The 70296-nt window shown below is 43.2% G+C and overlaps 2 protein-coding genes across 29 annotated transcripts; both read left to right on the plus strand.

The window, feature by feature from the left end:
- Positions 1-2590: 2590 nt before the first annotated feature.
- ZNF343 (zinc finger protein 343) lies at positions 2591-26064 on the plus strand. Of its 25 annotated transcripts, none has more exons than XM_074004938.1 (8): positions 2591-2706; positions 4224-4412; positions 4661-4747; positions 12313-12578; positions 12764-12822; positions 13511-13637; positions 22357-23454; positions 25605-26064. In XM_074004938.1, the coding sequence occupies exons 4-8, from the start codon at positions 12461-12463 to the stop codon at positions 25652-25654; spliced, it is 1452 nt and encodes a 483-aa protein (XP_073861039.1). In that variant the 5' UTR covers positions 2591-2706; positions 4224-4412; positions 4661-4747; positions 12313-12460; the 3' UTR covers positions 25655-26064. The 25 variants fall into 25 exon arrangements, with proteins under 25 accessions (XP_073861039.1, XP_073861040.1, XP_073861043.1 ...); XM_074004939.1 differs by having other exon boundaries at positions 4296-4412; XM_074004942.1 differs by having other exon boundaries at positions 4296-4412; positions 22360-23454.
- A 10485-nt stretch (positions 26065-36549) lies between these two features.
- SNRPB (small nuclear ribonucleoprotein polypeptides B and B1) lies at positions 36550-45613 on the plus strand. 4 transcript variants are annotated; one of them, XM_074004944.1, is made up of 8 exons: positions 36550-36654; positions 39568-39719; positions 40012-40135; positions 41505-41616; positions 43353-43505; positions 44026-44164; positions 44486-44611; positions 45318-45613. In XM_074004944.1, exons 4-8 carry the CDS (start codon positions 41587-41589, stop codon positions 45326-45328), a joined length of 459 nt encoding a protein of 152 aa, XP_073861045.1. In that variant the 5' UTR covers positions 36550-36654; positions 39568-39719; positions 40012-40135; positions 41505-41586; the 3' UTR covers positions 45329-45613. The 4 variants fall into 4 exon arrangements, with proteins under 4 accessions (XP_073861045.1, XP_073861044.1, XP_005568580.1 ...); XM_074004943.1 differs by having other exon boundaries at positions 45462-45613; XM_005568523.5 differs by lacking the exon at positions 40012-40135.
- Positions 45614-70296: the final 24683 nt, after the last annotated feature.

Genomic DNA, 70296 nt, shown 5'->3' on the forward strand with positions numbered 1-70296 from the left:
ATCATGCTGCCGCACTCTAGCCTGGGTGACAGAGCAAGACCCTGTCTCAGAAAAAAAAAAAAAAAAAGAAAGAAAAAGAAAAAGAAAAGAAATGGATTCCCCCAGTCTTAAAACTTGAGAAGGTCACATTTGTCCTGCGTTCCTTTCTCAGGAAAACCAACCATCAGGCCTCCCAGATAGTATCAAGGAGCTCCAACTTACCAGATCATTGCATCTGGACAATGAGAACCCACACTCCTCATCAGTCATGATTGCCTAACCAATCACCTGATTCCTGTTCCAAATCCTCTTTCTTATTTCTCCCTAAGTTCTGTTTTCCCACAGTTACGTTTCTTCCCTGCTACACAAACCCCTGATTTTGATCAGTCAGGGAGATGGATGTGAGACTGATCTCCCATCTTCTTGGCTGCAGCACTCAATTAAAGCCTTCTTCCCTTGCAATACTCGTTGTCTCAGTGATTGGCTTTCTGACTGGCAAGCAGCAGGACCTAGACCCAACCCCTGTTGTTTCAGTAACAGATTCTGCCCAGTACTAACATGGCAGCCTCTAAGACAAGAGAAGGGAATTGGTCCTTTCTGTGAAAGCCAGGACAGAATATCAAGAATTGTTTGTCTGTCTTCTGGCTCACAATGGCCTTGGGGCCTTGTTCTCTATCTCCTGAGTACTGGAGAACAGAGAAGTCTCAGAAGGCTGACATTGGGAAGGTAAAAAGAAATAAGAGGATGGAAGGGGGTGTTGGAGAAAATAAAAACAAAATCTCCTGCTAACCCAGAAAATCCCCTACACAAACGTAGAAAATAAAGATAAGTTTTATTACCAAATAATATTGAACTGGACTGGGAAGCACATCATATACAATCTGTTAATCAGATGCCAGACAGAAAGATATCTTACTTTTTATCTAGTTGGGCAGATACAATCTATTACAAACATGTCCTCAAAATTAATGGTAATTTGCCCCCTTGTAAGAGGATTTGACATTGTTTGCTGTACAATTTTTCATAGTTCATCCTAAATTCACCTGGTAATTGGAGTAGCCATCTTTTAATTGCCTTTATCAAAAATAAAAAATAAAACTTTTATCTATGACAAACGGGCGGTTACCAGTTTGGAGCTAGGCACCTAAGCTAAACTCCCAAGGTGACAGGGAGATAAGGGCACTATCTTCGTCACTGTTTACATTTCAAAGAGATGGCTCACCAGACCTTTGGGGGAAACATTCCTATTTCGTAAAGCTGGCCGGTGCTTATTCAGCGTTTCAAGTGTCAGGTACATATCAAAGCGGCATTTACACATAGATTTCTTACGGAGATACTCCAAGGGCGGGAGGTCAGGTTTATTTCCCTTTCAGTAACAAATAAAATTTAATTCAATTTGTATCTGCCATTAAGATTTAAACGCTCCTCCTATGAGCTGAAGGTCTGATCTGCAAAACCCCAATTGCCGTGTTGCACAAGGTATCAGCGTAGCCCAGTTTAAAAAATATTATTATTTTAAAAATATATATATTTAACTCCTGGCCTCAAGCCATCTCCAGCTTCAGCCTCCCTCGGCGTTACAGGAATCACAGGCGCACGCCACCACGCCCGGCTCCAGTAGCACAAATCTGAATCGGGATCTTAGATAAGAGGCCAGAGAGCCAGACTCCATCCTGAGTGAGGCTTCCCTCCTCCAGAAACTGGATGAGAGTCTGTCACTAACTCTGAGGACTTCGACAAGAGGAAGGTGACTACAGGCCACCCACAGGAGTGCACTGGTGTTGAGGGTAAGGGTTCAACTGAGACGCTGGGAGGCGGTTTTGCCCTGCCTGTGTCCCACAGGCAGCACGAAGTCGAATCTACATAGGGCTCACATAAGCTAGTTCGCATGCTATGGAGCCTCAGCCCAGGGAATTCAGTGGGTCCGGTGCAGGAAACTCTGTACCCAATGCACACCTGACAGTTCGCGCACTGCTCCGGCTAGATTCGCCAATGAGAAATGACTTCCCTCGGTAACCCCAGTTTCCGGAAGCGCCTGCCGAAGCTGCCGCAGAGGCTTGTGGGGAGTGTAGTCTTTTTTTTTTTTTTTTTGGCAGAATGGGCCTAGAGGACAGAGACTTCACTCGGGAGCCAGAATCTGTTTTCAGCATGTTTTTTTTTTTTTTTTTTTTTTTTTTCTTTTGAGACGGAGTCTCGCTCTGTCGCCCAGGCTGGAGTGCAGTGGCGCGATCTCGGCTCACTGCAAGCTCCGCCTCCCAGGTTCACGCCATTCTGCCTCAGCCTCCCGAGTAGCTGGGACTACAGGCGCCTGCCATCACGCCCTGCTATTTTTTTGTATTTTTAATAGAGACGGGGTTTCACCGTCTTAGCCAGGATGGTCTCGATCTCCTGACCTCGTGATCCGCCCGCCTCGGCCTCCCAAAGTGCTGGGATTACAGGCGTGAGCCACTGCGCCCAGCCCAGCATGGGTATTTTAAGAAGAGACGGAGAGGATGTCACTGCAGTAGCCAATGTCCTGGAAAATTAACTGTTGCACGGCCCAGAAGCGGCTACGTGGCGGCCAATGGGAGCCGAAGCCTGCGAGGATGTTGGGAACTGTAGTTCTGGCGTAGGTCGACGGCCGAGGTCCCGGGCCCGCTGGCTCGGGTGAGCGCGGCCTCTGCGGCTCCTTGGCCCCAGGATGCCCTCTCTCGTGGGGAAAGGAGGTTCGGGAAAGGCCGGGTGTAGGTTAGGACGCAGGGTAGAGTGTGGCCGATGGGGAGTGCGGGTTGGAGACACTTGGTTTTTGGAGGAGGGGGCGCGGCTCGCGGTGCTCCCTGGGATTGGGCGATGGGGTGAGCCCCTGCTTGCCGGGACCTCTGCGGACCTTTTTTCCCCTGGGGCGACGTGAGTGACCTGGAATTCTATCGTCTGTTTTGTGAGAGTGACCTGGAATTCTAACGTCTGTCTTGAACCAGGCGGGATTATTCTGGGTCAACCGGTTTTCGAATAGGAAGGGCGGCCCCAGTTGTGCGTCCTGGGGTTTATTTGGGCTGTGGGGTTGAGTTCTGCCAGGGCCAAATGGACCAACATCCCCAAGGCTGGAATGGGGACGTGGTTAGGTCCGCACATCCCTGTGTGGTTTTTGGCTGGGGAGCGTTCTGAGTCCTGCATCTCCGAGTTTTTCTGTGTTTTGGGTGGGGCTGGTATGTCCCAAGTGGTGACGAGGGTGGTTAGGGGGAGGCCATCTCAGGCCTTGATGCTTGATGGGCCTTGGTTTGTTAGGGGTTGCAGGGGTGGAAGTGGAGGTGAGCTAGACGTGGTCAGAATATCCTGAGAGGGTCTGGGCGAGTGTCTTGGGTCAGGAGTCCCTGGGGTTTTTAGGGAGGTGAGGGAGGTTTTGTCCTCTGATAATAGCGGGCTGTATCACTCTGACATACATCTAGGTAGTTTTTTTTTTTTTTTTAATGGGGACAGGCCTTTTCTCTGGGACTTGTTATCTCAAGGTGTGTCATGTGGGAGGTGCCCCCTGTGCTTTGTGGCAGAGATCCTGGGTTTGGTCGTCATCTGGGTGGCCCATCTGGCTGACTCCTTCTTTCCTGGACTGCTTTTCCCTCACACATTAGGGCCAAACATCTGGTTTGGGGCTGTGAAGGGTTAGGTATGGTGGAGAACTCTGATGCCTTCTGGTCGACAATCCAAATCACTTCTGGCATATGGCAAGTTCTGGATATCAGGCGTTTAATTTTATTTTTAATTTTTTCGTAAGGGCAAATTTTAAACCTACCCAGTAGAGCCATTCAGTGAACTGCCACGGACCTATCACCAGATTCAACATTTGTTAACTCATGGCCAATTCTGTTTCATCTACATCCCCTAAACCCTGTGTATGGATACACTTTGAGAATTGTCAGACCCCATAGGGATTGGTCACTGCTGACATCATTACTGGCCCAGCTGGCTAAGGGTGTGGCGTTCCACAGCTAGACTTCAAATCTAGGCACTTTCTAGCATTGTCAATTTGAGGAAGGTATGTAACTCATGGAGCTTTGGGTAGGTAAAACTTGTATGGTGCCTGGAATTGTCTCTGGTATACAGTCAGAGTTTAGTAAGTGTTAACTATTACTAATAATATTACAACTTGAGACCCATAGGCATTAAAGGGATAAATATGTAATAGCAGCTTGTCAGGGCAGACTGTATTCTGATGTCCCCACGTGGCTCTGTGCCCTAGAAGCTGTTTACATTATTCTCTCCTCTGACAGATCTGAGGTGTTCTTGTTAAAGGAAGAGGAGGCCTGCTCATTTTTTTTTTTTTTTTTTTTTTTGAGACACAGTTTCACACTTGTTGCCTAGGCTGGAGTGCAGTGGTGCGATCTCGGCTCACCACAACCTCAGCCTCCCAGGTTCAAGCGATTCTCCTGCCTCAGCCTCCCGAGTAGCTGGGATTACAGGTAAGCGCGACCATGCCTGGCTAATTTTGTATTTTTAGTAGACACGGGGTTTCTCCATGTTGGTCAGGCTGGTCTCAAACTTCTGACCTCAGGTAATCTACCTGCCCTGGCCTCCCAAAGTGCTGGGATTACAGATATGAGCCACCGCTCCCAGCTGGCCCACTCATTTTAAACTTGGGGATTTCTAGCCTCCATATCTGGGTGCTAGGAGACAATCCTGAAATTCACACTACCTGTTTCATCCTCAGGTCCACCTTCTCCAATACCTGCCTGCTGGGAGAGGACTATCTCTTGAGAAAGGAAGGACTTCTGTGCTCCTGAGAACCTCTTATCAGGTAGATACCACTTACCTTTCACATTCCTATAGTGTCTTTTCTGCTCGAAACCATGGCTGAATTTCCTTTGCCCATCTGACATCTTGTACCCTGAAGTGTCCAAATTGAGGCTCAAGGCCTTGCTTGTTTTTCTACAATAGTGGGGCGATTTTAAGGGCAAGGATCTCCACAGGGAATATTACCCCAGACTGGTACTCTCATTGAGGTAACCACCATCTTTGCCCCAGGCATATTTCATCCTGGCTGCTGGATTCCCAGGGATTTGTCAGCTACTGTGAAATAAAAAATGATGGTAATTACCATTTATTGGGCCACTGTTATCTGCCAGGCAACTGGGTTTATGGTCTCCATAATATTTTAAACTCTCAACAATTTCAAAGTTAGGAATCAAAACTCTGAATTGATAGAAGAAGTGGCATGTTACAGAGGTTAAGAAATTTACTTGTGTAATATGACTGGGTTGGGTAGAATTAGGATTTAGAACTTCTTTAGTTACCAACATTCTATAATCCGTGTTTCATTGAGCCCCCCGCCCCCTCATTTTCTTGTTTTTGCTGCTGGAGTATTTGGAAGGAAATCCCAGACATCACATAAATTTACCTAAAAATACTATCATATGCATTTCCAACAGAGAAGGACTGTTTGTTAAAAATGTAACCATAATATTACCACATTCAACAAAACTGACAGTAATTCCTTAATGTCTTAATTCTAGATTGTTTTAAAATCTGCTCATTTCTTCTAAAAAAGTGCCATTGCTTAGTGCACACTGTACACACTTAACAATTCAGGTAAAAAGTATAAGAGGGAGAAGTATCTGGAATTCAGCAAGGCCAATTCTCCCGCTCCCTTTTCTCTTTACCTGTTGCCGATTTCTGTTAATGACTGTGTCTTCCACCCCTGGTCACCCAACGGGAGCTCTGAGTCTTTCTTGCCACCTTGTTATTTCTGAAATTCTTATCCTTCTTTTTTTTTTTTTTTGAACAAGAACTTATTTCTTAAAATTTACTTAAGGGATTAGAGCTGATATATAATAGAACATTTAATATAACATTTGGAGTTATGTTAACATAAAAATAGCTGTGGTTACAATTAGCATATACAATTCACTGCAAAGGTAAAAATACATGCTATCCTCTAGACCAGTCTTCCAAATGAAGTTAGAGTAGATGGGGTGAAACAGCAAGTGAACATGAAAGAATTGCACTTAGAAGAAAGTAGGACATAGCTAGGATATCAAAGAGACATACCTAATGCTAATCACTGCATTGTCCTACTGGCAAATTGCACATTTATTTTTAGAGTATATTCAATACACATATACATTGAGACTAGAGAATTTTCAAATATCTACCTTTGAAATATCCCTTTGTTTCTAACACATACGTTATAGTATTAATGTAACAGCACTTAAAACCTGTAGTTATTATTCAAAGCTTGTGTTCAAGAGATAAAAGAACATCATTCAGACAAAGCTTGTGTTCAAGAGATAAAAAAACATCGATCACTATCTGCCTTAAATGCATCTCATCACGATCCATCAACTTTAATGAAATGGATATTGAAGTTAAACTAACCAGTTTGTACAAACTATTGACCAAGAAAAAGCCCTTAAAAATTTAGGAAGAAATGAATAACAGAAGAGCTCACCCTGAGCTGCCACCTTTTAATTTTTTTTTTTTTTTTTTTTTTGAGATAGAGTCTCGCCGTGTCGCCCAGGCTGGAGTGCAGTGGCTGGATCTCAGCTCACTGCAAGCTCCGCCTCCCGGGTTCACGCCATTCTCCTGCCTCAGCCTCCCGAGTAGCTGGGACTACAGGCGCCTGCCACCTCGCCCGGCTAATTTTTTTTTTTTTTGTATTTTTAGTAGAGACGGGGTTTCACCATGTTAGCCAGGATGGTCTCGATCTCCTGACCTCGTGATCTGCCCGTCTCGGCCTCCCAAAGTGCTGGGATTACAGGCTTGAGCCACCGCACCCGGCACCACGTTTTAATTTTTAATGCAATGTATGTTAGAATATCATGCTAATGCACATACTAGTAGCGTGTATGATGGAAAAAAATAGGTTAATGCAAAAGATAATACGTTTGGCTTTGTAAAGTTTTGTTTTGACTTATATCTGTCTGAATTCTGTTTATTGAGTCTGAAAAGGAACTGCTGCCAAGGACCAGTCCAAAGAAGAATTAGGCTGTTTAAGCCTGCTAGTTCATACCTTCTTTGAAATCGATGACAATGCCCAATTTTAGGCTAACCCTAAAACACTTGCCATTTTATGACTCCATATTCTTTTAATTTACAGAAAAGTACAAACTTTTTAAAAAGTAATCTTATCAGAGCAATATAATCTAATAATACCTACATTGTTATAATCTAACAATACCTATAATAGAAAGCTAGCCCAGTAAATTTTTTTGAACAATTGAACTTTTATGTAGCTTATAACTTTGATATTGAAATTCTCATCCTTCTAATTAGTGATGGAGTCCTCTTAGTTCTACCTTGGCATACCCCTTTATTCTTTTCCCCTCATCTCACTGCTGTGCTACCCAAATTTTTATCTCTTCTCCACCACTAGTTCACTTTCCACCCTGCCTTTTAAGTTGCTCCTCTGAAGAAAAAATAAAGATCATGCCACTCACCTACTCAAGCAAGCCATTTCTTATTACCTACCTTCAACTCTGTCCAAACTCAGTAATTACAGTGTGAAGCCACGTGTGGTGGCTCACGCCTGTAATTCTAGCACTTTGGGAGGCTGAAGGGATAGATCGCTTGAACTCAGCCTGGGCAACATGACAAAACCCCGTCTCTACTAAAAATAGAAAAATTAGCCGGGCATGGTGGTGCACACCTGTGGTCCCAGCTACTCAGGAGGCTGAGATGGGAGGATGGCTTGAGCCTGGACAGTGGAGGTTGCAGTAAGCCGAGATCGCACCACTGCACTCCAGCCTGGGTATGGGCTCTGGAGACAGACTGCCTAGATTCAAAGCCCGTCTTCACCACACATTAGCTGTGTAACCTTGGAGACATTATTTCACTGTGTCTTCTACTCCTCATCTGTATAATGGGGAAAATAATAGTGCCCATCTCAGGGAGTTGTGCGGAAGAAATGTGGTAATTCCTGTGAGGCCTGGCAGATAATTCCTATAAGGTAGTGCCTGGCACATAGTATATGCTTAGTAAATATGAACTGTGATTGTTAATGTTGATATCTGATTAATATCTGAATTATCTCTCAACTCACCTTTTCAGTCTTGTCCCTACCAGTTACTCCTTTTGTAGTAGTGCCCTTGTAGCTGTATGGGAATAGATTCCATTCTGTACTGTTTTATTCCTCTGTGGTTTTCTACTTGGCAATTGAACTCCTATTGATTTAGTCACACATTTACTCCATTGCAAAGCATGCCTTGATTTTCTCAGGCAAAATTGTCCTCAGCCTCTTCTTTAGCACCAAACAACTTTTTATTTTTTTGGAGACGGAGTTTTGCTCTTGTTGCCCAGGCTGGAGTGCAATGGCGTGATCTCGGCTCACCACAACCTCTGCCTCCCGGGTTCAAGCTCCTGAGTAGCTGGGATTACAGGCATGCGCCACCATGCCTGGCTAATTTTGTATTTTTAGTAGAGATGGAGTTTCTCCATGTTGGTCAGGCTGGTCTCGAACTCCTGACCTCAGGTGATCCGCCCGTCTTGGCCTCCCAAAGTGCTGGGATTAAAGGCATGAACCACCGCGCATGGCTGATGGTAAGTCTTATCCTTCCAACTGCTTGAGGCAAAAATCTTAGAATTCTCTTGATTTTTCTTTTCATCTCGCAAATCACATACAGTAAAGAAATTCAGGATGTGATTGCTACTCACCACCTCCGCTGTGTCCACTTTTGTCCAAACCACCATTATCTCCCACCTGAATTATTTCAACAGCCTTTATGAGATTTCCTTGCCTCTCTCCTTGTCCCCTGTCCCCTTTGTCTGTTCCTAGTCTACCAGCCAGAGACATCTTTTAAAATGTAAATCCAAGCTTGTTATCCCTCTGCTCCAGATCCTCTGATGGCTTCTCATTTCCCTCCACATCAAAACCAGCATTCTCAAGACTGCACATGACCTGTGCCCTGGTACCGCTGTCCTTGACTGCTTTTAACTGCCACCAGTGTCTCACACCCTCCTGCCACAGGGAACGTATTTCTGAAAGAGCAGGGCTCACTCCTGCCCTAGGACCTTCAAGGAGCTGGTTTCTTTCCTTATAGTTCTGTTGACACAGTAGCCCACATGAATCACTCCCTCACATTGTTCAGATCTCAAGTAATCACCTTTAAAAAGCTTTCCTTAAATACTCAATTTAAAATTGCAACTCCTCCAGTCTCTACCACCGGATCCTTCTGGTGCCCTCAGTGCGTATCGCCATCTGACATCTTGTGTCTTTTCTGAGCTATATTTTATTTTTGTCCATCTCCTTGCCCCTACCGCACTAAAATGGCAGCTACACGAGGGCTGGTATTTTTTCTGTTGCATTTGCAGCAGTATCCCAAATGTTGGAACAGTCCTTAGCACACAGTGGGCACTAGTAATTATGGAACGATTGAATAGCTCAATCAACAGCACGTAGAGCCAATTGTGGGAGGCATGGATAAGGAGTATCGGGGTGTGGGGGAGATCTGCAGAGACCCCTGTCAGGAGGCTGTTGCTGTTGTCTGAGCTTCCCAGCTGGTATGGGGTGATGGGAGGCAGCTCTGATGTGGACAGAATCTACAGGCCTTTGTAATTGGTTAGGCGTGGCAGGGAGGCATAGAGTCAGTGATGACCCAGAGGTCAAGTGTGGTGATGGAACTGGGAGTCTTGGAAGTGAAGAAGCTGAGGAAAGAAGGAGTAGCAGGTTAGGAAGAGAAGGAAAGGAGACTAGGTATTTATGTGACAGCTTGCGGACTGCCCTGCTCACGGCGCTGCACACCTCAGCTGGGCTCTCCGTGACAGGGCGCTGTCATATTTCCCTGGTATCTGCAAAGCTCATCCCAGTGCCTAGCTTGTAGCAGATGTTCAGTAAGTGTTTGCTGAACTGAGATGTCCAGCAGGCAGGAGGAAACATGGTCTGGGAGCTATGTGGGGTGTTCTCGGATTCCTAGAAAAAACAAACAATAGCAAAATGATAACTATAGACAGTCGTTTGTAGCTTAGCTGGCTTTTCACTTTTAGGGTGCCAGCATTCTCCAGCATTCTGAAGCCATTCCAAAGCTCCAGTATAAATAGTGTGAAAACTGTGGCTTTCTAGTGTCCATCACTAGATTCTACCCAAAGAGACAATTCTGACCATAGCTCACTGGCAAATCAAGTGGTCACTCCTGAGTTCAACGTGATAGGGTGTATACCTATAAGGAGTGGCCACACACTGGGAATGGAGAGTGAAACATGCTACTACAAGGACGCAAGCCCATAAACCCATTCTCACCCAGCCCTAGTCCCCACTATTGATTGGGCCTTCAACGTGCTAAGATTTGTGGCTGTGCCTAGAACACATTTGGTAGCTGTGTAATCTTAAAGACAAATAAATCAACCTCTTGGTGCCCCAGTTTCCTCCTCTGTGAGATGGAAAGAATAGCAGCATCCACCTCTTGGCTGTTTTGTGAAGATTACCAGAAATCTGTACTTAGTAACCAGGCATGGTGGCTCATGCTTATAATCCCAGTGCTTTGGGAGGCCAAGGCAGGCAGATCACGAGGTCAGGAGTTCAAGACCAGCCTGGCCAACATGGTGAAACCCCGTCTCTACTAAAAATTCAAAAATTAGCCGGGCGTGGTGGCAGGCACCTGTAATCCCAGGTTCTTGGGAGGCTGAGGCAAAAGAATCACTTGAACCCAGGAAGCAGAGGTTGCAGTGAGCCGAGATCGCGGCACTGCACTCCAGCCTGGACAACAGAGCAAGACTCTGTCTCAAAAAAAAAAAAAAAAAAAGTCTGCACTTACAGATCTTGCTTTATAAATGTTAGCTACAGATACTAGTGTTACTAGGAGAAAGGTTTTGTCAGCTTCAGCTACGTTGTACTGCAGGTATTATAGGTTGGCTTTAGCTTTGTACCATGACCTTTTACAATAGAACCACAGTCCCTTTGGGGACATGCTGTTCTCAGAACAAGAGAAATGGTGGAATTATGCAATGCTTAGAAACGGCATCGTTGCTTTCACTCACATTCATTTTCCAAGGCAAGTTACAAGGTCAAGCCTGATGTCTGGGACAGGGAAGTACCATCTTTTTATAGGGTAACAAATAATTGGGAATGATGATAAAATCTACCACAAAGGCCTCTTTTATCCTAATCACTAAAAGTAGATTAGCAAAAAGACTGAGATTCATTTCATCTTACAAGAAGCTTCACAGTTTAGTCAAGACAGTCATGTAAATAGAGAAATTACAATATGGTATGATGCCCAGGTTGGACAGAAGAGGGAGTGGTCATCTCTGCCTATGGTGTTGAGGGATGAATTACAAGAGCTGCTTAGAGACCCCAGCTAGTCTCAGAAGGGTACTAGGCAACAATAGGCCTGTAGTCATTTTTGCTGAAATCCTGGACAGTGTCTGAGGAGCTACTGAAGGTGGCATAACTCCTAATACCACCTGCCTTCTCTGGGACCACATCAGTGTAGGACTTTGATTTGGGCCCATCAGGATACACAAAAGCACATCTCTGGTAAGGTCATATGGTAGACATGCATAGAAATGGAAGCTAGGAGGTTATCACTTTAGAGTAATTGTGAGACCTGGAGCTCTGCCTTAAGTAAGAAGGACTGACTTTTGATCTCCTAAACTCCTCAGAATACCAGGGACATAGGGATCTTTTTTTTTTTTTTTTCCTTTTTTTGAGACAGAGTCTTACTCCTGTCGCCCAGGCTAGAGTGCAGTGGCACGATCTCAGCCCACTGCAGCCTTGACTCCCTGAGCTCAGGTGATCCTCCCACCTTAGCCTGCTGAGTAGCTAGGGCTACAGGCACACACCACCATGCCCAGCTAATTTTTGTATTTTTTGTAGAGATGGCATTTCGCTATGTTGCCCAGACTGGTCTTGAGCCCATGAGCTTAAGCAATTAGCTTGCCTTGGCCTCCCAGAGTACTGAGATTACAGGTGTGAGCCACTGTGCCCATCCAAGACATAAGTAACTGAATATAGATGGAACCTGGGGTTGGGGCAGGGGAATCAGAAGCTGAGTTCTGCACGCCTTGATTGGTCTGCAGGAAACAGTCAGAGGCTCTTTCTCCATAGGCATTATGTTATATTCTGTCTTCTCTCTGACTCAGGCTTCAGGTAGTAGCAGAGACTGATCTGAAACATAGAGTTTGAATCTGAGGTACAGAGGCAGAAGAAGTAAGGTTTGAGAGCTAAGGGAGAGTGGCAGAACATAAGCATGAGGGCCTAGAAATGAAGGTAGAGTGAATGAAGGTAGAAAATCCAGGGAACCCTTGTAGATGGAGACTCTATGTTTGTTGAATGAGGAGGGTGTGAGAGAACAGGATCCCTGTTGAAGAGGCATAAGCCTAGGGCCCACAATAAAAGCCCCAGCAATAGCAAATTGCTTCTTCATCCCACAGGTCCTGGCTGCATGGAAACAAGATGAGCTTTTACAATTAAGGTTGGTAGAAGTCACCACAGGCAGCAGAACTCCATCTTGAGATGAAATAACATCTACCTGGACCTCTGGCAGAATTTCAAGGCTCACACTAGGCTGACTCTGGGGCCATGATGTTGCCTCATCCTTCAGCACTGGGAGATCAATACTGGGAAGAGATTTTGCTTTCAAAGAATGGGGAAAATGTAGAGACCATGAAGAAATTGATCCAAAATCATAAAGCGAAAGGTGAGAATTGTTGAGGGGCCAGAAAGATGAAGAGGGAGCCAAGTCTCCAGGTTCACCTGAAAATGCTCCAGAGATCACCTCTGAGTAAAGTGACTACTTCCTTCATCCTAAGGCTCAAAAGAGCTGCTCAGGGAGCCTGGGGGGCGGGGGCTCTGGTTTCTCATAGCTTCTTTTTCTTTCACTAGGCTTGCCTTCTAATGATACTGACTGGCCCCAGGAAAAGGAGGGAAAGGCCCAAATAGTGGTGAGTTGGGATTACATTTTTTTTTCCCTGAAGTGCTGGCTCATTTCCCAGAGAACAGACATATATTCTCTTTCTTGGGAAGGGAAAAGGCGGTCAACATCTGGGTAGATGAGTGAAGCATTAGGCCTTCTTGAAAAAAGTTGTTAAAGCACATAGCAAAGACAGGGATTTTACAGATCCCATTTAGTAACCTGAGCTTTTAAGAAATGTTTATTCCAGACCCCATCTGTTCACTCCCATTTTTCTCTGTAATCAAAGTTTTCTTCCATTCTTTCTAAATCTTTACCACTCCCTGATGCCCAGCACAAGCCCTAAGTCTGTCATGCTTTTGTTCCTTCTGCAGCCCATTCTCTGCTGTTTTATCTCTGAATTCCTTCATTATGAATTCTCAAGGTCACTGTCCTAAACACAGCCTGAGGTTTACAAAGTAATTCACAAATCATTTCTCCAGTGAAATCATACATGTCAAGGGCCTAGAATGTGTTCTGTGCTCAGTTATGCTCCTCACAGATTTTAACAGAAAACTAGGCACACAGTAGTGTTCAGAACTTCTTCATATGGAGAACCATATATTCTGATGAATTACATCAACTTGCATATCCAGGCTTTCCAGGGTCACCAGCTGTGCTCCACACACAGGGAAGATTGATGGTGGCTTGCTATACATTAATTTACTGGTTGTTTGTAGGTACCAGTTACATTCAGGGATGTGGCTGTGATCTTCACAGAAGCAGAATGGAAGAGACTGAGTCCAGAGCAGAGGAATCTATACAAAGAAGTGATGCTGGAGAATTATAGGAATCTTCTCTCATTGGGTGAGGCTGTGTTCTTTCCTTTCCTTCATTAATTCAATAGCAATTTATTGATCACCTACTATGTACCACAAAAAAATGTTCTAGATATTTACAACACATTAGTAAACAAAATCGTAATCCCTGCCTCCGTGGGGCTTACTTTTTAGTATAAGGAGACAGACAACAAACCAAAAGCTTCATATACAGGGATATTATAATACGGTATGTTAAAAGGTGATAAGTGCAACTTAGTAAAAAATAATGATATAAGGCAGGATAAAGGGGTATTGGGTGTGATAGGGTGACTGGCTGAATTTTAAAATGGGTATTTGAAATCACTGAAGAAGTAATATTTGGCTAAAGACATAATGTGGTGAGGAGGTTAGAACTGTAGGTATCTAGGGTACGAGCATTTCAGGTGGAGGGAATTACTGACACGAAGACCTTAATGAAGGGATGTACCTGCCCAATACATGAAGCTGCAAGGAGGCCAGTGAGGCTGGGGACGTGGTTTGCAACGGGGAGAGTAGGGAGAGATGCAGCTCTGTGATATAAGTTAAAACTAAGAGTCAAGTTTATTGTGGTTTGGGGTTTTCATAAACCATGTTTTTTTTCTTTTTCGTTTGTTTGCAAACCTAAACGAGGTCATGGGATCGAGACCATCCTGGCCAACATGGTGAAACCCCATCTCTACTAAAAATACAAAAATTAGCTGAGTGTGGTATCATGTGCCTGTAATCTCAGCCACTTGGGAGGCTGGGGCAGGAGAATCGCTTGAACCAGGGAGTCGGAAGTTGCAGTGAGCTGAGATCGTGCCATTGCACTCCAGCCTGGTGACAGAGTGAAACTCAGTCTGAAAAAATAAAAAACAATAAAAAAATTATTTAAATATGGGTTGATAAATGTCAATTGCAACATAACTCTAGATGAGGGATTGGCCAACTTTTTCTATAAAGGGCCAAACAATAACTGTTTTTGCAGGTGATAAGGCCTCTGTAACAACCCTTAACTTGCCATTGAGTTGCAGCCATAAACAATACGCAAATGAATGAGCGTGGATATGTTCCAATAAAACTTTCTTTATAGACACTGAAATTTGAATTTAATATTATGTTTATGTATCATGAAATATTACTACTCTTTTTACTTTTTTCTAGCCACTTAAAAATGTAAAAACCATTCTTAGCTTGTAGGTGATACAAAAACAGAGGACTGGATTTAGCTTGTGGTCAGTCATTTTCCACTCCTTGTTCTAGATCAGTGCTGTCTAGTAGAAATATAATGTGAGCCACATAGGTAATTTTAAATTTCCTAGTAACCACATTTTTACAAGTGTAACTACAGGTGAAATCAACTTTAAGAATATATATATTATTTAACCCAATATATTAAATATCATTTTAACATGAAATTAACCTAAAAACTTATTAATTAGGTATTTTACTTATTTTTTTTGTCCTGTGTTCAAAACCTGGTTGTATTTTACACTTAGAGCACATCTTAGTTCAGATTAGCCACGTTTCAAGTGTTCAGTAAACACATGGCCAGTGGCTGCTATACTGGAGCTTACTGTTCTAGATATTCCTATATTTCTAGATACAACATGTAGAGAAGAATCACATTTTTGGAGACACAAACCAGTTTCAGGGAGGAGTTTCTTCAGGAGTTTGCTCCAAATGGCATGGCTGTTTCCCTGATATGATTTAATCAGATTTACCTTATTCCATTTTCATCTTCTTTGATGTGTTTTGATCTGATTCCCTCTGGTTTGAACTAGCTCCCATCTGACCTGGCTCCATCTAAATCAGTATAGAGTCATCCATTTCGGACTGGTTCTGTGTGGGCTGTGTTTTTCTTTAAAAAAAAAAGATTGATAATTTTTGTGAATGGTTTAGTGTGTTTTGATTTGGTCTTAGCTACTTAGTCCAACTAGGTTTTGTTTTTATTTTTCTCTGGTCATACTGTTTTCTCTCCCACTGTTAATACATATAACTGATTCAGAGGAAAATGTTAAAAATGACCTGGTTCATAGCCAAGTGTGGTGGCAGGCACCTGTAATCCCAGCTACTCAGGAGGCTGAGGCAGGAGATTCACTTGAACCCAGGAGGTGGAGGTTGCAGTGAGCCGAGATCATGTCATTGCACTCCAGCCTGGGGAACAAGCGCAAAACTCCATCTCAAACAAACAAACAAACAAACAAACAAAAAACCCATAAAACAACAAACAAACAAATGACCTAGTTCAAATGAATCTTGATATTGAAAACCTGGATCCCAATTGCATTCCTTGAAATTGTTTGCTTTGTCTTGCTTGACATCATAATGTTCCACAGTTTCCAGCCTCTTACGTCTCTCTTTTGGGCTATTCTCTTTCTTCTTTTTCTTTTCTTTGGACTGCAGGGGTCCACAGGAGTTAGTGTCACATACTCCTTTTCCGTGTTCATATTTACACCCTTTAACAATTTGTGAACTTTAACGATTTTCCCCATCACATATTATAACGAACCCATTATCTACCGCTGTCTCACCTGTGCTTCATCCCCATATTTCTCCTTGCCTGCAACCACAAGCTTATTCTTAAAGTTATAAAAACTTGAGAGCATACCATTTTTCCTCCTAAACCAGTCTCTTTCTCCTTCTTTCTTTCTTTTCTCTTTCTCCTTTCCCCTTTTTTCCCTTTTTCCCCTTTCCCTTTTCCTTTTCTTTCCTTATTTTATTTTATTTTATTTCTTTTTTTTCAGACAGAGTTTTGCCACGTTGCCCAGGCTGGTCTCAAACTCCTAGGCTTAAGCAATCCACCCACCCTGGCCTCCCAGAGTGCTGGGATTACGGGTGTGAGCCATGTTGCTCAGCCCAAATCTGTTTTTCTCTCTTTCTTCACATATTCATGTTAATGTCTTTTCTTCAAGGGCATCGTTAGAAATAAATGGGCCAGTTCTTTCTGAAATAATCTTTAAAGCCTTCACAGGGGAGATAATTTAATAAGCTTAGACCAGATAATACTGTGATAACCCCAGTACTTATAATAGCCAATGTTCATTTCTCACTTACATTACCTCTTGGTTACTTCAGGTATGGTTCAACTCTCTTGGTTCTGGGATCCAAGCAAAAGGAGCAGTTTCTGTCTGGATCGTGGGGTTCTCAAGGTATAGGGAAAAAGAGCAATGATGGGACCACATTGTGGCTCTTAAAACTTGTTTGAAAGTGCACTGACTTTCCGCTAACCTTCATTGGCCAAAGCAAATCCCACAGCTAAGTCTGATGTCACTGTGGTGGGAAAGATAATCCTTCTTCAGAGATGGGCTCAGTGGGGAGGAACAGCAGATGTTGTGACCAAAATACCGTTTGCTGCAAGAGGGAAGCTTAGGCTGAATCTTAGAAATAAGTGTTCGTGGTCGGGCACGGTGGCTCAAGCCTGTAATCCCAGCACTTTGGGAGGCCGAGACGGGCGGATCACTTTGGGAGGCCGAGACGGGCGGTCAGGAGATCGAGACCATCCTGGCTAACACGGTGAAACCCTGTCTCTACTAAAAAATACAAAAAACTAGCTAGGCAAGGTGGTGGGTGCCTGTAGTCCCAGCTACTCGGGAGGCTGAGGCAGGAGAATGGCGTGAACCTGGGAGGCGGAGCTTGCAGTGAGCTGAGATCGCACCACTGCACTCCAGCCTGGGTGACAGCGAGACTCCGTCTCAAAAAAAAAAAAAAAAAAAAAAAAAAAAAGAAATAAGTGTTTGTAGGGCTGATAGGTCAAGGAGGAACACGAATTACCTAGACTTAATAGTTACTAACACATTGCCCGCTTGCATTATCATTCGCTTCTCCCTTTCTGGCCAAATTATTTCAAAGTTAATTCTAAATATCATGACACCCTTAAATATGCCACATTTCTCTAAAAAGTGAAAATGGATTCTTACATAACCACAATACCATTAGTACATTCAACAAAGTTAATGGTATCATCTAATACCAAATCTGTGTTAAAATTTCTTTGATTAAAAGAAATTATATATATTTTGAGACAGGGTCTCACGTCTGTCATCCAGGCTGGAGTACAGTGGCATGATCATAGCTCACTGCAGCCTCAACTTCCTGGGCTTAGGTGATTCTCCCACCTCAACCTTCCTAGTATCTGAGACTACAGGTGCATGCCACAATGCCAGCTAATTGTTTGTATTTTTAGTAGAGACAGGGTTTTGCCATGTTGCCCAGGCTGGTCTTGAGCTCCTGGTCTAAAGTGATCCACCTGCGTGGGCGTCCCGAAGTGCTGGGATTACAGGTGTAAGCCACAATGCCTGACCTCAAAAAATATTTTTATAGATTAAAATCAGGTTGTCAGTTATCCCTAAGGTAATTCAAAAAGTTAACATATCCCAATAAAAAAGTGAAATTCTTTTGCAAAATTCACATGGAAAAATAAAGGTGGAAAAATAGCCAAGAATACACTGAAAAATAAAAGCCATAACAGGGTACTATCCTTATCAGACACTAACGTATGCTACAAAACCTTTAGAATTAAAATGTGTCCTTTGAGTTGAAACTGCAAGCAGAAAATAAAGAAAGAAAACATTGTGGTGCTGGCCCATGACTAGACAAATAGACCAGTGGAATCAGGGAGCAAGTCAGGAAGTCAACCCAAGTACTTATGGAACTTTGGTATGTGATGAAGGTGGCATCTCAAATCCCTGGAGTAAAGATGGACGTTTTAATAAATGGGGTTGGGCAACTAGATATCCATCTGGAAAAATATAACATTGGACCATATACCACACACCATATACAAGAAAAATCCCAAATGACTAGATCTAAATGTAAAAAATTAAACCGTAAACATACTAGGATAGAATGGGGGTAAATATTCTATCACCTGGATATAGTAAAAGGTTTTCTAAATTTGACTAAAAACCTAGATGCCTAGAGGAGAAGAGTGATAAGTTTGACACTGTAAGCAAAGTCAAAAGAAAGGACAAATTTCCAGGAAATATTTGCCACATACAGTATATCACATATAAAGAGTTATTTTCCATAATATAGAATGAATCTTAAAATTCAAAGAGAAGAACCCTAAAACCAGATAGGAAGAAAATAGGCAAAATACCTGAATAGACAATTCACAAAATAAAATATAACATTGTCCCTTAAATGTTTGAAAAGGTGTTCAATTTCACTTCTAATTAGATTAATGCAAATTAAAACTACACACCATTCTTATCATTGGCAGCATTTCGAAAGGTTGACAGAACACTTGGCAAAGCTGAGGGATATAGGCAACATTATACACTGCAGATGGCAATGCAGAAATGCTACAGCTATTGTGGAGGGAAATTTGGCAACATGTAACAAAACTATATATGCATATGCTTTGACCTGGCAATCCTACCTATAGGAATTTACCCTGAAGATTCATCTCCAAAGATAGTACACTTGCACAAGGTTATTCATTATAGCATTGTTTCTTTATAAAATATTAGAGTAACCTAATTGCCCTTATGTAGTAAATTTGTTGAAGAAGTTATGATACATCCTTCGAAAATGCGGAAGAGCTCCTCTGAACTGATAGGGAGTAAATTCTAGGATATATTAAGTGAAAAGAGCCAAGTGCAAAGAGTATTTTTAAAAGTGAGAAATTATGAGCATATGCATATCTATTTCTTCTTCTTCCCCCCCTGCCCCCCCACAAAGTAATACAGGGTTAATAAACCAGAAACTAATGAGATTGGTTAGCTGTGAGGTTATATTGGAATTTGGCTGGAAGGCTATGGAAAGGAGAGGCATGTCCTTCTGAATAGTTTTGCACTTTTGGAGCATATTAGTGTTTAAATACTCAAAGAAAGGAATTAAATCAACAAAGAGAGGGAAAATCCCTAAAATGGAATACCAAGAGAAACAAATCTACCTAACTGTTCCAAAATAATAACACGACCACAGGTAACAGGGGAAAACAACCCATTTAACAGAGAGCTTTGCCCATACTCCATAGGAAAATGAGGACTGGCAAACTAGAGCCTACAGGCCAAATCTGTCTCACTGCCTGTTTTTGTAAATAAAGTTTTTTTGGAACAATGAATTATTTATGGCTGCGTTTGTTATACAATGGCAGAGTTAAGCAGTCATGATAGAGACCATGTCACCTACAAAGCCTAAAATATTTACTCTTTGGTTCTTTTCAGAAAAAATTGGCCAACTCCTTCTCTATTGACAAAGAAGAACTGCATACAAATCTTGAACTATATGGACTATATTTTGTATATTGTGTTTTGTAAGGATGTGGGTCAACAATTCTGAAACTATATTCCTTGCATTTTTTTTTTTTTTTTTTAAAGACAGAATTTCGCTTTTGTTGCCCAGGCTAGAGTGCAATGGTGCGATCTCGGCTCACCACAACCTCTGCCTCCTGGGTTCAAGAGATTCTCCTGCCTCAGCCTCCCAAGTAGCTGGGATTACAGGCATATGCCACCACACCTGGCTAATTTTGTATCTTTAGTAGAGATGGGGTTTCTCCATGTTGGTCAGGCTGTTCTGGAACTCCCGACCTCAGGTGATCTGCCTGCCTCAGCCTCCCAAAGTGCTGGATTACAGGCGTGAGCCACTGCACCTGGCCTTATTCCTTGCATGTTAAGATTAAGTAAATGAGTAAATATATTGATGATGCAAGCCAGATCTCTCAACTATATAGTTCTTTAGAAATATATACTGAATTATTGGCCGGGTGCGGTGGCTCACACCTGTAATCCCAGCACTTTGGGAGGCCGAGGCGGGTAGATCACGAGGTCAGGAGATCGAGACCATCCTGGCTAACACGGTGAAACCCTGTCTCTACTAAAAATACAAAAAATTAGCCGGGCGTGGTGGTGGGCGCCTGTAGTCCCAGCTACTCAGGAAGCTGAGGCAGGAGAATGGTGTGAACCTGAGAGGCAGAGCTTGCAGTGAGCTGAGATCGTGCCACTGCACTCCAGACTGGGAGAGAGAGCAAGACTCTGTCTCAAAAAAAAAAAAAAAAAAAAAAAGATATATATACTGAATTATTATACAGCAAAGGGGCATGATAGAAAACAGAGTTCCTCAAAATGGCCTCAGTAAATCTAAATTAGTGAAATGATGACACTTTCTAGTAAGGCGTAGGGATTAGAATCATAATGAGTATACACGGGGTCCCTTTAACAGGGTGTTAAGTGTAAGGAGCTTTTTGTTCCAGTGTTTAACACAAAATAGACACAAATGAGATTTCCTCTACATCACTTCTCAGTGATGTGGGGTGTTACGTCACTGCCATATATATATTCAGACTGTAGTCTGAATGACCTGGTATGCTTCTAGATAAGCCAAAATGATGGCAGCGAATCACAGTCAAAATATCAAGACAAAAAGTTCATGTCACAAAATACCAGAATGACCACAAGTCTTATAAGAGATGACTGGCCAGAAATAGAAGCAAATAATGAGTTACTTTGAGAACCCAAGTAAACCAAATAAACCCAGGGAGTGCTCAGTGACAGCAAGCAGAGCCTGACGGCTGCTGAGAGCCTCACCCATGGCAAGGCTGCCAGAAGCAGCTTTGAGCACCTACGGAGCAGTCTACACACAGCTATGTTCCTCTGGCAGTCCAGCAGTTCCAGCACTGGTGAGTGCCCTGTCAAAGCAACCAAAGGGAAAACACATTGTCAAAAACTAAAAGACCACAAAAGGTCAAAAAATCAAATGGCACAAATCATTTACTTAACAGGCAAGGAGACACAGCAGTGAAGAAATTCACTGTATAGTTTGATGAGGGGGAAAAAATAAAAGGTTTTTACCCCTAGGGAGCAGTTTCATGATGGTTATGCTAATTAAGGTTTGAAAACTAGCATTCTGGATAGGATAGGATGAGTTTTTAGGGACAGACACAGTTGATTATAAAGATTCCAGTGTTCCTTAGTTAGGCAGAAGTCTTTAATTAGGCCCAGTAGGGTCTGGGGCCAAGTACGTGGTCATTTCTCAGCATCAATTGGATAGATCCTGTTGTGATGAAATGCAACATCTGGTTTTGATATTTTGTAGGCAGGTGCTGCTGTAAATGAAAAGTTTTTCTTTTTACTGATTTATGAAAAGTGGAGAGAAAGGCAGATTTTGTTGTTTTGGCTTGGTGCCAGAATCCTAAAATCATAGACCGTGTCTTTCTTGTTCATTGTTGAATTCATAATACTTAGTAGAGAACCTAATACTTTGACATTTTCTAATAAATCTTTGTTTACAGGTGGGCAGCCTGAAATTTATATTTGTTTTATATACAATAATTTCTTTAACCAGTATTCCATACACTTTCTCCTACATTCGGAAGCCCTTCAGACTGAGGGACTTTTTATGTCTATAAGACCCTTTTTTATATAATAAGAAAAGTCATAAGGGGATTTCCACATGTGTCATAGAGACCACTATCTCCAAGCAGAACAAAGAGTTGTGGACAGTATATACCAATGTGAATGTCTGTGGCTTAGGAGAAGGCTAATTATAATTGAAGTTGTTTACAGAGCAGAATATTCACTCGAGAGGTTCCTGGTTTCTCAAGATATTTTTGGTGTGGATTTTCTGGATCTCAATAGAAAATGTGATGGAATGTAAAGGAATCATTGCTCAGAAGCAAATTGTGTTGTACTTATATTATCAATTACAGGTATGGCAGTAAAACATTCTCTGTCCTAAGACAAGGCAGAACAACTCAGCAGCCCTACTTATGGCTACTCTAACTGAAAACTTTCATTCTTCAGCAGAACCAAAGCCAGAAATCTACCCTTGTTCCTCCTGCCTTCTGGCCTTCTCCTGTCAGCAATTCCTCAGCCAGCATGTACTTCAGATCTTCCTGGGCTTATGTGCAGAAAATCACTTCCATCCAGGGAATTCTAGCCCAAGGCATTGGAAACAGCAGGGGCAGCAGTATTCCCATCTAAGCTGTTGGTATGAAAATGCAGAAGGTCAGGAGAGAGGAGGTGGCTCCAAACCCTGGTCTCCAAGGACAGAGGAGAGAGAAACCTCAAGGGCATTCCCCAGCCCACTCCAAAGACAGTCAGCAAGTCCCAGAAAAGGCAACATGGTGGTAGAAGTAGAGCCCAGCTCAGCCCAAAGACCAAACCCTGTGCAGCCAGACAAAGGCTTGAAGGAATCAGAAACCTTGAGATTTGGAGCAATCAACTGTAGAGAGTGTGAACCGGACCGTAGCCTGGAATCAAACTTTATTACAAACCCAAGGACTCTCTTAGGGAAGAAGCCCTACATTTGCAGTGATTGTGGGCGAAGCTTTAAAGATAGATCAGCCCTCATCAGACACCATCGTACACACTCGATGGAGAAGCCTTATGTGTGCAGTGAGTGCGGGCGAGGTTTTAGCCAGAAGTCCAACCTCAGCAGACACCAGAGAACACATTCAGAAGAGAAGCCTTACTTGTGCAGGGAGTGTGGGCAAAGCTTTAGAAATAAGTCCATCCTCAAGAGACATCAGTGGACTCACTCAGAGGAGAAGCCCTATGTTTGCAGTGAGTGTGGGCGAGGCTTTAGTGAGAAGTCATCCTTCATCAGACACCAGAGGACACACTCCGGTGAGAAACCCTATGTGTGCCTGGAGTGTGGACGAGGCTTTTGTGACAAGTCAACCCTCAGAAAACACCAGAGGATACACTCAGGGGAGAAGCCTTATGTTTGCAGGGAGTGTGGACGAGGCTTTAGCCAGAACTCAGATCTCATCAAACACCAGAGGACACACTTGGATGAGAAGCCTTATGTTTGCAGGGAGTGTGGGAGAGGCTTTTGCGACAAGTCAACCCTCATCATACACGAGCGGACGCACTCTGGAGAGAAGCCTTATGTGTGTGGTGAGTGTGGCCGAGGCTTTAGTCGGACATCACTCCTCCTTGTCCACCAGAGGACACACTCAGGGGAGAAGCATTATGTCTGCAGGGAGTGTAGGAGAGGTTTTAGCCAGAAGTCAAATCTCATCAGACACCAGAGGACACACTCAAATGAGAAGCCTTATATTTGCAGGGAATGTGGGCGAGGCTTTTGTGACAAGTCAACCCTCATTGTACATGAGAGGACACACTCAGGAGAGAAGCCTTACGTGTGCAGTGAGTGTGGCCGAGGCTTTAGCCGGAAATCACTCCTCCTTGTCCACCAGAGGATACACTCAGGGGAGAAGCATTATGTTTGTAGGGAGTGTGGGCGAGGCTTTAGTCATAAGTCAAATCTCGTCAGACACCAGAGGACACACTGACGGGAGAAACCTGTGTATGCAGGGGTCGTGAACAAGACCTGAGTGATCAGTCAAGCCTCATGTTACCCCAGAGACACACATGGGAAGTAGACCCTGTGTATGCAGATTGTGAGTGAAGTTCCAGAGATGTGTCGACCTTTATCAGGCATGGGAGGGACACGTTCAGGAGAGGAGCCTTATGAGTATACAGTATGGGCAACTGTAGCCATCAGTCAGCCTTCAGCATGCACAAGAAGACACACTTAGGAGAGAAGTTTACGTGTAGGGACTGTGGGAAGGCTTTAGCAATAATCAAACATTTACCAAACATCCAATGACCGCCTCAGGGGAGGGCACCCTTGTCTGGGGAGTGTTGGTGAGCATCAGCAAAAGAATGGACAGTCAGGCACAAGGTGGCCCTCCGGAAGGAGGTCTTTGTTTGCAGGATGTATGGGCAAAGCTTTTGTGATCACACGCCACAGGGAGACTCTGCATGTGGGGACACTGTGGAGCTCTGCCCAGATGACCTTTTCATGGCTAACACCCCGGCTGCTTGAGAGAACAGCGTTGCTGCTGGCAGTGATGCATTCCACTCTAGAACTTGCTCTCAGCCACAGGGAACTGCATACACCACGGGGGCTATGCCTCTTTGCAGGGGTAGCTTCTGGCCCCAACCCTTGACTCAACGGGGACAACTCCAGAAGGTCATTCCAGATCCAGAGATCCCCATCGAACTGAAGGATCACTGGGTTGCAGACACGTTGCACATCAGCCTCTTCCTCTGCCCAGCCCTGCCCTCACTCCCCAGTGAATCCTCAATTTTCCATCTGTCTCTCCAGAGAATTGATTCTAAGACATGTTAGGTATATAAGGGGTGTAGATAAGGCTTCAGCCACAAGTCACCCCTCAATAGCCCCAGAGTATATAGAATAGAAATTCTGCACATGTCGGGGGAATGGACAAGGACTTAGTAAAAAGGCACACCTCAGCAAAGAACAGCTTTTTTGGGACAAGCTTTACATGGGTGGGGAGGGAAAATGTGAAACACATTAGCAATAAGTTCAACCTCATCTTGTACTAAAGGAGGACACACTCAGGGAGAAGACCTGTGTGTGCAGAGCTTGTGGGTGGAGCTTCATCCCGATGTCCCTCCTCAACTGACTTAGGAAGACAGAGTCTTTACCCCAAGTCACTACCTCAGTTACCTCTGAGGGGTTTTCAGGAGATGTCTTGATTCCCCCATGTACTCTGAATGTGAGCGAAGATGGCAGTAACTGTTAAATAAGCATTCTTTTCTACTTCTTGGAATCGGAATTAAAAAGTAGGCTTTATTTAAGTAATCAAAAAATAATCAACTCGTTTTATTTTCATATACCAGTTCTTTCCCATGTTTTCTTATCCCTTTGTTTTAGTTCAAAATTTCTTTAGTAAGTTCAGGCTGTGTGGCTTGGCCACTCAGCTGACCGGAAAGGTGCAAGGAATTCAAATTCACAGTCAGGGTTTCCTGCATGAATTCAACCCTTGAGAATCAATCTAATAGATTTTTTGGAGAATCTGATCCTTTTCATGTGGAGGAGTGATTAGGTTCTAGAGACAGGCCAGTTGCAGGGAGGGGATTTTCCAGGTCTCCAGGGGCTGGGTTGCCTCTTCTCCAGACTGGTCACTTTCTTCAGCTTCTGTGAAAGCTTCCTTCCCTAGGTATTCTCTTTCTCTCTTTGTGTCTTTCTCTTTCTCTCCCCACCTCGCCCTCTCTCTTTTTCTTTCTTTCTGCAGGTGTCTTTGCTGAATACTTCTGTACTCCACTGAAGTTTTGCAGTCCTTAATGATCTGCTCAGTCCTCCAGTTCTAGGGACCCTTTAACCACATCCCCCTGGCAGCCTTCTAGATTGCAGGGGCAGGTCCTTTAACCATACCCACACTGTTCTCAAGTCATGAGTCATTGCTTTGGGCCTCTTAGCTACTCCCCATGTCATATCAACAATAATAGATGTAAAGACTCCTAAACATAGCTCCGATACCATGTCCCCTTGGCCCTCTAATTCTAGGGCCCAGTCCTGCTAATGATACCCACACATCATCCCTCTAATAACTGGTCTGAGACAACCTAGTCATACTCCGTCCATTGTTTTTCAGGCCAAGGATCTGTCTTTTACCCACACCCTTTTTTAATCTTCCTCCCTCAGAGCCCAAATTGCCCAGACTTTTGAATAAACTCCGCATGCCCTGGCTCTGATTCTCTGTCTTGGGTCAATAACTATTCACTGGAGAGGGTCTTCCAAGGCTCCAGCAAATTTGTTTGCCCAACTGGAGTTTGCAAGATCCATAAAATGCATATCAGGCTTGGAAAATCAGAAGCAGCACGAAGTGTTTTGGACACCTCATTCAAGGAGACAATGAAAAAAGAAAGAATTACTGGCTCCAAGGCCTCTCCCCACTTGCCTGCCCCAGGCATGAAGTTAGCGGTCTTAATCTGTTTTCTGCTGTTATAACAGAATGTCACAGACTGAGTGATTTATAATGTACACAAATTTATTTGGTTCGTGGTTCTAGAGGCTGGGAAGTCCAAGAGCATGGTGCCAGCATCCAGTGGGGGCCTTTATGCTGCATCATCCCATGGTGAAGACAGTAGAGCAAGCGAGTATGTGAGACAGAGAGAAAAAGGGGGCTGGAATTACCCTTTTTATCAGGAACCCACTCCAAGATAACTAATCCACTCTTGTGATATTGGTATTAATCTATTTGTGAGGGCTGAGCCCTCATAACCTAAACACCTCTTAAAGGTCCCATCCACAAATCTCATCATAATGGCAATTGAATTTCAACATGAATTTTGGAGGAGACATTCACACCAGAGCACCAATTTTCCAATGGCTCCTTAGAGTCAGGTCTGATGGGGGAAAAGGATGTGCATGTCTGGGAGTATGGGCCCCCACCCTTTGCCAGAACTACTCCTATAACACCAACTTCTGATCAGAATTGGAGGTCACTGAGGGAAAAGTATATGCAGGTATATAGTCTCTAGGATTTTGAAGAATGAAGGGTAGGCCCTCCCAATTCCAGACAATCCCAACATTCCTCCTACCGCTGGGAAAGAAAAAACAAACAAGAAAACCAGCTCTTACCTTTGAAAAAAGGAGTGGAAAGAAAAAAAATGATGCAGAATTATTATTGATTTTTACTGAAATCCCCCATAACCTGTAGCGACCTCAGACATGGCCCAGGGAAAGGACTGCCCGCCCTAGCCCAGCAAAGGGAGAGGGGCAAAGATGTCATCTTTCCCCAGGGTATGCTCACTCCCTTCCTTTGTTTCTAGGAAGGGTCACTATCAGGACCTTTCTACTCCATCCCAGCAGGAAACGGAATTGAAATGTACTAGAGTTTCTCTCAGAAGAAAGAGAGGTGCAGATTCTCCACTCTAGGACTATGGCTTTGGTGCCTAAGAAGGAAGAGTTCAGTCTTTATGTATCAGCTTATTTCCAACATGAGATGGGTGTTCAAATGCCTGCAGCATCCAAACAAGTCCTACTAATGAGGGGACCAAGCCCAGATTGGGTGGGGTGGGGGGTACTTTAGAGAACTGGGGGACTCAAACTAAAGTCAAATTGCTACCTGCATCCTTCCTGGCCTCACCATTTAAGCCTCACTCCAAGAAGTCTTGAGGTGCACCTCTTTTTGGCCTTTTAATTTAGCTATCCAAATGTCCTACCCATTTCTTCAAACCATGATCTTGAGTTCAGAACCCACCATCATTCTTCCTCACTTTTAGTTTTAGAATTTTTTTTTTCATATTGATTTTTGCTGAGTTTTCTGAAAAATTGGTAGTGGATTGCCAGGCATGGTAGCTCATGCCTGTAATCACAGCATTTTGGGAGGCCATTATGGGAGGATCACTTGAGCCCAGGAGTTTGAGACCAGCCTGGACAAAATAGTCAGACCTTGTCTCTTTGGCGAAAAAAAAAAAAGATCAATTTTAGTTTGGAAACATTTGACCCAGTAATCGCAATGAGCAGAAACAATGAAATCTGATCAAAAAACTTACAGAAATATGACTGCCTGGAATAGTCATAAGGTGGTACCTTGTGTGATGAGTCCACAGAAAGGATTTGGGTTGAAGGGACTTTCAAGATGGCAATCTGACAGCACCCAGCTGTGAAATTAGGTAAAGTAATTCAGATTAAAGGTGAAATAATTTATACATGCAAGCTCTAACCTAATTTCAAAATATCTGTGCATATATTTCTCATATATCCAAAGTAGGCTGGCCAGGCGTGGTGGCTCATACCTGGTGCTGGGCTCAAATCCAAAACTCCCAAAGTGCTGGGCTCAATCCCAGCACTTTGGGAGGCCGAAGCAGGTGGATCACCTGAGGTCAGGCATTCAAGACCAGCCTGGCCAACATGGTGGAACCCTGTCTCTACTAAAAATACAAAAATTAGCCAGGTGTGGTGGCACATGCCTGTAATCCCAGCTACTGGGGAGGCTGAGGCAGGAGAATTGCTTGAACCTGGGAGGTGGAGGTTGAAGTGAGCCGAGATCATGCCATTGCACTGCAGCCTGGGCGACAGAGTGAGACTCCATTTCAAACAAAAACAGAGTAAGCACATATAATTTTTAAAATCATTTTTTCTAAAAGAGAGCAAGTGGTAGAGGATTCTTGACAGACATGAGATTCTCTCATTGCATAATCTTTTTCCATGAGTAAATATCATGTTATGCGTTTTTATTTTCTCTAATATGCATGAAATGTGTAAGGGATAAAATCTACATTCTCATTGTGGAAAGATTATTTTTATCTAGCCCCATATCTTACTCATTAATTTTAACCTAGAAATCATTTTGGAGAATAGCCAAACAGTCAGCTGCTCTTTGATTAAAGAGAAATTTGGGACTGGTTGAAGCATGACGTTCTATAATCCTAAAAAAAATAAAAATAAAAAATAGTGAAACAAGATTCCTAGAGTTCTACCTAACTAGTGTTCTTAAAGAGTAAAAGCATTCCTTCTGTGAGTTACGGGGCAATAGTTGACGACTAGAAAAATCTCACAAAGCCAGGTTACACATGACGATAGGTGATGCTCTTATCTGCTACTGATGCAGACCCCAAGGCCGAGTCCAGCTTCCCCAGCTCAGCCCGCTCTCAGGCAGAGCAGTTGGCTCAGCAGCGTCCTTACTGCTGCCAGCCATCAGTTCTTACCTTTTCCCTGCTTTCCAATTCCTTTAACTAGAAAGCGATTTTTTGGCGGGGAGAAAGAGAGCTGCATTTTGTGAATTTTAATGCTACTTAAAATTGTTTTTGTCTTAGCTTCCTCTCTTCTGTGTCTGTTCTAGTAACCTGAAACCTAGGTTAAAGAAGAAGGGCCTGTACCTTCTCCTAAGTCATGGCCACTAAAAGAGCTTATTTGTCTTTTTTTTTTTTAAATAGAGACAAGTTTTTACTATGTTACCCAGGTGGTCTTGAACTCCTGGGCTCAAGTAGTTCTCCCACCTTGGCCTTCTAAAGTGTTAGGATTACAGGCATGAGCCATTGTATCTGATCACCTGTCTTGAGAGAAAGGCTCAACCTATAAAAATCTTAGGGTAAATAAATTGTGCAGTATTGGAGGTACACTTGACATAGTAAGAATATGAAAACATTTCCAATCAGATTTTCTGCTGAATATATTGGCAAAGGAATTTCATATGGGGTTGGAGATGTGGAAGAGATATTGCAGAGAATCTGAGAGGAAACTTAAGAGAATGAAAGGAAGTGTGATAAACAGCACTGAGACCAGTATAAATTTGGGAAGCCAGAAGTATTGCAGTTGTCCAGGCAAAATTTATAACAAGCTATGACAATAGCAGAGTGGACTGAAAGAGAAGATAGACTTCACAGGGTTTGTCTCCAAAGCACTTGGTGATTACCTGAATGTAGAAGACAGGTGAGAATGTAAAAGAAGACTCCCACAAACACAGCTTTCGAACAGTAAACACATTTGCAAAAGAGAAAAAGTTCTCACCACTCCAGGAATCCAAGCAGAAAGTCAACACCCCTCTTATCTGTGTTTACCATAAGAATAGTTTCTTCTCGGCCGGGTGCGGTGGTTTACGCCTGTAATCCCAGCACTTTGGGAGGCCGAGACGGGCGGATCACGAGGTCAGGAGATCGAGACCATCCTGGCTAACACGGTGAAACCCCGTCTCTACTAAAAAGTACAAAAAACTAGCCGGGCGAGGTGGCGGGCGCCTGTAGTCCCAGCTGCTCGGGAGGCTGAGGCAGGAGAATGGCGTAAACCCGGGAGGCGGAGCTTGCAGTGAGCTGAGATCCGGCCACTGCACACTCCAGCCTGGGCGACAGAGCGAAACTCCGTCTCAAAAAAAAAAAAAGAATAGTTTCTTCTCTAGAGGGTAAGCCAAACTGGATCTCCTCTTTTTCCCATCTGCATCCAGGATTATGCCTCTCTATGTGGTAGACTGTGTCTGTGTGTGTATGTGGAACTGTGCCAATTATCAATTATTGTTTGAGCTTCAAATTCTCCTTTTGTTGCCTGGTCTGTGAAAATGGATCTGGGCCCTTTATGTGTTTCCTTTGCCAGCTGGCATAAGGTTTATCAGTAGAGGGCACCAGAACAACACTGCAGGGGGAAGGGCCCTCTTTCTTGGGTTAGGTGGCTCTTTCACCAGGTCCCTGGAGAGTACCTGTTTTATTCTTTTCTTTTCTTTTTTTTTTAAGACAGAGTTTTGCTCTTGTTGCCCAGGCTGGAGTGCAATGGCGCGATCTCGGCTCACTGCAACCTCTGCGAGAGTACCCATTTTTACTCCACTCCAGGGCCAGGGAAGTTTTCTCCCATGCTAAATGCCTGCAGGACACAGCTTTTTCTACCAATTGGCCACCAAAGGAGTACGTTTTCTCCAGCTCTCCACTTAGGCACTGGTGGCTCAGTTGGGAGCCTAAACAGCACAGGCCTGTGCCCCAGCCCAGGCCACTGCTATACCCTCTCTGTAGTCCCACTGGTACATATGCTGGGGGCCCCACAGGACTGGCTGTCTAGCAAGCAGACCACCTGACCTCCTCCTGTGCAGAGGCTCGAGCCTTCCCAGCCCACACTGACCCTCTCCCCAGCTCTAGTGCATGCACACCAGGGCCCCAGTAGCCACCACTGGCTGTCCCAGCCCAAGCTGTGCACAGAAGTGTACTAGGTTCTTGCAGCTCTCCAGCCTCCATTTCCAGCAGTGCCCACAGCAGTGCCTTGGCCACGTCTGCTCATCCACCCGTTAACCTTGGCTCCTGTTGTTTCCTTAGGCCTTCCCCACACAGACACCATGTGATCCAAGCCTTGTATCAACATCAACACCCCAGCTCTCTCTGTATTCCCAATTCCCTCTGTGTACTATTTGCCAGCTTTGGCTTGCTTGTGCCCCAGAGGGTTATTCCTGCTTGCCTAGTGGCTGTGGACCAACTCTGGCCTGCACAACCTTCCCCCTCAAACTTTTCTGCTATCCAATAGGCTGCAACCACAACTCCAAGAAGGACTGAACCCTAGCCTTGGGGAGGGAACCCTCTTTCCAAGTTTATCCTTGGGTAATCCCCCTCAGCTGTAGGATTTTCTTTTCATATTTATATTTATGTTTGCTCTCTCTCTCTTTCTCTCTCTCTCTATATATATATATTTGGGATGGAGGCTTGCTGTGTTGCCCAGGCCAGAGTGCAATGGCGCAATCTCTGCTCACTGCAACCTCCACCTCCCCAGTTCAAGCAATTCTCCCTGCCTCAGCCTCCCAAGTAGCTGGGATTATAGGCACCCACTACCACACCCAGCTAATTTTGTATTTTTAGTAGAGATGGGGTTTCACCATGTTGCCAGGCTGGTCTCAAACTCCTGACCTCAGCCTCCCAAAGTGCTGGGATTACAGGCATGAGCCACCATCCCCAGCAAAATAATTCTTTAATTTAAATTACTGTATGGTTTCTGTCTCCTTGTTGAACACAGATTGATACAGGTGTGAACGTATATGTGTGTGTTTTTAAAATGAGGGCAAAGACATAAATTTTGACTGCATATATTTAGTAAGCCCAGAGATAAGCCAAAGAAATAATACAAGTCAAAACTATTAATTATGAATACTCAGCTGGGGCTGTGATCCTGAATCTAGACACAGAAATCTGATGGTCTACATCAGAGGTTGGCGAACTACAGCCTAAACACCAATCCTTGCTGATCACATGTTTCTGTGTGGCCTTGAGCTAAGAATGGTCTTTACATTTTAAATGGTTGCAAAGAATTTAAAGGATAATATTTTGTGACATCTATTTGTATCCATAAATAAAATTTTGTTGTAACCCAACCACAGTCATTTGCTAGGTATTGTCTATAGCTGCTTCCATGCTACATGGTAAAGCTGAGTAATTGCAACAGAGACCAAATGGCTCGCCAACCCTAAAATGCTCTCTGGCCCTTAACAAAAAATGTATTGGAAACTAACCAGTCTTATACATATTTTTAAAAAGTTGGCCCGCCCCGATCTAGACTGAAACTTGGGACCATTTTATCAAGTAAAGACCAAATGAATTGCCTGTTTAATCCCCGGCTCTGAATTCATGACCTCTTTTCTCTTATTTGTAGACTGGCAAACTAATTGAGTTGCAAGGCATCTAGAATAGCCAAAACAACCTTGAAAAAGAAAAGGGAGGAGGATTCACACTTTCTGACTTCAAAACTTACTATAAAGCAAATGGCAATCAGGATAGTATAGTGCTGGCATAAGGATAGCCATATAGATCAAAGGAATAGAATTGGAAGTCCAGAAATAAAACCATGTGTCAGTGGTCAATGATTTTCCCCTAGGGTGCCAGGATTATTCAGTGGGGGAAAGAAGAGTCTTTCTAACAAATGATGCAGCGACAACTGTCTATCTACTTACAAAAGAATACAGTTTGACCCCACCTTATACCATATATAAAATATGAACTAAAAATGTATCAAAAATCTAAATGTAAGAGCTAAAACTATAAAACTATTAGAAGAAAACAAAGGGGTAAATCTTCATGATCTTAGATTTGCCAAAAGAGATTTTTCATATTGCACCAAAAACATGAGCAACAACAACAATGAAAAGATAAATTAGACTTCATCCAAATTTAAAACTTTTGTACAGGATATTATCAAGAAAGTGAAAAGGCCAGGCATGGTAGCTCATGCCTGTAATCCCAGCAGTTTGGGAGGCTGAAGTGGGTGGATCGCTTGAACCCAGGAGTTCAAGACCAGCTTGGGCAACATGGCGAAACCCTGTCTCTATAAAAAAATACAAAAATTAGCCAGTGTGCTGGCATGTACCTGTAGTCCCAGCTACTTGGAAGGCTGAGGTGGGAGAATTGCTTGAGCACTGGAGGTCAGGCTGCAGTGAGTTGTGATCACACCACTGCACTCCAGCCTGGGTGATGGGGTGAGACTCTGTCTCAAAAAAAAACCAAAAAAACAAAAAAACAAAAACCCAGACAACTCACAGAATGGGAGTAAACCTGTATAAATCATATATCTGACAAGGAACTTGTATCTGTAATGTAGAAAGAATTCTTACAACTCAATAATAAAAGGCAAATGGTCCAAATTAAAAAACGAGCAAAGGATCTGAATGGGCATTTCTCCAAGGATGATATATAAATGGCCAACAAGCACATGAAAAGATGTTCAACATCATTAGTCATGAGGGAAATGCAAATCAAAACCACGATGAAATTGATAGCACTTCACATTCATTAAGATGGCTTGAATCAAAAAGTCAGATAATAACAAATATGGGTGAAGATTTGGAGAAATCAGAACCCTCATACGCCACTTGTGGGAATGTACAATGGTGAAGCCACTTTGGAAAACAGTCTGGCAGTTCCTCAAATGATTAATAAGAATTATCATATGACTCAGAAATTCCACTCCTAGCTAGATACCAAAGAGGAATTAAAACATGTCCACATGAAAACTTGTACATGAATGTTTACAGCAGCATTATTTATAAAAGCCAAAGGTGGAAACAATCCAAATGTTCATCATTTGATGAACTGAAAAACAAAATATGATAGTCCCCTCCTTATCTGAGGAGGTTATATTCCAAGATCCCCAGTGGATTCATGGAATGGCAGATACTATCAAACCCTATATATACAATTTTCTCCTATACATACATAACTATGATAAACTTTATAAATTAGGTACAGTAAGAGATTGACAACAATATTAATAGAACCATTATAAAAATATACTGTATTAAAAGTTACATGAATGTGGTCTCAAAATATCTTGTACTCTACTCACCCATTTTTATACTGCAGTTGATTATAGGTAACTGCAACCACAGAAAGTGAAAGATGGATATGGGGGGACTACTGTACATCCATACAATGGAATATTATTTGGCCATAAAAAGGAATGGAGTATTGATACGTGTCATGACATGGATGAACCTTAAAAAGACTGTGCTTAGTGAAAGAAGGTAGTCACAAAAGACCACATATTATTATATGATTCCCTTTATATACATTTTCTAGAATGTCCTTCATAACATTCATCCTTCTGATAGACCTGAGTGTAGGTTCAGGCCTCTGCTCACATACCACTCCTCAAAGAAGTTTTCCCTGACCACCTAGCCAAAATCGTATCCCATCCCTCTCAGTCCTCTCCCTTTATTTATTTTTTTCATATCACTCTAATGTTACATTGCATACTTATTTATTTGATTTACTATGTCTTTCTCACTAGAATGTAAAGCTCCATGAGGGAAAGGACTTTATCCCAATAACAGTGCATGGCCTTAGTAGATGCTAAATAAAAATTATTTTAAATGCATGCATGAATGATGTGTTAGGCAGCTGGGTGAGGTGGGGGCAAATGAACAGCTGAGGAGCCAGAGAGACCTATATTCCCACTCTGACTCTGCCACCTTGGGCAATATAATTCATTTCTATGAGGCTTCACCTCTTCATCTACAGGTGCCAGAAACCAGATAACAGAACATACCTTTTTGAGATGGTGTGAAAATGACAAAGCACCAAGGTGGAAGCTTTCCTTGCTGGGTTTGAGGAACAGCAAGGAAATTAGTGTGACTGGAGAATGATGAATGAGGGGAATGTTGAAGGAGATGAGTGAGGTTGGAGAGGAGTGCAAAGTTAGATTTTATTCCATGTGTGCTGGGAAGTTTTTGGTAAGTGGAGACCAGGGCATGACATCATCTGATATCCCAGTATGTTTAGAAGGATCCATCTGGCTGCTGTGAGAACAAGAAAGGAAGCAAAGAGACAAGTTATGGGCTTGTTCAATGATCCAAGACAGAGATGATGGTGGCTATGACTAGAGTGGAAGCAATGGAGTGGGTGACAACAGTCATATTCAAGATAATTTGAAGGTGGGGGCCACAGGATTTGCTGATGAATTTGATTATTCGATGGCAGAGAAAGGGAAGAATGAAATATGCTTCAAATTTGTCATTTTCTTTTTTTCCTTTTTTAATCCAAGAAACTTCGGCGATGGGGAACACTGGTGAAGTGGTTTTAGAAACAGTGAATAGAATCAAGAATTCAGTTTTCAACATGTTAAATTTGGTATACCTATTAGACATTCACATCACGCTGGCAGCTGGATATAAAGGGCCAAGAGTTAAATGATGAGGCCAAGGTTAGAGGAACAAACTTGAAAACCCTGGGTGTATATGTTGTATTTAAAAGTCATAGGAAGGGCCCGGCATGGTGGCTCACGCCTGTAATTCCAGCACTTTGGGAGGCCAAGGCGGGTGGATCACTTGAGGTCAGGAGTTCAGAGACCAGTCTGGCCAAGATGGCGAAACCCCGTCTCTACTAAAAATACAAAAATTAGCCGAGTGTGGTGGCACATGCCTGTATTCCCAGCTATTCGGGAGGCCGAGGCAGGAGAATCGCTTGAACCGGGGAGGCGGAGGTTGCAGTGAGCGGACATTGCGCCACTGCACTCCGGCCTTGGTAACAGACTGAGAGTCTGTCTCAAAAGAAAAAAAAATACATAGAAAAAAAAATGTCATATGACTGGATGCGATTATCAACAAATATGGGTAGAGCCCTTATTTTGTGCTACTAAAGTATTCTAGGCACTACAGCAATGAGTAATACACAAAGAGAAAAATTCACACCCTTATGAATCTTACATTCTAATGGGGAGGGGATAATAAAATAACAAAAATATACAGCGTGTGAGATAGCAAGAGGGAAATACAGGAGAGATGAGGATGAGGTGGGTGGGAAGGTTACAGGATGGCTAGGGAAATCCTCACTTGGAAAGTGTTATTTAAGCTTAAGTCTTGAAAGAGGTGAGGGCAGCAGCCTTTTGGTATACCTTGAGGACTAGCATTTCAGGCAGAGGCAAAAGCAAATGCAGAGGGGCTGAAAAGGAGCACGTCCGGCCAGTGGAGGGAAAAGCAAGAATAGTGGCTGTAGAGGAGACAGCCGGGGAGGGTGATGGGGAAATGAGGACCGAGAATGTAATGGGAAAGGTGAGGCGAAGAGAAATGAGTGTGACACAGAGCAGCCCTGAGTACGGATTTAAGCTAGGAAGGTGTCCAAACAGGAACTTAAGGCTCTCCTGTTACTTCAAAGCGGGATGTTAACGCCCAGTCCCCAGGCCCCGCCCCTGCTCGGCACAAGCTCCGCTCTGGGGCCGGAACTCTAGAGCTCAGTGTCCGGACCGGAAGTAGATTTCCAGCCGACCGCATTTTACGTGCTGTTGCGTTTCCGGTAGCGGCGGCGGGAAATCGGCTGCGGGAGAGAGGCTAGGCCTCTGTGGAGGCGAATCCGGCGGGGATCAGAGCCATCAGAACCGCCACCATGGTGAGGAGGGCACAGGCGGGCGGCGCGGGAACTTCCGAGTCTGTTGTGGAGTGGGAACCGCGACTGATCGGGGAGGAAGCCGTGGGTTAGAGCTACTTACGGCGGTGAAGGCCTGGGCCTTGGCCGTTCGGTCTGGGCGGGAAAGACCAGGACCTTGGCGGTTCGGCTAGGCATGGGGTCGAGGAAAAGGTTGGAACCGGGAACGGAGGCCGAGGTCGTTCGGCAGGGGCGAGGGTAAAACCGCGGCTCTCGACACTGCTGTAGCCATAATGCCTGGGACCTCGTAGGTACTAAGTTAACTTTTGCCGAATAAATATATGTCCCGGGCTTCGGAGCAGGCTCTGGAGCCGCAGGGGGACCCGGTAAACGGCTCAGACTTGTGAAAGGTTGTGAGTCTGAGAAAGAGTTACGACGTGGGTGGAAGGAAGGGGCTTGTGGACCACGCTAGAGTCTTGCTAGGTCTACTTGATGGAGAGGAGGGAGGAGGAGGGGATAGGGAATGTTTGGAGGAAGAGTTCCACTCAGTTGTTAATCATGTTTCTGTGTTTGCCTGTGCCTGACTTCTCAGGCGCTGGGGCTGCTCTCTGAAATATGTTTGCTTCCTTCACAGAGGTAGTTGGGGACACATAATTTTATGGTCATTCGGTAAAAGTAACGGCGGCGGGCGGGTAAGAATGTTTTCTCAAATAGATGGTTCCTGAGCAGATTCCTAAAAGATTAGCAAGAATGTACCCGGCGAAAATGGGGGCAGTATTACAGACCCGGAGAACTGAAGGAACAAAGGCGGAAGAGTAGCAAGATTTAAAAAGTTACTGGATTTTTCTGCGTCTGTTGACTGAGAAAAAGTTGCTGGAGGAGGAAGGAAGAAAGAGGGAAGACGGGAAGAATTGGCAGGAGGCTAGTTACTAAAGACCTTGCATGTTATTTTACCTTGGTGGTGGTGAGGCATGTCATCGAAGGATTTAATTTAATTTATTTTTATTTTTTTGAGAGGGAGTTTTGCTTTTGTTTCCCAGGCTGGAGTGCAGTGGCTCGATCACGGTTCACTGCAACCTCTGCCTCCCGGGTTCAAGCGATTCTCCTGCCTCGGCCTCCCGAGTAGCTGGGATTATAGGCGCCCGCCACCACGCTTGGCTAATTTTTTGTGTTTTTAGTAAAGACGGGGTTTCACCATGTTGTCCAGGCTGGTCTCAAACTCCTGACCTCAGTTAGTCCACCCGCCTCGGCCTTCTAAAGTGCCGGGATTACAGCCGTGAGCCGCCTTGCCCTGCCCACTGAAGGATTTTAACCAGCAAAGTGACATAAACTTAGTGGTGTTTAGAAAGATTGCTCTAGCTCTGGCATGTATATTCGATGGGACTGGAAGCAGGAAAACCCGGTAGGATATTGTTTGGATAATTGGTTAGAATAGGCACTGGATTCATTCTGTCTAGGTTCCAACACAGCTTTCCAGCTGTGAAACTGGGCAAGTTACTTAACCTCTCCCAGCCTCAGTGACCTCATCTGTAAAATAGGGATAATAATGGGTCCAATTTTGAGGATTAAATGAGATGTACAGTGCTTATCACAGTGCCAGATACACAGTGAACATTAGTTCAACTGGACCGGTGAATGTTGCCCTAAAGGTTCAGATCCCTTGTGGTTAGAAGCTGGTTAAAATGGTCATTGAAGGGAAACTGAACCACCTAACCTGAGGGTGGCTCCAGTATCTTTGTGTGGAGTCAAGTTTCGTTTTTGTTTTTTTGAGATGGAGTCTTTCCCTGTCACCCAGGCTGGAGTGCAGTGGCGTGATCTCAGCTCACTGCAACCTCCACCTCCCAGGTTCAAGCAATTCGATTCTCCCACTTCAGCCTCCCGAGTAGTTGGGATTACTGGCGCTTGCCACCATGCGTGGCTAATATTTGTAATTTTAGTAGAGATGGAGTTTTGCCATGTTAGCCAGGCTGGTCTCGAACTCCTGACCTCAGGTGATCTGCCCACCTCAGCCTCCCAAAATGCTGGGATTACAGGAGTGAGCCACTGAGCCCAGCCATGGAGTCAAAGTTTTGATCTGCATATTTGCAGGTTCGGAACTTTGTTGTCTGAGCTCACAGAGATGAACAGAGGTCCATAGAAGGCACTTGGGGGTCGGACTGGGGTATAGCAGTCAGACTGATGGGAGGATGATACACAGATCAAATGCCAGGTGATTTGTTTATAGAGAGAAATACAACTGCTTAGGGTACCTGACAGTTCACAAAGTGATACCTCTATAGTCACTTCTTTATTTTAGCACATTGGAACCCAGGTTATAAAGACAAATGTTTGTTGGGTTAAAGACCATTATGTGTCCAAACCGATTAGCACCCTAACCACCAGAGTTTCCGTCTGCCAAATGTAGTCTTGGAGGCACACTAACAAATTCTTGATTTGTGGATTTCATTTTTCACCTTGAAGCTCATCTCCCTCCTGATAACAAGCTTCTTGTTGATTAGATTTTTAGTTTTAGCCCCATTCTAGCTCCTCCTTTACTCAGTCTTTTTAATGAGATTTGGATATTCCATAGCACTTGAGTCACATACCTATAATCTGCACAATGGTAAATGACTCTAGTATGTATGGATTGGATTCGTTTGGGGACACACTATATACTCTCATCCCTGCAACTGACACGACATAGACAAAGGCGATTATAATATGAGAAAGACCGATTTTAAGGGAAGAGAGAATAGCAGATTACTGGGTAGAGGTCAGGCCTAAAACAGGGTGGCATGGGAGAATTCCAGGGAAAGGGCTGTGGGTAGAAGACTGAGCTAAGAATCTGTTGAGAAAGATGGACACATGGACGAGAAGGCCGTGGGAAGTTTTGGGGAGGGCCAGAGGTGCTTTTGTCCAAAAGAGCAGAGTCTCATCCCTGTCTATTTCTCCTTGCAGACGGTGGGCAAAAGCAGCAAGATGCTGCAGCATATTGACTACAGGATGAGGTGCATCCTGCAGGACGGTCGGATCTTCATCGGCACCTTCAAGGCTTTTGACAAGCACATGAATTTGATCCTCTGTGACTGTGATGAGTTCAGGAAGATCAAGTGAGAAGTGGACTGTGGGGGGCGGAGACTGGAGGATGGGAATGGATTGAGTGGGTGGGCCAAGCAGTAGAGGTGGTGATGGAGCTAGTTGGTTCTTCTCTGTTTATTCTCCAGTTTTAGAGGGCAGACTTAAATGGGGACATTGAACACTAAGAAATCTTTTTCAGTCCAGCAAACCTTGCTCTCTAGGTCTAGCAAAGTACAAGTTGTGAAGGGCTGCTAGGCTTTTTGTTTCTCTGACTTTGTGTGCCCCTGGGTACTGGGGTAAAGGGCTCTCATGTTCTCCCCACAGGTGTGTGAGGGGGGAGAGCTTGAGTTTCTGGCCTCATTGCCTATTTGTAAAGCTGTAGCCTAAAGGGCTCTCCCAATGCAGCCTGGTCTGAAACTGCTTTAAGAAGCCTCTGACCCTCTTCAGGGTAAGTGCTGAGCTCCCCATGTGGGTTTGGGGCCAGTGATTTTTGTTGGCATTTATACAAACAATTGGAGATATTTTCTACTTCGCTACAATTACATAAGTTATTGGCTAACTCCCTTGTCTTGAGTCTCACAGATGTTAAGCTTTTGGCCCATTAAAAGATAAGATCTAGCTTCCCATCATGTTTTACATTCAAGGCTACTTGAGGCACTAAAAGATGATGTGACTTCCGTGGTTATCAGCTCTTTTGTCACATGCAGTGTCCATATTATGTTGTCCCTCGCTTTGAATTCCCTTTGATGCTCCTTGGGGCTGATTTCTTCTGTGGCCCAAGGTCAAGAAGTATAGTTTAAAAATGTGGTAGGGATGCCTGGGTGCCAGGTACATATTAGAGGGGCCAACAGATGAGTGTGGAGCTACTCCAAAGTTCCCTCCTGATAATAAAAAATTTATTGGAAAATATTTTTGAAAATACAAAGAAGTCTATGAGTAGACACTAAAATATACAGAAGGGTTTTTTTCTAATTATGAAAGGACAATACATGGTTGTTATTTTTAAAAATAAGAAAATGTGAGCCGAAAAAGGGAAAAACTGTCCATCCGCAGACAACCAGTTGATGTACTGTAAAATATCAGAACAAAATCTTTTGAGTTCTTTTTTTAAATCAGGCTATTTTTTCCCCTTTATTTTTAGGATCTTAGCTTTAGCTTTTTTCCCCCACTTTCCTATCCTGTTGCAGTTATTTTTCCTACTTCACATTTATATTTTGTTCATCTTTTTCTGGTTGTTGCTTTTTGGGTATTTCTGTTTTTGTGCTTTTGAGGAACAGATACGAAATTTCAATTTCTGTGTATGTGAAATTTCTCTTAACCTTTTCCTTCTATGGCTTCTATTTCTGATGTAAGATGAGGGGCAGAATTATAGGCCTGTGAGGTTGAATTGATATTAGAAGGACACTGCACGTAAGTGAGGTGGGTGGGAGTCATTTGACTGGAATTGTTTAGGCAGCCTCCTGATGTTGGCAAGGCCTTAAGCTGAAGGGAGGTAATAGGGTCATAAGAAAGAAGACTTAAGACTTAGCTGAGGGAAGGGCCTTCACAGTTGCTGTGGAATAGTATATGGGCCAGAGCTGGGCTTTGTTGGCCCTGTCCTATCTCTTGGTCAGTGTGTCCTCTTGTGGTAGGAAACAGGTAGATAGCCACCTAAGATGTTATGTGTTCAGACTGCAGAGACTATCCAGGAGGGCTATCTTGGGAAAGTTTGTGTACTGTTTGTTAGGAGATGCAGTGTAAGCAAATCTTGGAGGCCACTAGGCAGGTGAACTACCCACCTCTAACACTTTTTTTGTTTCTTCTAAACCTCTCTTTAGGCCAAAGAACTCCAAACAAGCAGAAAGGGAAGAGAAGCGAGTCCTCGGTCTGGTGCTGCTGCGAGGGGAGAATCTGGTCTCAATGACAGTAGAGGGACCTCCTCCCAAAGATGTAAGTCAGAGCAGGAAGCCTTGTGGAGGAGGGAGGCCCTACCGTGAGCCAGGCTCTGTGTTAGATTCCGTTTCACTGCGGTTCTCACAGGCATCCTCTGGATTTTGCCCCCTTTTCAGATAATAAATAGAATCTTAAAGAGGTTACCCTGCAAGAAAGAAGTGGAAAAAGGGAACTAGAATTTGGGTATCTCTGACTTTAAAGCTCTACTTCTTTCTCAGATGGTGTACATAGTGAGTCATTGGAGGAAGCACCTGAGGTCATCTGGGTCAGTCCTTAATGTGATGATAAAGCCTAGGTGGACTTTAAAAAGTTGTAACTCCAAAACAGTAGAATATGTGTGTATTTTGTTTTGTACAGTTATAGTTCATAGTTACTGAGAATCTGCTTTGCACCAACCACTTCAGTATTTTATTTGATCCTCGTAAGTCTTTAGAGATAAATTCTCACCTTATAAATAGAGTAAAACAGGGCTTAGTAACTTGCCCACGGTGCCACAGCTACTGAGTGGTGAAACTGACATTTGATCTCAGACAATCTTGATTCTGTAAGCACCAAGCTACACATAGAAATAGAACAGGCTTTAGAGACCTAGTGAAATTTGTTTTCCCTTTCTCTTTTGCATTTGAAGGCTTTTTTTTTTTTTTTTTTTTTGAGGCGGAGTCTCGCTGCGTCGCCAGGCTGGAGTGCGGTGGCGTAATCTTGGCTCACTGCAACCTCCGCCTCCCGGGTTCAAGCGATTCCCTTGCCTCGGCCTCCCGAGTAGCTGGGGTTACAGGTGTGCGCCACCACGCTCAGCTAATCTTTGTATTTTAGTTTCAGTTTCATCATGTTAGCCAGGATGGTCTCGATCTCTTGACCTTGTGACCTGCCCACCTTGGCCTCCCAAAATGCTGAGATTACAGATGTGAGCCACCGGGCCCTGCCAAGACATTATTTTAATCAAAAGAGAATAATCCTTTTAACTTTTTACAAGTCCACATAGATTATCTGAATTTTTTTGTACTTAACACATAATATGCATATATTATGTTGTTCTGTGTTTTCACTTAATGTTAGCATTTTTCTAATTGCTCTACACCAAGTCAACAACCGAAAAATTTTCTCAAGTGAGTACAGAGTAGTTTATCCTCGTCATTTTCTTTTTTGGGGATTTTTACGTTTCTGCCTTTTCCAGTTATAAATGTCTGCAAGGGATGTTAGCATATCTTGGTTCAAAGCCCATGTACATATTCAGATTTCTTAGTACCTACTTCCAATAGAATTGGCTGGTCTAACGTAACCCATTGTAAACCTTTGTGATCACAACCAGTTTTACCATAACCATGTCATTTGCAGATGAGGCAACTCAGCCTGGGATTTTGGGATTATTTGCCCATTGTCACCTAGCGGATTAGAATCAGCTAGGAATGGATCTCATGTCCCTTTAATGCCTTGCCTGCTGAACCCTGAGTGGAACCCTGGCCCTTTGCTCTTGGTTGAACTTTCACAGGAGTGCATATAGGTGGTTGAGTTGTGGCATGTTTCTCTAGACTTACTTTTAAGTTCTACCCTGCTTCAGGGATCACTCATAGTCTTGATGGAGGAAGAATGGTGTTGGCACACATGGAGAGGTAGTATTTATAAGCTGTTTCGATGCCCTCTAAATCTGAGGGGCTCTCTTGGCAATGATTTTCCAAAGTATGCTTCTGATCTTCAGGCCACTGGGCGTCAGAGCGTGTTTGTTTATTTTTCAGACTGGTATTGCTCGAGTGCCGCTTGCTGGAGCTGCTGGGGGCCCAGGGATCGGCAGGGCTGCTGGCAGAGGAATCCCGGCTGGGGTTCCCATGCCTCAGGCTCCTGCAGGACTTGCTGGGCCAGTCCGTGGGGTTGGCGGGCCATCCCAACAGGTGAGGGGTTGGGGAAAGGGTACCACCTCCTGGTGGCTAAAATAAAGGATAAAGGGGAGGGCCCATAGTTTCAAAAGGGTCCAGAGTGACCAACCTATGATTGTCAGACTATCAGTGTTTCACTGTGGTTTCTACATGGCCCTAGAATCAAGTGAAAAATGATAATTTGCCATTGTAAATTATGTTGATGCTATCAAAGAGATGTACGAATTAGCCAACTTTATTTAAGGAAAATATTTTCATGACAACATTTGAAATCATGAGTCATATTTGAAAAGGCAGTTGCCTTCTCTCACTTGGATTGGACATCCTTACATTCAGGTCTAGAAGATGGGAGTTGGGCATTCAAGCTTGATCTTTCCTGATATGTGGTTTTGGATAGGAAGTCTGGTGCTGAGAGTTGCGGCATTAAGGGATTTGGTGCCTGCTGTTTCCCGCTGTCCTTCCCCCAGTTGGGGAGGAGAGTGGGAAGCTGCATTGTAGTAGACCCTTCTAACTCTTTCTTCTTGTGTCCTGTTAGGTGATGACCCCACAAGGAAGAGGTACTGTTGCAGCCGCTGCAGCTGCTGCCACAGCCAGTATTGCTGGGGCCCCGACCCAGTACCCACCTGGCCGTGGGGGTCCTCCCCCACCAATGGGCCGAGGGGCACCCCCTCCAGGTGAGGAGCCCATAAGGAGACCAGTGCTAATTGATAGAAGATGCCTTAGCTGGATTAATGATGAGATATAACTTCACTGAAACTGATGATGAGTTTATGTAATTAAGCAGGATTACTCTGAGATCCAGCATGGCTGACTGATGAAACTAGTAGGACAAGAACCATTGGGAGCCCTAGGTGCTCCCAATGTCAGTTTCTGGGAGCTGCTGAGAGGGTGGAATGGTCCCTCTTTCTCAGAACTTGGTGGAAAGCTTGGTAGTTTTTTTGCTACCTTTTCAAGATAGACACTTGAGCTATATTCTTGGGGCTTTTCTCTTGCAGGCATGATGGGCCCACCTCCTGGTATGAGGCCTCCTATGGGTCCCCCAATGGGGATCCCCCCTGGAAGAGGGACTCCAATGGGCATGCCCCCTCCGGGAATGCGGCCTCCTCCCCCTGGGATGCGAGGTAAGTGCCTGCAGTGGTAAAACTTCGGCTTGTTTCCCTAGAGCCTAGTGGGATAGGAAATGGAGGGAAGATTGCATTTAGACCATATCCCATGGGCTTTCAAGCCTTAAGTCTAGGGAAATCCAGAAAGGAAAGAGAAGAGGGAACATGCATTTCTTAAATTGGGCTTACCACCCCTCTTAGAACAGTTAGAGCAGCCCTGTACCCAAAGTGTTTCTCAATATCTAAGGCAGCGGCCTCAGGACACTATGAAATAATGCATTCTGAGGATCCCTAACAAAAGTTATGAGATTGTCTTATTGCTCTTTGGTTTGCCAGTGCCTAGTAATTAAGAGGGGGCTCTGGGCTTTGCTATATTATTATTATGGATTTCTCTTTAACTTCAGTTGGAGAAATTCTGAGATCAGTCCCCACATGAATGAGAAAATAGGCCCCCAGAGAGTTTGGACTCCAAGCCCAATGTTCTTTCCCCGTAAGATAACCCATTGGCAAACTTGGTGACCCCTGTTTCTTTAGTCTGGGTTATTCCTCTATGGGTTTTTATAGGCATAGGAACCCAGTCAGCCTCAGAGAAATCCCTAGTTAGCACATATGCCATGTATACCCCTCTCCTCACTTGATTACTGCAGGGCCTGGGAGGCTGGGGCAGGGTTGGGGATTCAAGTTGCAGATCAGGCACTGACTAAACTTCTTACTCTTACTTCAGGCCTTCTTTGACCCTTGGCCAGAGTATGGAAATAGCTCCGCAGAGGCGTGGGCTCGATTCCTCAGGGCCACGTTACCACAGACCTGTTTGTTTCTTATGCTGTTGTTCGCGGAGTCTCACGGGATTGTCTGGTTTCCCTTACAGGGCCCCCTCCCCCGGGAATGCGCCCACCAAGGCCCTAGACTCATCTTGGCCCTCCTCAGCTCCCTGCCTGTTTCCCGTAAGGCTGTACATAGTCCTTTTATTTCCTTGTGGCCTATGAAACTGGTTTATAATAAACTCTTAAGAGAACATTATAATTGCACCTGTGTGTCTTTATTTTTAGAAAAATCTTTGATATATTGGGTGCTTAATAGAGTCAAGAAGGGTTGCCTTGGAAAAATCCCTCAGCTTCTTCCCTATAAAACATTTTACTACCCATTTGCATCTGTACATCCTGTACACTAAGATAATTAAAAATTGAACATTTTCAATTGAAAAGTGACATTTTCACTTAATCAAATTCAAAGATCAGTTTTGTTGAAATCAGTACCCATAATATCCTCTTGGGAAGGCACTTACCTGGATAGCTCCTCCATGAAGCAAACACTAACAATGAAAATTCTACTGGGAGAGGAACAATTTTAGCATAACTTTTGAGTTGTGGTATCTTCATGATTTCTTCCACCCAAAGCCTGTGTTCACTGAGCAGCACTCTAGTACTTAGTGCATCAAGCTCTAAGGGTACAAAAATAAGGTGAACACTGTTCTAAAGTTGCTGTGTAGGGGGGAGATAATTGTAAATGCAGTCAGCGGCACTTACCACATTAATAGAAGAAGAAAAAGCCATAGGATCTTCTCAACAGATGCAGAAAAAACATTTGAGACGATTTCAATACCCTTCGATGATAAATACAGCAAATTGGGAATAGAAGGGATTTTTTTTTTTTTTTTAAGAGATAGTGGGGTCTCACTGTGTTGCCCAGGCTGGTCTCAAGACTTCTGCCCTCAAGGTATCCTGCCTCTGCCTGGGATTGCAGGCATGAGTCACTGCACCCAGCTCAGAAGGCAGTTTTTAAACAAGATTAAGGGATTTATGAAACATAGCTAACAATAGTGAAAGACTGAAAGCTTTACCCTTATAATTAGGAATAAGACAAGGGTTCCCACTTTGGCCACTTCCAACATTGTACTGGAAGTTCTAGCCAGAGCGATTAGGCAAGAAAAAGAAGAATTGCAATTGGAAAGGAAGAAGTAAAACTATCTCTGCAGAAGATATCCTGTGTATAGGAAACCATCTACAAGATAGCTACTAGAGCTAATGAATGAATTCAGCAGTTTTAGGGTACAAGATCACATAAAAACTATTCCATACACCACCACCAATTGGAAAGGAAATAGAAAAGAATTCCAGTTGGGATAGCAATCGAAAGAATACCTAAGAAAGCAAGCAATACCGGAATACCCAGGAATCAAACCATGGTAGTGAGACTACTGAAAACTACAGATCCTGAAAGAAAACTAAGTAGATGAGGAAAGACAACATGTTTATGGATCCAGACTTACTATTATAGTAGCAAATAATAGTCTCCAGACATTCAATGTAATCCCTATAATAATTGCAGTGGTCATTGCAGAAATGGAGAAGCTAATCCTCATATATATGAAGCTGCAAAAGACCCCAAATAGCCAAAACAATCTTGATCACATTAGAAGTCTCACAAAACTTAGAAAACTAATCAAAGCTGCATCTGACAAAGATAGACGATGGATAGATGAGGGTACAGAAATAAACCTTTACATAAATGGTCAATTGATTTCCTGCAATGGTACCAAAACCATCTATTGGGGCAAGAGTAGTCTTTTCAGATGGTACTGGGACAACTGGATGACCACAGGTAAAAGAATGAAGTTGGAGCTCTACCTCATATACCTTTGTTTATCACTCATTAACTCAAAATTGGTAAACAATCTGTAAGAGCTAGATCTATTAGAAGAAAATGAGTAAGTCCTCATGACCTTGGATTTGGCAATGGATTATTGGATTGGACACTGAAAACAAGCAACAAAAGAAAAAATATGCAAATGGGACTTCATCAAAATTGAAAACTTGTACATCCAAGAATGCGGTGACGAATGTGCAAAACAACTTACAGAAGGGGAGAATATTTTTGCAAACTATCTGATAGTCTGATATCTATAGTTTGCTATGTGAACTGTGAAAAGAATTCTTGTAAAAAGATAACTTTTCAAAAATGAGAGGAATTGAACAAGTATTTCCCCAAAGAAGATACACAAATGGCCGAAAAGTACATGAAAACTGGTTCAACATCATTGGTTATTAAAGAAATGCAAATCAAAACTACAATAAGATGCCAGCTCATACCCAAGAGGATGGCTCATTTATTAAAACAAAAAACAAACCAAAAAAACAACTCTTGGTGAGGATGTGGAGAAACAGGAGCCCTCATGCATTGCTGGTGAGAATGTCAAGTGGTGTAGCCCCTATGGAAAACAGTGGCAGTTCCTGAAGGCTGTCAGAATTACCATATAATATGGCAGTTCCACTCCTAGGTATTTTTATCTGTGGTAATAATATGAAATATATTTAGCCTTTGTTCCTGGTTCCTGTCACAGCACCTAAAAAACACTTGGAATTTCCTATGTAATGGGAGTATCTGTTATTTGTAATCAGCACATTTGGTAATATGTGAATTCATGCTAATGAGGTGACTTAGAGTGGGACCCCTAGCTAGCCTCACGATGGGGCCAGCCACCAGAAAGACCCAGTGATGAGAAGGTTGGAACTTTCACTCCCAACTACCCCCAGCCTCCTGGAGTAGAGGTGGCTGGAGATAAAGCTCTATAAAAACTCATCAACAATGAGATTTGATGAGCTCTTCCCAAAAGCTAAACTGCCCTTTTAAAACTAGTGAAAGGCACTAAAGTTAGGAGGACGAGAGGGGCCTGAATTGTACTAAGATGTAGGCCTGTGAGTTCAGAAGCAAGACAGAGTCAGCCATGTCAGATTTCTCTTACTGTCACTTTTGCAAAGGCAGTTTCATACACAGAAACTTGTATACAAGTGTTTATAGCAGAATTATGCATAACAGCCTAAAGGTGGAAACAACCCAAAGTATTCAACATATAATGGATAAACAGATTGTGGTATATACTGTCAACCTAAATAAACAGGCTCTAAAAGAAAATGATACCTATTCATGAACAGGGCATTGCAATGGGAGTCCGTGTGCCATAGTAAACTATGTGTATTCAGGGAGGTAAAAGAAGACAGATTAAAAGGAAAAACAAGGATTATGTAATTGTCTTGGGATAACCTTAACTCCAAGGATTAATAATAAGTCCTGGTGGCACCAGTCTGAGGTTGGACAAGCGGTGGCCAGGCAGAAGTCCTTGCAGAAATATTTTTGTATATATATAAGGTTGCAATAGTCTTTGTGCAAGATTATGTTTTTACAGTCTTTTGTGATAGTTTTTGTTATTATGCATCAGAATCCTCCATAGCCTTTTTAGGCTTTGTCAGGGGTTTTTAAAAGACATACAGGTGACTCCATTTTGGTTCTGACAACTTTCACAATACATATAATGGACTACAATAGAGCCGAAAGGAAAGAAATATTGATACATGTTACCATGTAAAAAAAAGCCAGACACGAAAGATCACCTATTATATAATTGCTTTTATGGGGATATTTGCTACCCATAATAGACAAATCTGTAGAGACAGCAGATTAGAAGTTTCCAGGGGTGGGAGCAGCAGGAAATGGAGTGGCAGAGTCTCACTCTGTCACCCAGGCTGGAGTGCAGTGGTGCAATCTTAGATCATTGCAGCCTTGAACTCCTGGGTTTTAGCCGTTCTCCTCCTGCCTCAGCCTCCGGAATAGCTGGGACTACAGGCACACCCCACCAATGCCCAGCTAATCCTTCCTCACTCCCTCCCTGACTCCTTCCTTCCTTTCCCCTTTTCCTTTTCTTTCCTCTCCTCTCTTCTCCTTGCCCCTCCCCTCCTCTTTTCTCTTTTCCCTTCACTTTCTTTTTCTTTTTTTTCTTTCTTTTTTTTTTTTTTGGTAGAGACAGGGTCTCACTTTTTTGCCCAGGCTTCTTGTTTTTACTTTTAAATTACCTATGTCCTCTTTTGTATATTGTCTTAAAAAAACCACAAAACTTGTGATAGACATTTTTCCATGTTGTTATACAAGTCTTAATGATTACTTAATGCAGTCTAACTTGGGCATTGCTCTTATTTTGGGAATTCATATTTCTGATTTTTCGTAACTGTAAATCAGGCAATGCTGGATAATTTGCATAAAAGTATTTTTTATTTGGCGTTTCTAGGCTTTTAGGAGCAACAGTCATGATTCAAAGGCAGGGGCTGGAAAGAAGGAAACTCATTTATTGAACCGAGGCATGTGCATGACCTATCTCTGGAAGTCTGTATATAACGAATTGGCCAGTTTGATTGCCTGTGGGGAAAGGAACCTGGTTTGAGAGGAGTAGAAAAGATAGGGAGAATTTTCACTGAATACCAGTTAGAACCTTTTACATATTGAGCCTGGTGCAGATGGCTCACGCCTGTAATTCCGGCACTTTGGGAGGCCGAGGCGGGGGAATCACCTGAGGTCGGGAGTTCGAGGCCAGCCTGACCAACATGGAGAAACCCCGTCTCTACTAAAAATACAAAATTAGCCCGGGGTGGTGGCGCATGCCTGCAGTCCCAGCTACTTGGGAGGCTGAGGCTAGTCGCTTGAACTCGGGAGGCGGAGGTTGCAGTGAGCCGAGACCGTGAAACTCCATCTCTAAATAAATAAATAAATAAATAAATATTGAACCATTAAGTGCCTTACCTAGTTAAAAAAATTAATTGCATTAAAAAAATTTAAGTGTGAAATAATGTGTTTTTAAAAACCTCCATCAAATCCACAAGGGGGCAGCATTGCTTTGCAGGGAGGAAGGAAGCCGCAAGTGCGTGGGCTCCGCCTTAGCATGGGTGCTGGGATCGTGACTTACATTTTTTTCCTATTTTCTGTATTGTCCCCATTTTCTACTAAGACCTATATAGAAATAAAATACATTTTATTTAAAGAGAGGAGGAAGTGTCAGGCCCTGTCCCTCTTTAGCCATGTAGCCATCCCTCTGTATTTAAATTCCTAAAAGTAGAATTCTGAGGAGAGGGGGCGGGGTTACATTTCAAGTATTGGTAGAGGGTCGGACGCAGTGGCTCACGCCTGCAATGCCGAGGCGGGCGGATCACTTGAGATTGAGACCAGACTGGCCAAAACGACAAAACCCCATTTCTACTAAAAACACAAAAATTAGTCCGGCATGGTGGCACATGCCTGTAATCCCAGCTACTTGGGAGGCTGAGGCAGGAGAAACACTTGAACCCATGAGGCGGAGGTTGCAGTGAGCTGAGATTGTGCCACTGCACTCCAGCCTGGGTGACAGAGCAGAGCGAGACTCCATCTCGAAGTAAATAAAAAGTAAATAAATAAATAAATTAATTAAATAGAATAAATATTGGTAGCTATGCTGAACAGACAGCCCTCTAGTTGTATTATTCTATGCTATTGATAACAGTGTATACCGATGCCTGTTCCCAACATCCTTGCCAATACAGTGTATTGTTATTTTGCTAGATCTTGTTCAATCTGATAAAAAAATCTCCTTGTTTTAATTGTATATGTTTAGTTATAAAGGAGGCTAATTATGTTTTTATGCAGTTAAAAAGCAGTATTTTTCTGTGAACTACTTCCCCCACTCTAAGGAGGGCAGGGAATTTGTCTATGTTGTTCCCACTGCTCTGTGCCCACAATACATATTGTTGAATGAATGAATGATGAATAACTTTTCTGAGCTCCAGTTTCCTCAGCTGTAGAATGGGGGCGTGTCTTGTAGTTGCCTCACCCGAGGGTGGCATTGACCCTCCCTCTCCATCCAAATGTGGTTGGTCATCTGCCGCGGAGGATTCTACACATGTACCAAGAGGCATGAAAAGACTGACATCATGAGGCTTTCTGGGGAGAGCAGGGCAGGCTCCCTAGCAGGTCCAAAATGGTTTGAGGGAGTGATGCCTCGTATTGAAGGCCACACACAATGCTTCATGTAGGTTATGTCAGCAAATACTAGTTGACATGAAGGAAAGAATATATCCTTGGGGGAAGGATTGGTTGGTAAAGCTGAACATTTGCATATCCTGTGATCCAGCAATTCCATTCCTAGATACATACCCAACAGAAATACTGACATGTGTTCACGAAAAAAACAAGTACAAGAATATGTGTAGCAACTCTATTCATAATAGCTCCAAACTGGGAACTGCCCAAACAGCATTGTATAATGGACAAATTATAGTGTTTCCAACAATGGAATATTACACATCAAAGAGCACAAAAGATCCACAATAACGTTAGCACAGCAATATGAATGAATATACTATACAAAATGTCAATGACAGAAGCCAAAGGACAAACACAAAAGCATACGTACTATGTCATTCCACTCATATAAAGTACAAAAACTCATCTTTGCTTCTATAATTTAGGATAATGGTTACCCTGGAAGGGGCACAAAGGGAACTTCCAGGGTGCTGATAATGTTCTATTTCTTGATCTGAGGGCTGGTTCCCTGGGTGGGTTCAGTTTGTGGAAAAAATTCAGTGAGCTGCACATTTTTGATATAAATACATTTCAGTGTATATGTTAAGCCCCTATAAAAATTAAAAAAACAAAAGAAAGCTAAAATGAACTAGTCTGAAGGTAGTGAGATATCTCCGTTGATTGTTCACAAAGATTGAATTCTTTGGTCTACTTTTTCCCCCCTTCTCACTACTGATCTTGACTAGTCTTAAAAAAAAAAAAAAAAAAAAAGCAAACTTCCTTAGTGGAGAAAAACCTAAAGGAAAAGTTGCCATCATGTTAGCTGTGGTAGTGTCCAGGTGATGAGACTGTGGCTGGGGGTTTCCCTTCTCTTCCTGTATGCTTCCAGTTTACTATAATTCACTCATTAATCCAAGGCATATGTAAATGCCTACTATGTGCTAGGTACTGTTCTGTTCAGCTCTCCTGGGTATAAGAGGGAACAAAATAGAAGAATTCTCTGTCCTTGATAGTTTACGTTCTAGAAATGGGAGATGGACAGTAAACAATAAACATGTAAATAAACGATGTCAAATGGTAATAATCGCTATGGAGAAAAGTAAACAGAGAGGGAGATGGAAAGTGCTGTCAAGATGGATCTATTTCATTAGGGTGGTCAGGAAAGGCTCTAGTGATAAAGATCAACTTGAGCAGAAACCTGTAGGAGATAAGGGGAAAAGCCACACAGATATGTTTGGGAATTGAGAAAAAGAATTCCAGGTAGAGAGTAGACCAACGGCAAAGGCATTGAGGTGGGAACTAGCTTTATTTTTCAAAGACTATCAAGAAGGTCACAATGTTAGTTACCAATTTATTGCATCTCAGCTCCAAATCCACCCTTCAGCGCCTGCTCTGTAGAATATATAAGCCTCGTAATAGTTTTTGTCAGCCGGCACAATGTTAAGGTTGGCCGGTAGAGGGTGCTGGAGAGACATTGGAGGAAGGCAGGCTTTCTTTCCAGGTTCTGGAGTCTGGAGTTCCAGGTCTTAGCAGTTTTGCAGCCTGCCCTGCTTCCCCAGGGCCTGGCTCACAGCCTCAGTGATTTCTCCAGCACCAGACTTCTGTAAGGAAGATGGCTTTTGCAATGCACGGTGGCCATCAGCACCCAGCAACCAGCAGCTGCTTTTGGCACCTTCTGGGATAATATTTGCAACAGAGTTCCTCTGGGGAAATGGCTTACCATGAATGGCTTTCCCTGCTATCCCTTTGGGCATATTTCCAGCAAGTTCCACCAGTGAGGAACCACAGTGACTTCTCTGAGATCCACTGAACCACAGCATGCCCTGTCCAACGAAGCCTGGCCCTCAACCTTGTTGGGGTGAGGGGAGTATGCTCTGCCTTGGGCACTCTAGGGATAGTAGACGTTCCTTAATTCTGCAATTCCTGCATTCTTTGGCATTCTCTTTATTTCTTATTAGCTCACCCCTGTGAAAATTGACTATACAAATTGAGGCCATTCTTGTCATATCCAACTAAATCTGAGTTGAGGGGCCGGGGGAAAAAATCACACTGGGCACATAGCACGTACTCCAAGAATTAAATTTTCCACACACCCAGCTGCTAAATGTCCTGTTGTAACCCTAAGACCAGTGTTACCTAGTAGCTGGTGAAACAACACACCATGCCTCTAAGACTGGTTTTACCCACAGCCGCCACTCACCAGTCAGAGCTTGCCAGCTCCCAAAAGCTCCTCTAATGCCAATGAACTTTCTTTCAAAACAATACACAACATTACTTTTTCCAGTTAAACTCCCAACCTTCTCTTTGTTCTTTGGACATACTAAAGACACCCTGGTCTATGTGTGTGTCCTGAGTTGCAATTCTTGCTTTCCAAATAAAATGTTTTAAATGTAGAGATTCATCTCTGTATTTTTATTTTGACCTCAACATCTTCCATTTCTTCCAACCCCCTGTTATGGTAAATAATTCTGTATATTAAATTTCTCTCCCACAAATTACTGTATGGTTTCTATCTTAGTAGACCCTGACTGATACAGTCACTCTGGCATTAAAGGAGTAAGAGAATAAAGGGTAGGAGATGAAGTCAGAGAGGAGCCAGGGTTCTTGGAGGACATTGAGTGAGAGGGGTCATCCATGGAGGGGATTTGAACAAAGGAATGATATGATGTGACTTAGATTTTTTCAGAAGCTCCCTGTGGCTGCTTAAAAGGAGCAGAAGGGACAGAAAATGAGGTAGGAGCAGGAGCGGTGAGACCAGCGAGGAGGCTACAGCCATATTGCAAACAACAGATGATGGGGGCTTGGATCAGGCTGGGGTTGGTGGTGGTGTTGAGAGACAGATGGATTCTGGGTACCTCTTGAAGGTCAAACTGGCAGGGTTTGAAGTTGGATTTAATGAGGTGAGGGAGAAAAATAGGGATAAAGAATAATTCAAGGGTTTTGACCTAAAAAGCTAAAGTGATAGAGTTTTCATTGACAATGAAAGGGGACAAGAATCAGGAATTCCATTTTGGATTTATTAATTACACACAACAAATCGAGGAACATTAATTTAAGAAAATCTACCAAAGGATGGAAAGCTTATTTGCTCAAGGTGATTAAGCACAACCTCTGACTAATCATATGCTAATTCAGGGGTGACTTCTAGGAAGTGAGACAATAATAAAAACAAGAATTAAAAAAAAAAAAACAAAAAAACCCCACAGAGACATCAGCCCTCACCCAGTGCTAGGGAAATAAGTTCCACAGAATTAATCCAGCCAAATCCAGGAAATAACCAAATAACAGCAGCAACAACCACCCCTCCTGGGGGAATCAGAATTCAGAGTTGCAACAATATATTATGTGACATGTCCAGTCTTCCACAAGAAATTAAGAGGCATGCAACTGTCTCTCTCTTCTTTCTCTCTCTCTCTCACACACACACACGCACATGCACACCAGGAAAGTACGACTCATATACAGAAAAAAGCAGTCAATACACAAAATCTCTGAGGGCACCAGATGTTAGACTTAGCATACACAGGGCTCACCACAGCTGTTATAAATATGTTGGCTTAACAAATCTATAGACATCCCCAACTCCCAGCAACAGCAGAATACACTCTTCTCGAGTACCCATTGAGCATTCTCAAGAATACACAGAATATACATGCTAGGCAATACAACAAATCTCAATTAATTTTGTTATATTTATATTTTTATTTTTCAATCAGCTGTCTCAAGTTGAACATTTTTTTTTGTAGAGATGGGGTCTTGCTATGTTGGCCAGGCTAATCTTGAACTCCTGAGCTCAAGTGATCCTCCTGCCTTGGCCTCCCAAAATGTTGGGATTATAGGTGTGAGCCACTGCACCTGGCCTGTAACTATTTTAATTAAACTTTTTAAATTAAACTTTTTATTTTTAGGTAACTATCAATTCACATGCCTTTGTAAGAAACAATAGAGAGACATACTTATATATTACCCGATTTATCCTAATGGTAACATCTTGCAAAATTATAGTAAATCAACACAACCAGGATATATCACAAGGATATTGACATTGATACCATCAAGATAGAGAACATTTGCATCATAACAAGGTTCTTTGTGTGACTGTGTTGTCTTTTTATAACCCGCCCACTCATTCTCACTCCCACACCCTCCTTAACCTCAGACAACCACTAATCTGTTCTCTAGATCTATAATTTTGTTGTTTCAAGAATGTCATATAAATGCAATCATACAGTATGTAACCTTTTAGGATTGACTTTTTTCACTCAGCATACTTCTATGGAAGTTCCTCCAGATGTTGCAGGTGCCAATAATTTATTCCTTTCTATCACTGAGTAGTATTCTATGGTATGGATGTACCACAGGTTAACTACTCACAGGTTGAATGACATCCAAGTTGTTTCATCTATTGCTATTCTGAAGAAAGCTGCTATAAACATTCATGTACAGGTTTTTGTGGGAACACAAATTTCGGTTCCCTGGGATGAATGAACAGGAGTGCAATTGCTGGGCTATATGTTAGTTGCGGGTTTAGTTGTTTTAAGAAAATGCCAAACTATTTTTCAGAGTGGCTATAACATTTTACATTTACATCAGCAATAGATGAGTAACCAAGTTTCTTTGCATCCTTGCCAGGAAGGAAGGTGTTGTCACTATTTTTTTTTTTTTTTTGCCATTCTGTTCTTATATAGTGACATTTCATTGTGGTTTTAATTTGCATTTTCCTAATGACTAATAATATTGAACATCTTTTCATGGCAGATGGCTTGTTTGCCATCTGCACATTCAATTCAGTGAAAAGTTTATGTCTTTTGGCCATTTTCTTTTCCTTTTTCTTTTTTTTTTGAGATGGAGTCGCCCAGGCTGGAGTGCAGTGGTACGATCTCAGCTCATTGCAACCTCCACCTCCTGGGTTCAAGTGATTTCCGGCGAATTTTTGTATTTTTAGTAGAGATGGGATTTCACCATGTTAGCCAGACTGGTCTTGAACTCCTGACTTCAAGTGATCCGCCTGCCTCAGCCTCCCAAAGTGCTAGGATTACAAGTGTGAGCCAACGGGCCTGGCCATTTTCTTAATTAGATTGTTTTTTACTGTCACCTTTTGCTCTGAGCCTCTTTTGATATGTTAATGGAATATTGGAACCTTTATTCATTGCTTTACTCTCAGCTTCCATTCCTTCATTTTGCTAAGGACTTTTGCATCTATATCAATGAGGGTTATTGGTTTATAGTTTTCTTTTTGTGCTGTCTTTGACTGGTTTTGGTATAAGGGTAATTTTAACTTCATAAAATGGGATGGGAATGCCACCTGCCTCTCTTTTCTGGAGGGGATTGTGTAGAATTGGTGTTAATTCTTCTTTAATATTTGGTAGAATTCTCTAATGAAATAACCTGGGCCTGGAGGGTTTTTTTTGAGAGTTAAAAAATTACAAATTAAAACCTTAATAATAATAGGGCTATTTTAATGATCTTTCATACTGAGTGACTTGCAGTAGCATATTTTTCAAGAAATTGGTCCATTTCTTCTAAGTTAGAATTTTCTCTTATTATTATTTTGATGTCTTCAGGTTCTATAGTGATATCCTCTGTTTTATTCCTGATATTGGCAATTTATATGTTCTCTCAATTTTGGGAGATCAGTCTTGCTAGAAGTTTATCAACTTTATTGATGTTTTCAAAAAATTAACTCTTTGTTTCATTTCATTAATTTTCTCTATTGTTTTTCTGTTTCTTTCTTTTTTTTTTTTTGAGACAGAGTCTCACTTACTCTGCCACTGAGGCTGTAGTGCAGTGGTGCGATCTCCGCTCACTGCTACCTCTGCCTCTTGAGTTCAAGTAATTCTCCCTCCTCAGCCTCCCAAGTAGCTGGGATTACAGGCGCCCACCACAACGCCCGGCTAATTTTTGTATTTTTTGTGGAGACATAGTTTCACCATGTTGGCCAGGCTGGTCTCGAACCCTTGATCTCAAGTTATCTGCTTGCCTTCGACTCCCAAAGTGCTGGAAGTATAGGCATTAGCCACCGCACTCGGCCTGTTTTACTGTTTCTTATTTCGTTGATTTTGGTGATTATTTCCTTTCTTATACTTCCTTTGAGTTTAATTTGCTCCTCTTTTTCTAGGCTTTTTTTTTTTTTGAGATGGCGCTTTGCTCTTGTTTCCCAGGCTGGAGTGCAATGGCGCGATCTCGGCTCACTGCAACCTCCGCCTCCTGGGTTCAAGTGATTCTCCTGCCTCAGCCACCCGAGTAGCTGGGATTACAGGCATGCGCCACCACACCTGGCTAATTTTGTATTTTTAGTTGAGACGGGGTTTCTTCATGTTGGTCAGGCTGGTCTGGAACTCCCAACCTCAGGTGATCTGCCCGCCTTGGCCTCCCAAAGTGCTGGGATTACAGTCGTGAGCCACTGCGCCCCGCCCTTTTTCTATGTTCTTAAGGTGGGAGTTTAGATTGTTGATTTGAGGCTTTTCATTTTTTTCTGATGTAAATATTCTACGAATTTTCCCCTCAGTACTGTTTTAGTTGTGTCTCACAAATTTTGATATGTGGTTATCTTCATTTTAATTCAATTCAGTACATCTTTTACTTTTCCTTGAGACTTCCTTTTTGATCCATGAATTACTTGGAAATGTGTTGTTCAGTTTCCAACTGATTAACGTAGATTATGTTTTTCATAAAAAACCATATGTGTGTGTGTGTGTGTGTGTGTGTATATATATATATAGTTATTTTTGTTTTAGATGGAGTCTCACTTGCTCTATCACCCGGGCTGGAGTGCAGTGGCTCACTGCAACTTCCACCTGCTGGGTTCAGGTGATTTTCCTGCCTTAGCCTCTTGAAAAGCTGGGATTGCAGGTGTGCACAATCACGCTCGGCTAATTTTTGTATTTTTAGTAGAGATGAGGTTTCGCTGTGTTGGCCAGGTTGGTCTTGAACTCCTGACCTCAAGTGATCTGCCCATCTTGGCCTCCTAAAGTGCTGGGATTACAGGCATGAGCCACTGTGCCCTGCCAGACGGCAATCATCTATTGAATGGTGCTGCTCCTTGTGGAGCAGGGCTAACTCGTAGGCAGTGCACCCAGAGTCGGCAAGGTGTTGGCAACTGTATTTTACCCAGTTACAATTACATGCAAATTAAGGGGCAGGTTGATGCAAATTGAGGGTGTGGGCTATTTAGAACTTTGTAGGAAAGGGGTGGTAACTTCTGCGTCATTGCCATGGCATTTGTAAAACTGCTTTGGCACTGGTGGAAGTGATTTATGCTAATGAGCAACGAGGGCAGCTGAGGATTACTTTTGTCACCATCTGCTGGTTTCAGCCAGTGTCTTCACTTCATCCTGTCTGGACCAGATCCTATTTTGTTCAGCAGGGTTGTGACTAGAAAACAAGCCCTGCTGGTCTCTAACCTCAAATTAATCTGTTTTCAAGTTTGCTTATTCTTTCTTCTGTCAGCTCAAATCTGTTCTTGAGTCTCTCTATTACATTTTTATTTTATTTATTATACTTTTCAACTCCAGAAGTTCTGTTCTTTCATATGGTTTCTATCTATTATTGATACGCTTTATTTGGTGAGCCATTTTCTCATACTTAAAAACTTTTTTTACACATAGCTTTTTTTTTTTTAGTTCTTTGAAACAGCTATTTAAACTATCTAGTAAATCCAATATCTGGGTTTCCTCAGGAACAGTTATTATTGAGTTTTTAAAATTTTCTTGGGTATAGGCTATATTTTCTTAGTTCATTGTGTGTCTCATATATTTTTTGAAAATTGGATATTGAAAATAACGTGGCGACTCTGGAAGCCAAAGTTCACTGCTCCCCAAGGCATTGTTATTTTTGTTGTTCATTTAGTGACTTTCTTGTATTAATTCTTTCAAGTCGTGTATTGCCAATGGAGTCTCTGCTCAATTAGCTTGGTAGTCAGCTAATTATTGAACACAGATTCCCTTAAATGTCTTGAACCAATAAGCTCCCCAGCCTTTGCTGAGGAGCTCCTTGTGTATGTTAGGACATACCTTCAATTCTCAGGCAGGAAGTTACAGCTACTCCTTATCCTCCACTTCCTTCCTGTGTAGCAGCCAGAGGTGAAAATTTAGGTCATCCTAAGTTATTCCTAGGCAGGTGTACAGGAATATCTTAGGAAGTCCTGGGCAGGTGCACAGTCCTATGCATGCAAATGTCCTCCTAGATTTCCAAATGTATGTTGGAGCTTTTCAAAGTTCCCTATGGACATCTCATTTCTCATCTTTCAATATTTTTAGTTAGCTTTTTGTTTACCCTATTTGCCCCAACTTCAGGTAGTTTTGATGGTAAACAATTTCCGCTGCTTGTTTTCAACAAACTCCTAGGGGAAAGAGTCTATTTGTACTGAGCAAGCTCTGAGTCTGCTCAAATAAAAAGAAACCCCACAAGTGAAGATTTTAGGGAACCACCAGAGAGGTCAAATTATAATAATTCACTGGGAATGATGTCTTGGAGGAGCTCGAAACCTGTTCTTCCCTTTCCAGTGTCTGCCAAGCTACTGATTTTCACTATAACTGCAGGGATGTCGGTTTTCAAGACAATCAAGGAGATGGGAAGTAAAAACACTACAAAGAGGCCAAGCAGGGAGGCCCATACCTGTAATCCCAGCACATTGGGAAGCCGAGGCAGGTGGATCTCTTGAGCCCAGGAGTTTGAGACCACCATGGGCAACATGGTGGTACCCTGTCTCTACAAAAAGTACAAATGTTAGCTGGGTATGATGGCACGTGCCTATACTACCAGCTTCCCAAAAGGCTGGTGGGAGGATCTCTTGAGCCCAGGAGGTGGAGGTTGCAGTGAGCTGAGACTGGGCCACTGCACTCCAGCCTGGGTGACAGAGTGAGACTCAGAAAAAAACAAGAAAAAACCCACTACAAAGCTCTTACCATTTGAACTAATATTCATGCCTTTTTTTTTTTTAATTGAATAAGCACTCCTCAGATTGTTGGAAGCCTTTGATTAATTTACAGAGTTCTGAACATGTTGTTTTTGACAATTTTTGTCAATGTTCTTATTGCTTTAATGGAGAGTGGAATTTGAGGGTTAGTACTCTGCCATTCCTGATGACATCCTGGGAATGTGGACATTTTGATGCTCCCCTTTCCCCCTCTTTTCTGGGTGCAGTGGCAGGCACCTGTAATCCCAGCTACTGGGGAGGCTGAGGCAGGAGAATCGCTTGAACCCAGGCGGCAGAGGTTGCAGTTAGCTGAGACTGCGCCACTGCATTCCAGCCTGGGCAACAGAATGAGATTCCATCTTAAAATAAAATAAAGTAAAATAAAATAAAATACAGCCAAGCAGCCATTTGCTGACTAGAGGTTATACGTGTACTCTGCATTCCCAGAATGCTCACACCTTTTTAACTTTGGGACTTGCAGATCTCACCTGAACCAACCAGTCAGAGGTCACCTGCCTTGACCAATCAGGGTTCAACTGTATTGACCAATCAGAGCAAGATTGAATCCTTCATTTGCGTAAATGAGCCTAATTGGGAACTGGGGTGGCAAGTTTTGCTATAAAACCTGAGCTTTCCCTTTGTTCTCTGGAAAGCATCTTCATTTTACATGAAGGCTGTGTCTTCCCAGTTTGCAAACTTTTCACTGGAATAAAGTATCTTTCCTCCAAATTCTTTTTCTAAGAAATTTTGTTTACAGTGCATTTTTAAGTGTCTAACCTATTTTTAATTGCATTGTGTATCTGTTCTTTACTGATTTGTAGACATCCATTGGATATAAACTTCTGTCCATTTTATGTGTCACGGATATTTTCTTTCATTTTATGGTTTGCCCTTTTACTTTCTTACTGGTGTTTTTTGATTAACACAATGTCTTAAATTTCAAGGTAGTTCAATTTATTAATGTTTTCCTTTATGGTTAATGCTTTTTTGTGTGCACTGTTTAATAAATATTTCCTATTCTAAGGTAGCAGTTTTTTCTATGTTATCTTTATTGTTTTACCCTTCACAGTTAGATTTGCCATCCACCTGGAATTTATATTTGTGAATGCTGTGGGGTAGTGTTCCACGAAAGGACCATATAGGTAAAGTGACCCCTGATTATTCTGTGAAAGGGCTGGATATGCAAAGTGACCCACAAATGCAGAAGGAGCCAATAAACCAAAAAATGAGGCAGACAAATCTAGTTTGTGAGTAGGGAATTTATGTACAGAAGCCTCGTCTTAGGCGGCAGCGATACAGGTAGATTTCCCCACTGTTACTCCCTAAAATCAGAGCTTACATACTATAGGGAAAGAGCGTATATGTTCTGTAAAGACAATGAAAGGCAACCCTGCAGAACAGGCAAGAATGCTGTGTGTGTCATAGCCTATAATTTGTATGATAACATCAAGGTTGCTTTGATTTAAAGGCAGGATTTATAGTGAGTACATGTTCTCACACTAAGGACAGTAAATAAAATAGAAATCAGGAGGCATTCATGGGACTGGGTTTAATCAGAAGTCAACATGGTGTATTAGCATCCAAGATGGAGTCACGTTTGTCTTCACAGGTACCGTTTGGATTTTAATTTTTTTCTTCCTTTTTTTTTTTTTTTTTTTTTTTTGAGATGGAGTCTCGCTCTGTCACCCAGGCTGGAGTGTAGTGGCGCAATCTCTGCTCACTGCAACCTCTCCCTCCAGGGTTCAAGTGATTCTCCTGCCTCAGCCTCCCCAGAAGCTGGGATTACAGGCAACCACCATCATGCCTGCTAATTTTTGTATTTTTGTAGAGATAGGGTTTCGCCACGTTGGCCAGGCTGGTCTCGAACTCCTGGACTCAGATGATCCACCCACCTCAGCCTCCCAAAGTGCTGGGATTACAGGCGTGAGCCACTGCGCCCAGTCGGATTTTAATTTTTTTTCTATGGATATTCAACTGACCCAACATCATTTATTTTTAAAACCTTCATTTTATCTTTATTATAAATCAAATATCCATCCATGGGTCTATTTCTGGCCTCCATTTTGTTCCATTGACCTTATCTTCTTCCTGTCATACCTCATCATATTAATCAATATAGCTTTATAATGAATCTTGGTATCTAATAGGGATAGTCTTCTCATTTTGTTCTTCTTTAAAATACTCTTGGCTACTTTTGGGTTTTTGCATTTCCATATACATTTTAGGCTACATGGATAGATAGTGATTTTTATTGCAATTGCACTGCACCCATAGATCAATTTGTAGTCTTCCAATTCATGAACCTGGTATATTTCTTCAACTATATAGATCTTTCATTTTTCTCATTAATATTTTATCGTTTTCTGGATAGAGGCCTAACACATCTTTTGTTATATTCTTTTTTACAAGTATTTCATGACTTTTGATGCTGTTGTAATGGTATCTTTTAAAATTTATTTTTAAAATGTTGTTGCTGGTATATAGAAATATGATTACTCTTTTATATTAACCTTATATCCAGTAATTTTACTAAATTCACTTATTAATCCTACTAACCTTAGATACTTTTGGATTTTTCTATAATTGTACATAATCATATTGACTGTGAACAAAGACAATTTTAGTTCTTCTTTTCCAATCCTTACCCTTTTAATTTCTGTTTCTTACTTTATTGCACTGGAAGCTCCAGTACATTGCCAAATGGAAGTAATAATAATGAACATCTTTTCCTCATTCGCAATCACCACTCCCACTTCCTGCCTCTGGATACTCAAGAAATGTAAATGCTGGCCGGGCACAGTGGCTCATGCCTGTAATCCCAGCACTTTGAGAGGCTGAGGCGGGTGGATCACTTGAGGTCACGAGTTTGAGACCAGCCTGGCCAACATGGTGAAACACTATCTCTACCAAAAAAAAAAAAAAAAAAAAATTAGCTGGGTGTGGTGGTGCATGCCTACAGTCCCAGCTACTCAGAAGGCTGAGGTGGGAGAATCACTTGGACCCAGGAGGTGGAGGTTGCAGTGAGCCGAGATTGTGTGACTGCACTCGAGACCTGGGCAACAGAGTGAGACCTGTCTCAAAAAAAAAAAAAAAAAGAAGAAGAAGAAGAAATGTAAATGCCAGTGCATCACCATACCACCCTCTCATCTATCTAGGTCAGCTCTGAGGCTATGGAAACGGTGTTTAGCCTTTGTCTGGAGATTAAAAAGGCCTCAGTCTCCCCTAAGCATAACCTCCCTGGGTTCACACAGCTCAGAAGATCAACACATTCCCTGTTGGCATCTTGGCTGACAACTTCTCTGGAGAGAAGGGGGATTAAAGAGGGTCAGATTTCTAGGCTTGGCTGTGTCACTTGACCTGGTCTAGTGAGACAGGATTCTGGAACCTCACCCAGTTCTGGAGGCATCCTAAAATTTGAGGGATTATTGGGAAGTCCTGTAATCCAAATAGGTTCCCATGCTAATACTTTAAATTCCCCCAAGAGAGTAATACTTAATCCTGTAATCTGGATTAAGTATTGCCTTCTCCAGATACTTCTCTAAAAGTGCAAATGCCTTTGAAAGAGGGAATAAATGAAGTCAGTGTCACATAGTGTGCAAGTGTCAAACAGTTGCTGTAATACCAGCAACACACATGCACATACATGCATAAACATACACTGTATGGCATGTTCACCGAACTGCCCTTTTCTCATTCCAGAAAGACATTGGGGAAATGTCCCAGGCAAGGAAAAGAAATGTGCTTTGTGATGGTTGTGCACATGAGGGCTCTGGAGCTAGACTGCCTGAATTCACTGTCTGCTTCGCCATTACTAACTTATTAATCTATGAGAAGCTATTCAACATCTCAGGGACTCAGCTTCCTTCTCTGTAAAATAGAAATAACAATACTATCCATCTATTTGGCACATGATAAGAGCTCATTAAATATTGTTGTTATTAGACAATATTAACTCCCTGCCTCCCATGCCTATGTTTGATGCAAACTGATTTTATAAACAGCAACAGCCAACTTAGATTGCCACTGCTTTCTAAGGTCTATTCAATGGCCAACTTCAGCACTGTGATAGTCAGTTATAATGTGTCAATTTGACTGGGCCATGGGGTGCCCAGGCATTTGGTCAAACATTATTCTGGACACTTCTGTGAGGGTTTCTTGGATGAGAGTAACATTTAAATTGGTAGACTTTGAGTAAAGCAGATTGCCCCCCCGCCGATGTGGGTGGGCCTAATCCAATCAACTGAAGGCCTGAATGGGACAATAATTGGCTGACTTCCCTCTGTGTAAGAGGGAATTCCTCCGGCCTCACTGCCTTCAAACTCAGCTTTCCCCTGCCTTTGGGCTTGAACTGAAACATTAGCTTTTCTTGGATCTCAAGCCTGCTGGCCTTACGACTAAAACTACACCATTGACTCTCCTGGTTCTCAGGCTTTCGGACTCAGATTGAGCCTACACCACCAGCTCTCCTGGGTCTCCAGCTTGCCAACTACAGATCTTGGGACTTGTTAGCCTTCATAATTCCATGAGCCGGTTCCTTGTAATCAATCTCTTCTGTCTGTATACACATGCTGTTAGTTTTGTTTCTCTGGAGAACTCCAATACAAGAACTTCCGTCACTTACACCACCCCTCTCTTTTACTTATTTCAACATAAGAAATAGTCATAACCTCCTCTGGCTGACCAATGAACAGGAGGCCAGGGATCTTTCTGAAGGACATCCCTTTAGGCCTGAAGAAACTACAAAGATGACTTGAATGAGAAGATATTGGAGTGATCAGAGTCAAGGTATTGGCCTCTGAATCTCCTTCTTTGGTTACCATCTAGGGATTGAAGGTCAGGGCAACTGACCAGTGTCAAGAAGAGGGTAATAAGCTGCAGGACACTTTGACTTCACTCTGTTTTTTAGACGCATCTGGTTCGTCTCTACATCAGCACCTATATGGGTCAGTGTTCTTTGTCACAAGCAAAATAAACTGACTCTTGATGGCTTAAGCAAAAGGGGACGGGGAGTGGAAATTAAGCAAACATTGGAGAGGATGCTAAGAGACAGACCAGACCTAAGGAATACTGGATCCCATGAATTTCCAGAGAGTCAAGAAGCAGGCAGCAAGAAACAGCATGGCAGACTGTATACTTCCAAAAATAGCTACAGCAATATTTCCAGTCCCATAAGCTCTTCCAAAATCCTTCCACCTCTTACAATGAGTTGGAGTGTGGGGAAAAGAAAGAGAGATCAGCCTGTTACTGTGTCTATATAGAAAGAAGTAGACATAAGAGACTCCATTTGGTTCTGTATTTGAGATGCTGTTAATCTGTGACCCTACCCCCAACCTTGTCCTTGCAAGAGACGTGTGTTGTGGTGACTCAAGGTTTAGTGGATTTTGGGCTGTGCAGGATGTGTCTTTGTTAAACAAGTGCCTGAAGGCAGCTTGCTGGTTAAAAATCCTGCACCTCCTGGGCAATGGAACATCTTGGTGTGAGACCTGATTGTATGCTCTGTTTACTGAGATAGGAGAAAACCACCTTACGGCATAAGGTGGGACTTGCTGGCGGACTTGCTGGAGCAATGCTGCTAAGAGGTTTGTGGAGATGTTTGCATATGCGTATCAAGGCACAGCATTTTCTTTTGAACTTATTCATGTCACAGAGATCTTTATCCATATGTCTCACTACTAATTTTCTCCCTAAAATGATCCTATTTTCCTGCCACTCCCTTATCTTTGAGATGGTAAAGATAATTATCAATAAATACTAAGGGAACTCAGAGACCGTGCTGGCATGGGTCCTCTGTAAGCTGAGCGCCGGTCCCCTGGGCCCACTTTTTCTTTCTCTATATTTTGTCTCTGTGTCTCATTTCTCTTCTCAAGTCTCTCGTTCCACCTAACGAGAAACGCCCACAGGTGCGGAGGGGCAGGCCACCCCTTCATAGGAGTCTATTGGGATGGGGAGGAACTGCCTCAATGAATAGAATGTGGCAGAAGCAACACTAGGTGACTTCCAACACAAGGCCATAAAGGCGAGATGGCTTTCCTCTGGTGCTCCTTCTCTCTGGATATGCTTGGCCTTGCAACCCAGCCACCGTGTTGTGAGGAAGCCCAGGCCATGTGGAGGGGTCATGGGTAGGTGTTCTAGCTGACAACCACAGCTTAGGGCTCAGTCAACAGCCAGCGTCAACCACCAGCAAGGTGAGTAAATGAGCTTTCAGATGATTCCAGCCTCCAGTCTTTGAGCCACACCAGCTGTTGCTGAGTTGACCAGAGATGACACATCCCCACCAAGCCCCACCCAAATTGCAGATTCAAGAACAAAATAACTGTCATTATTTATTTATTTATTTATTTAGAGACAGAGTTTCGTTCTTGTTGCCCAGGCTGGAGTGCAATGGTGTGATCTTGGCTCACCACAACCTCTGCCCCCCGGGTTCAAGCGATTCTCCTGCCTCAGCCTCCCAAGTAGCTGAGATTACAGGCACCCGCCACCATACCCAGCTAATTTTGTATTTTTAGTGGAGACAGTGTTTCTCCAAGTTGGTCAGGCTGGTCTGGAACTCCCAACCTCAGGTGATCCACCCTCCTTAGCATCCCAAAGTGCTGGGATTACAGGCATGAGCCACCGTGCCTGGCCAATAACTGTCATTATTTTAAGCCTTAAGTTATCATTTGCTTGTTACCCAGCAATTGGTAACTGGAACACAGCAACTGTATCAGCAGAAATCACCTGGTTAGAACACTGCCTAGGGCTCTGCCACCACCACCACCTTTAGTGCCTTCTGAAGCTTTTCTCCGCTCTGATCTCTTAAGATCCAAGTTCTAGGAGGCAGCATATGCACCCTCTGAGTCAAGACGCCCACTGTGGGCTGTACTGAAGACAGGCTGCAGAAGGATCCGTCTTCCTCAGCCTGAGGAAGAGAAAGGGGCAGTGGGAAATGGGAGCCAAGGGTCACCCTCCCACAAGACTGTGTGGGAAAAGTGATTCCCAATAAGTGTTATTGGAAGGGCCTCAAACTGATGCATGTGGCCTCTACCTGGAACACAGCTGTCTACGTCTTTGCACAGCTGGCTCTTCACATGCAGTAAAGCATAGCAGCTGAGAGTGCAGTCTCTGCTGGCCTGAGTTCAAATATCAGGTCTGCATCTTATGTGCTGTGCAATTGTGTATAAAGTGGCTTCATTTCTCTGTGCCTCAGTTTCATTTGGAAAGAGGAAAGAATAATAGCACCTACTTTCTTACATTACTATGAAAATTAAATAAATATGTGTAAGGCACCTGAAACAGTTCCTGGCAGGTAGGAAGCACATTAAGTTAAATTTTAATCATTATTTTTATTGTAATTATTAACATTTCAGCTCAAACATCACTTCCTCAGAGAATCTCTCTGTGGTACCTCCATCCAAAGTAGGGCTATCTTGACTGGGCGCAGTGACTCACGCCTGTAATCCCAGCACTTTGGGAGGCCGAGGCAGGCAGATCATCTGAGGTCAGGAGTTCGAGACCAGCCTGGCTAATGTGCTGAAACCACATCTCTACTAAAAGAAAAAAAGAAAAACAAACAAAAACTAGCCAGGCGTGGTGGTGTGTGCCTGTACTCCTAGCTATTCAGGAGGCTGAGGCAGAAGATTTGCTTGAACCTGGGAGGCGGAAGTTGCAGTGAAACAAGATTGCACCACTGCGCTCCAGCCTGGGCAACAGAGCAAGATTCTGTCTAAAATAAATAAAAATAAATAAAGTAAGGCTATAGGGCTATCTTAACTCCACCACTCAGGGAGAGGTGGCTGTCACTTTTATTTTCTTTTTGGCACTTATTCACTACATTTAATTAGCTTATTTATTCACGAATTTGTCTACTTGTTTACTTTTATTTCTCATTGTACTTTTCATATCTTTTCAAATGTGATTGATCACCTGTCTCCACCAGCTAGAGGATAATCCCTGTGGGCACGAGCCTAGGCAACCTGTCATGTCACTGCTCTGTTCTTGGGGTTGGACAGAATGTAGGTGGGGGACATGGAGACACATGGCTCAGAGCCCCCTCGATGGAGGGCTCGTTCCCCAAACTGCTGTGAGTGCTGCAGGCAGATGACCCTTAGCTGTCAGCTGCTCCAGGGCTGGCCCCTGCTGTAGAGGGCTGTTTCGCCCAAAGTCATGCCCCTTCCTGGGTGAATCACTAACAGAGGCAGGCATAGGAAGGCCCAGTCATCTTGACCCAAACTGGACAACTCACATAGGCCATTCTAGCTCCAGAGCTGCCCGGGATCAGGACAGGCTGTCTCTGGGCCTGCACCATGGTTTGATTCCTCCCTCTGAACACTCATGCTCCCCCACTCCCTTTCATGGGTGTTGAACCCTAGATCACTCTTTGATCAACATCTGCATCCTAAACTCTGTCTCACAATCAGCTTCCTAGGAACTCAGCCTCCAACAGCCGAGCTTGAGATATACAGATAGCTGGCATTTGCTGGAAGGATGAGGTGTCTGGAGCCACTACAAGGGGGAATGGATCTGGGACACGTGGAGGCTCCTTGTGGGAAGGAGGATCTTTATACATGGAGTGGCAGGGAAGATGCTTACAGGGTTCCTTTCATTTGTGGCAGATGCATAAGAGGAGAAAGGAACCCTCATGATGAGAGGAGGGATCCCTGGTCAGATGCTCCATGAGGATTGGGCCGTGAACGCAGATTCTCACAGTGTGACAGAGCTAAAGGATCCAGGGGGTCACTATGCTTCTCAAATATTTCTACCCAAGTATCTCAAAGGGGAAGGAAGGTGAGCACAGACCCTTGGCTCAGGGACAGGCTATCTTCACCCAGTGACCAGGGATAAGGGGAACTCAGATCAGAATGGAAATCCAAAGCTAAGACCAGATCCATCTGGGGACTGAGTGAGGTCAGGGCTCAGCCAGAGCCTGGATCAAGTCTCAGCGTGGGCTCAGAGCTCAGTCTTGGATCAGAGCTCTGTTTGAGGTTAGGGCTTAGTCTGGGGTCAGAGTTCACTTAGTCAGGATTGGAGCTCAGTCTGGCATCAGGACTGTCTGGGACTGGACCAGGGCTCCATGTGGAGCCAGAGCTCTGTCTAGAGCCAGAGTCAAGTCAGAATTTAGCTATGGTAGGATCCAGGGCTTAGTGTGAGGCCAAGGTCTAGGGCTCATCTAGCCTCAGAGTCATGACCTAGTCAGCCTCTGAGTCACGGCTGTCTCTGGGGTCACAAACACAAGCTGGAGACTCATCCTAGTTTCAGTCTGGGGCTTGTTAAGGGCTTGGCCTTGGTCTGGGTTTGGGCTTGATCCTAGGGCAGGGTGTAGCCTCGTGTCGGAGCTCAGTCCTGGAGCAAGATTTGAGGTAATGCGTTGTTCTACGGCAAGGTCAGCCAACTACAACCTGTGGGCCGAACCTGGCCCGCCACCTGTTTTTGTAAATAAAACTTTATTGCAATACATCCAGGCTCATTTGTTTATGCACTATATATGGCAGTTTTCATGCTATAGCAGCAGAGTGGAGTAGTTGTAACAGACTCTATGGCCTGCAAAGCCTGAAATATTTACTATCTGGTCATTGACAGAAAAGTTTGCCAACCTCTGTTCTAAAGGTTTGGAGATCCCTCTGGTGTGTGAAAGCCCGGATCCCTGACCTAACTTGGTGTCGAGGGCCTTCATGAAGTTTCAGATGGTGTTTAAGAGACAGGGGGACTCAATGGAAGCAGGAGTCCCGAACCTCAGTAAAGCCCTGTTGCTGGTGTCCTTCTGAGTGCCCCATGGCCAGCCAACTCTAAGGCTTTTCTCAGTCTTGAACTACCTGTTCTGCCTTTCCTCTGTTAAGGGCATGGTCAGGGTGTTGCCCTACCAGCTGAATGGTATTCTCTACCTGCACATTTTTCTTAGTAATTTCCAAAACCACATTCCCACTCACACTTTCCCTTGGACCTCTAAGCTGTCTTCTGTCAATTTCTCCACCTCTCCCACTCACAAACAGGG

The sequence above is a fragment of the Macaca fascicularis genome, chromosome 10 (genome assembly GCF_037993035.2).
Source record: "Macaca fascicularis isolate 582-1 chromosome 10, T2T-MFA8v1.1".
Taxonomy (NCBI): domain Eukaryota; kingdom Metazoa; phylum Chordata; class Mammalia; order Primates; family Cercopithecidae; genus Macaca; species Macaca fascicularis.

Bases quoted from the DNA above. Each gene is read 5' to 3' on its own strand.
- SNRPB (XM_005568522.5), top strand. The intron at 41,617-43,352 runs GTAAGTCAGAGC...TTTATTTTTCAG, and splicing joins AGGGACCTCCTCCCAAAGAT to ACTGGTATTGCTCGAGTGCC. The intron at 44,612-45,461 runs GTAAGTGCCTGC...TTTCCCTTACAG, and splicing joins TCCTCCCCCTGGGATGCGAG to GGCCCCCTCCCCCGGGAATG.
- ZNF343 (XM_065522889.2), top strand. From the start codon at position 12,461: ATGATGTTGCCTCATCCTTCAGCACTGGGAGATCAATACTGGGAAGAG. The intron at 12,579-12,763 runs GTGAGAATTGTT...TTCTTTCACTAG, and splicing joins CCAAAATCATAAAGCGAAAG to GCTTGCCTTCTAATGATACT. The intron at 13,638-22,356 runs GTGAGGCTGTGT...TTCATTCTTCAG, and splicing joins TAGGAATCTTCTCTCATTGG to CAGAACCAAAGCCAGAAATC.